Source organism: Lepisma saccharinum, unplaced genomic scaffold, assembly GCF_977018435.1.
Source record: "Lepisma saccharinum unplaced genomic scaffold, izLepSacc3.1 HAP1_SCAFFOLD_969, whole genome shotgun sequence".
Lineage (NCBI taxonomy): Eukaryota > Metazoa > Arthropoda > Insecta > Zygentoma > Lepismatidae > Lepisma > Lepisma saccharinum.
Window position 1 is genome coordinate 142 of NW_028143621.1, and position 62,394 is coordinate 62,535.

The window sequence follows — 62,394 nt, forward strand, 5'->3', positions numbered from 1 at the left end:
AGAGGGTTTTATCATCAGCAAAGCTGGTGTGGGTCTCATCATCCGATGATGTGGTCGGCCGGAAATTGTGACGAGATCACGGCCCCAGTCTGCTCAAACTCCCAATACAGTGCATGCCATTAGGACATCAGTGACACGACAATCCCCCAACGCAGAGTTTGGCTATACGCCACGGTATCTCAAAAGGCACAGTTTCCAACATCATCCGGAAGAACCTCTCATTGGAAGCGCATCAAAAAGACCGTGGACACCGCCTCGAAGAGCGCCACATCCAGGAGAGGTTCACAAATGCCAGAAAACTGTATGAAACATACCTTGCAGGGGACAAGTGGAAATGGGTGTGTAACTTGGATGAGGGATGGCTCTACCTAGATGAGACCAACAGAGTTTGATCCATTTTCTACCGTCCAACAGACCAGAAGAGCCGTTCTGACTTTGTGCTGCAGTGCAAGGAAAAGTTTTCCAAGGGATTTCTGGTGGTGGCCAGATATTGCAGTCGGGGAACGCTGCCACTTGTCAAAAGTGCCTTCCGACACCAAAGTCAACGGAGCTTACTTCCAGGAAAATGTTATGACACACATCCCCCACCTGTACGGTGACGAGACCACACATGTATGGATCTACATGGAAAAGGCCTCCAGCCATGCCGCTCGAGCATCCCAGGCGTTCTATGCAAGAAAGGCAGAAGAGACAGGAATTCGAGTGATCCCATTTTCGTCCATCCCTGTGAAATACCCAGATGCCTCACCAATGGACTGCTGTGGGTTTGGACTCCTCAAACAGGCACTTGCTTGACACCATCCCCGTACCTTGCAGGGTCTTGGGAAAGTTGCCAAAGGGGTATGGCGAGACATTCCTCTATCCCATTCTACGCAGGAGTTTGCTACAGTGGAAACTACGCTGCCAGGCGATCGTTCAGGCCCGTGGCCGTCACATCGAACACAATCGGTGGTGGTGCAAGGGGATTTACTAGCCACTTGCGAGGTTCAAAGTTGACTATTTTTATCATGGGCAACCTTCTGTAATTGCATGGATAAACTAATACTATTATGTTTGAGCCACAGATCATTAGTTTAAATCATAAATACGACGGCATTTTGAAAAGTTTTGTCTCCTACGTAATAATGTCAATAATATGCAAGATACTTACATGAACTATATGTCTTCTTAAAGCTCCAGGGTGTCACTACTTGCCCACGTAGTCACTATCATTGTCCTCACACAAATACCAATGTTGGGCAAGTTGTTGCAGCCCATCAGCAAAGAAATCAGGCATCTTCTCTTGGTACCGACACACATTTGCTTGCACCTCCGCATCACTGGTGTAACGGTGTCCCTTCAGGTGCTCCTTTAGCCTCGGATAAAAGTCACAAGGGCTGTACGGCAGGTGGGGTAAAATCTCGTGGAATTTGAGATGCTGCAATGCAGCCTGTGTTTAGCGACTCGCTTCAGTTTTGTGTGTCTCTGAGCAGTGTTGCCAGAGATATTGCATAGGAGGCAAAAATTTTCACAACACCCTTGTACTTTTCTGGAGCTCAGGTAGCTTATATACTTTTGCAGAATGCAATAACTGTATTGGTAGCCAAGTTATATGACAAGAATAAAATATTTAGGCAGCTTTCAGATCAGAGACACCTGCAACATGGGGGTTTTTCTATCAAAAGTGGCAAGTGCCCCTTCAGTCTGTAAATGCCTACTTCTGTGGCAGACTGGTTAGCACAGTGCACTATGATGCCAGGGGTCTTAGCCTGGGCATGGATGTGTGTGAGTGTCCATTCATCAATTTCATCACATCACTCATCCCCATCTTCGCAAATTAGCCAAAAGTGGCAAAAAAAATAAAGCAATTCAATCAATCAATCTTCATCATATCATCACTCATCGTCATTTTCTTTTTAGCCAGAAGTGGCAAAAAAGTAGGGATGGGTCCGATTAATCGGTACTCTATTGGTATCGGCCAATATAGGCATATCAGTTTATCAGTAAAATTACAGATTATTTTACCGATCTGATATATCAATAAATATCTGATAATTTAGTGCAAAATTCTGACATTTTGTTGTAATTTTTATGGATAAACTCCATGACGTACTTTCTAAAAAAGTAAATTTCTAAATATGCAATTTCTTTTTCACTGCAGTCACCTTAAAACACACATTTATTAAAGAGGTCAATGAACCTTTCAGGTTCTTCAAGGACCATTTCTAATTTTATAACGGATTGGTAGAATATTGGTTATCGGTATTGCTAAATTTTATATCGGTACTTTATCGGTATCGGCCAAAATTTCATATCAGCCCATCCCTACAGAAAAGCAAAGTAAAATAAACCAAATCAATCCAGTCTGTGCGAAAGCATTTACTGTGCATTGAAGACCCACAGAGTCAACAAGTGCCATGTGCATCTTGTATCACGAAAGCTTTCATTTATTTCTGAGGGTTCATTCCAAGTGGCATGTCCGCTTGTCACTTTGGTTTGAGGACTGCCTTGGAGAGAAACCCATGATATAAGCAACTTTAGTTTATTTGGATTAATTTAGGTCAATTTACGATCTCTTATAGCCAGACAGAGAAGACCGTTATGGATGGTGCGTATTCTGTTATGGGCAAAAGTTGCAGAAAATTTTGGCACGCGAGGATGAAATCTTGGCTGCTCAGAGACTGAACATTCTGGAAGAAGGTGTTCCTCCCTTGCTAAGTGTTGTTACGTCCATGTCACCAGTAAGTGATTCTTAGAGAATAGTACATTATAACGATCTAGAATTATTTTTTTTTCCTGTGTAGAGTTCACTTGAGTGTGGAATAAACATGTTAAGTGTTACAGAGATTAACAGTAATTGCAACAGAAGGGCTTTATAGCAAATAAGAAGGAAGGACATTTGAAAAGTTTCAATTTTCACGGTCACAGACTGTATCTTCAGCTGTACATAAAAGATGGCAGAAACGGAAGTAAGTGTTTGACTTGCATAGTTGCCAGGACCAGAGGGAACAAATTGACATGGAAAAATGGTTCTGCCACCAGGCTTGTTGAAAACTATGAGAGGTGGGGTGTGGGATGGAGATGGGGCTTGGTTGGGAAAGTTACTGAGTGACCTTATTCAGGCCAAGGGAGTGCGGTTGCATTCAGGGCTGATATGTAGGTCCTCTCCCATCTTTTCCACACTGAAGTGTTGGTGGAATGGGTAAGGAGTTGGATGATTGCTGACTGGAAGCAGTCATTGAGAGGGGAATTGTGACTGTTGGTATGGAAGGCGACAGTGAAGTCCAGGGTGGAGAAGTTGTGGTATTGATCCTATGGTCGAGGGCTGTGGATGTTGTCCCCACGTAAAAGCCACTGCAAAGTGTTAAGCCAAAAAGCCTTAACTCCACTTCACATGAGAAAAGATGAGATAATATGTTTCACCTTTGCCTGCACCTAAAAATAAAATTTAGGACACTATGGTTGGTATCTCTGAATTTGATTTAAAGCAGCAGCCAAATGTGAAACATTTTTTTCTCATTTTAAGGCTTTCTAGTTTAGTTTGGTAAATGAGTTGTGAAACTGGATGTGTTAGCTGTAATAAAACTGGTAATTCATTTTGAGGTGGCGGTAAAAAATAATTATAATTCTCAAAGGTACTTACTAAGGTGTAACCAATATTGATATTCATATCTGTATCAGGAAGTATTGGGTGAAATTTAACCATACCATAATTAACCCACATGGAAAGCAATGAGAGTGCATTTGCAGGATTCAAATATCGTAAGAAATATACAAAGTATGCTATTTTCATTATTTTTGTCTATATTGTGTGATAAATATGAACTTCCAGGTTAAGTTTTAATATTCTGTTTATCGATATACTTATACAAATGTATACTTTGTAACCCAAACTCTGGTAGACTGAAATATCTTACTTGCAATGGAACACTTACATTTACTATTTACGTATAACAAACCAAACTAGGGAATGTAATCCTAAGGTCTGGGGTTCCTGCTTCCTTTCTGCCATCCCAAAATCCTGGGATTACAAGATTAATAGTCCTGAATGTTAGAGATTACTTGCATTACACATTCAAAACATATTTCCCATCTATATACAGGGTGGGCAAAAAGTCCCTTTACATGTTAATAACATAGTAGAGTTAGACATGTAGATAAACATTGTTATGAATACAAGACAGTATATTTTTTTAAATTTCAACATTTATTTTGAATAAACAATGTCTGGTTAACATTAACATTTATTGTGAATAACATATTAACATTGTTACAATGGTTAAAGGTTCATTGATCAATAACGTCAGTGTGCACTCCTCCATGTTCGATGCAAAGGTTGGTGCATCGCCATGTTGTTTTGTGCATCCGCTGCAGCATATCAGGGGTGATCCTTTCAAATGCCATGCGAACTCCCGTCTTTCAGTTGATCGTCTTCTTTTATTATGCCCCATAGTGCATTGTCCGGTGTCGTGAGGTCTGGGCTTCGTGGAGGCCATGGCAATGGTGCTGGTAGGTCTCGTGATCCACGTCCAATCCAGCGGTTTGGAAACAGTTCATTTAGCCGTTTGCGGACACTCACAGCAAAATGTGGTGGAGCGCCATCTTGTTGAAGCGTAACGATGTCAGCTATTCCTCTTGCCGTTAATTCTGGAAGCAACCACGTGTTAATCATGTGAATATAGCTGTGCTGGTTCACAGGGCCATCAATGAAATATGGTACAAGCAGATGGTCTGCCGTTATCCCTGCCCAAATCATAACATGCGGCGGATTGCACTCAATTTCCTCATAAAAGTCTAACTGTACTATGCTATTAACATGTAAAGGGACTTTTCACCCACCCTGTACATATAGAGTCATGGGTGTCGCCAGAAATTTTCCTGGGGGGGGGGGGTCGAATCGAAGGTGAAGAAAAGTAGAGGACACCCCCTACCCTGAAAAATATTCTGATACAGACCAGTGGCATATGCAGAAGTTTGTCAAAGAGGGGGTTCATTTTTAAAATTATTGCATTATCGGTATTTTAAATTATGTTATTATTGTTATTATTAGTACTACTACTACTACTAGTAGTAGTAGTAGTAGCAGCATCAGTTTTAGTTTATTTTAGCATCCAATAAGTTTTTTATATGAATAATATAGTACTTGTTACAACCAAGATTACATAATAGTTACTTTGAACATTAGTAGCAGCAAACGCAGTGAAAACGTGTGAAAGTTACAAATCAATAGAGTTTTGGTGTTGCAAATTGTGAAAGTTTCGTACCAAATTCGATATCTCAAGACCATTTTTAAACAATGACACAAAATGAGGTGAAATAAAGTTCATCGTTTATAAATTGCCATACATTGAAAAAAAAAAAAAGTAGATGGAAATTTCCAGGGAGGGTTGACTAACAGGTTCTAACACCTCTTTCAAAGTAAGAATCTTGCAGCCAAGAGTAAAGAGCATGAACATTTCAATGCTTTAGAAAAGAACACAGGCAAGCGTGTTATCACATTGCCTTCTCGTAGTGATTGTTGTACGATAAACAAACGAACCACCACCTCACTCGGTTATATATATATATATATATATATATAAAAGGCCACTGCTCGATGTCAGAAAATCAAGTCATTCGCCCTGTAGTTTCTCTTCGTTATAAACCTTAACCCACGTGCGTAATACTACAGTTTACGATCGGCACACCGCACGCATTTTCAAAGGCCGGATTAAATAAAATGAACCACTGATATAATAGGAGCTTGCATGCACCGTCACGCTAAACAGTGAAAATCGTTTGTCATATTTGTTTTAGCTTAATTTAGCTGAGTTGGCACCACTGGTACTCTCAACGCCAGACCATTGAGTAGAAGAGTGGTGGGGAGGATGACGTAATAGGAAGTGCTCCGCAGCGATCTGCGCATATCAGGACTTAACTTGTCAGGCTATAATTGTGACTGTATAATCATTTGTTGTTTATTTCCTTGTGGTTAAAGCATTTCTTTTCAATTACTTTAGCACTGTTTACTTTGTCGTGTTTGGTCTCATAATATCAGATTACAATGGAACCTCAGTTTTGCATTTTTCAGGGGACCAAGTTGAAAAAACTTATAACTGGAAAAAAATGTACAATCGAGGAAAATTTTATAACATTTTGCTATGTTGGGACTATCTAGATTAAACGTTTAATGCGGAAATCAGGGTTTCACTCTAAAATCATCTCATAAGAAAATTATGTTAGCTCATCTTCTTTCCTCAAGGTGTCACCCAACAAAAGAAAGACAAGTAAAGTATTACTCTTTTTTTTTTTTTTTCCTAGTCTGTTGTGGAGCAAGTCCTGGAATATCACATCGAGTGGCTGGAAGAGGAAGGATTTTCCGATCAACAAGGACGGTGGCTGTATGCCCTTCTCATATGTTTGGAGCGACCTCTAGCCCCTGAGACTTGCAGTATTCTTCGTTCTCTCGTCCGAACATGTTGCAAACTGAGAGCATATCTGGTAATTTTATTTTTTTAATAATCTAGAGCATGATTGTACTTATCTGAATTTTTTTACCAATATAATATAAAATAGGATATATGAGACTTCTGTTATGATGATGCCTTGGAAACTGTGTACAGTATAGTGAAATCCTGATCGTACATCATCCTGGGTGGCCGCGGTAGCTCAGTTGGTAACGTGTCTGACTACCATGCTCAAGGTCCCGGGTTCGATCCCCGGCCGGTTCAAATCCGGGAACTTTTCTAACGTTGGAAGCGGCTCCGGCACCCACCCAGCATCGAATGACATGGGTACCTGGGGGAAACCCCGGGGGGTAAAGGCGGTCAGGGGCATGATGCTGATCACATCACCCCCACTCATGACCGGATCAAGAAAGTGTGGGGCATTACCCTCACACCCCCTATACGCCTTCATGGCATGGTGCTAAGCACAGGGGAGCACTTTACCTTTTTTTTTTACCATTTTCAGGGGACCGTGATCAAAAAATTTAAAATATCGGAAAATGCAGTGAGAAATGTAATGATCTGTTAGGGATGGCCGGATATTTTACTTTCCTGGAAGTTCCTGAAGCTCCTCAAAAAACATAACAATAAAACTGTATATTTATGGTTGCTAAACATTTTGTGACATTCAAATTACTTTTATTATTATTATTATTCAGGAAAGAACTAATGAAAAAGAAAGCATTATATCTATGAAACTTTTGCCTTTATTGCCTGAAAATTTAAATAATTGAATAGAGGAGCTACAAAAGTTTTTCTTGCTAGTTTGTGCAAAGGAAGCCTGCATCTTATCAACATAATCCCATGAAAGGTGTGTTTTTGTTTTGTTTTACCTGTTCGTGAGTTAACACTGCTTCTCTCTTCACCCCGAGTGGATGCACAGTGGTTCATATCCCACTTTAAACTGTGTGTCCAGTTCCAATTAACCTATCTGAGCCTAAGTGGACGAAAAACATGCTCTTGCCAAAGATGCTAAAATTTCTCCAGTGCAGGGTGTTATCATCGATAGCTGGGGGAAGGGTTCCCCCCCTCTCACACACACACTGGTTGTGATTTATACATTAATCAGCTATATCTGTACTTGCAATCCCCCCTTTTTTTTTGCTATATGCATGTCCATTCTTCAGGCAGAGTTATTTTTTTAAGATTATGTAAATTCCAAGACAATAAATGCAGTAGTTTCAGAGATGTAATGTTTTCGTTTTACAAGTTGTTTTTTTTCCTGGATGCCCTGTATTTTACATTTGTGTTCTTTATTCAGCAATTTAAAATAAACTAAAATCACTTCATTACTGGTAGTTACTTATAAAATTATGCTGTTCACTAGTCAACTCAGGTCCTCCCGATGGCGTAGTGGTAATGTCACCTTGTAATCAAGGCGGTCCCATACTTGGTGGAGGCACATGGTACAGTGGTTTGGGTACATTATTAAATTGTAGGTCCAGCCAAAATTAGCCTATTTGTGCATAAAGTGGACTTGCAAAAACAAATCCATCAACCGCTGGTCAACAGGGCAATTTCATACAATTGCAATCACACAATAATGTATTGAATAGAAAATCTTGGAAATATTCTTATATATATTTTTTTTTCGTATAGGATTCAGCTGACCATCCTCATCTTCAACCACTTAATTTATTTATTTGCCTTGTCGCAAGATATTTTGGGCAAAACGATCTCGCCGACAGCTGCTGAATGTGTCATACATGTGATGTGTATCTTTTGGTACCTGAATGAAATTTTTTATATGAATGAACATTTATACAGTTTTGTATGTAAATGTATTTTTAGAGCTACTCTGTTCGTAGACATATCCTTTGTATACCGTAAAGAATACATTCATACATCTATTTATTTATCTTATCCTGTTCTTGATATCTCCTTTGATATTAACATTAAATCTGTGATGCAAAACTTAATAGTTGGCAGTGTAATGTTCATTGTATATGGTCCTGATTCAAATGTGTGCATGTTTGCACATATATATATAATGTATTTACAAAAAAAAATGTATGTATTGAATTTTGAAAAAATGACTGTTCTTTTTCATACTGCCAGATAATATTGAACACCAGGAATCGACTGCCATGACTGTTTTTTACAGATTTAATTTCCATATTTGTAATGTCTGATAAAAAAATTTGCAAACATTTTCATGAAGACTTGAAAGGCTTCATTAATCCCCACTTCTGATTAATGAATATTAGTTATTGGTATCAGAAAACTTTATATTGGAATCTGAGGTGGTCAGTAGAGCATCTGACTAACACATTGAAGACCAAAGTTCGATTTGAAGAATGTGTCTCTTGTCGTGGCCCGCTACAATTCTTCTAGCCTGGGTGCTCTGACTGTTAGAATACGTGTTGGCTGAAACTTAATACAATATAGATTATGGTCACAAGATAACATAGAAATAGTGTATTTACTTCCAAAGTAGAATGCTGCAAAAATGCACAGTCTTATTTTGGATTTGCCAAAAAAAACTTGAAGATTTTGCTGCTTACATTCTGCTATTACTGTGCATTCTTTTGAAAGTACAAGCTATCTTCTTCAAGAAAATTCTTTCCTCGTGTGGTGAATTTCCTGTACATTAACAGGGCAGCCACTTCAGGAAGATGATAAAATTCAAGTATAATTCCTGATTTTCAAGGTGACCTTTCCAAAAATTCAAGGGTAGAAGCAGATGTTTTCTCTATTTCAACCTTGCCTATTACAGTTTCTCACCACCCACACACACACAATACCTTAACAATATAAAGGGACTGTGTTATTCCAATGTATGTGGAGTTTACTTTGCCATTTCACATTCTCCGACTCGAAATACCGGGTGGGCCATAAGTCAGTCGTCAAAAATGCATTTGGTGCAATGATACTAAACAAATGAAAATACAAATGTAATTTACAACATAGGTATTACATCCTAACCTACAAAAGGTGCTCAAAGTGGTTTCCATGCTGTTCTATGCAAAAATTGCATCTGTTCAACACTGATGTACAAATTTTGTCGGAAATCTTCCTGGACTGTAGGTTTTCAAATACTGATTGTATTCTTCCTTCAGATGCTCAACATCATGAATCTTGACGAAATAAACTTAATTTTTTAGTATACCCCAGACTGAAAAATCCATGGGTGTCAAATCAACAAACAATCACAGAACCTCACACGAGACTCCAATAACTGCTAGTGTCGACTGACTTATGGGTAATACTCACTAGTCAAGTTCACAACCGACTTCCACTATGCCAGGCAAAACAAAGTCGAACGATTGCTAGTGACAACTGACTTATGGCCCACTCTGTACATCTAGAAAAACAAGTCTCAAATATTTAGGGATGTACTAATCTACTAAAAAATGTTAATTGTACAAGAATTTCAAACTCAAATTAACTAATCAATAGATACTGGATTTAAAGGGAAAAATTTTCTTCTAAAAAGGACAAAGGGAAAATTATTGCCCAAAAGGGGGGGAAAGGACTAGGTTTTTGCACTCCACTAGAAATACTATTTTCAATGAAAGCGCAATATATGAATGGTATATATTGTGCTTTCATTTAAAATAATATTTTTAGTGGAGTGCAAAAAGCAAATAATCTTATCAGTTTCGATGAAATCTTCCTTGAAACAGCTTACCACATTCCACAGCTTGCTGCCACTTGTGTACCTGGCTTCGCCATTTCACTGACACTCAATACTGTCATCACTGTCACACAGTTAAGTTAGAACTATTCTAAAAAACTTCACTATAAAAGTCTCAATCCAGCAAGTAAGTACACTTTCAACCCGACAGGCATGCTGCTTACTGTGAGTTTGTTGCTGCGTAAGACCAGATCGCATTGTTTCAACAATCGCTGCAACATACTCCCAACACTCGTGGAGGTAAGGTAGAACGTGCTTGTTCTTTCTTTCCTCTAAACTGCGTCAAATAGACAATTGTTGAGTGTTTTGTTCATGGAAAAAACAGTCGTACAAAATATTTGACCATCAATAAAGGGACAAAGAAAGACTTTGTTCAAAAGGGGAAGAAAAGGAATGTAGGCTGAAAAACTAGTCAATAAAGGGATCAGAAAGGAAAATATTTTAAAAACGGGAGCGTTGGCTGAAAAAGGGAAGTCAAAACCATATAATCTTGGTGGAAGATAATATTTGTTCCATGATCAGTGTTGAAAAATAAAAAAGGACTTCCCTTTAAAATCAGGTCTCAACTGATCAACTTCAAGATATTTTATCTTGCTATAATATTTCCTCTGTCAGATTGTTCTGCAAAGAGCACTAACAAAGTAAATGGAAAAACTAAATATGCTGACCAAGGCAGTAATTTATTTTATTAAAAACATAAACTAACATAAACCTTGCTAGAAGGTTGAAACGTTACGTTAGTTTATGTTTTTAATAAAATAAATTACTGCCTTTGTCAGCATATTTAGTTTTTCATAATCATGGAAACAAGGCTTAATGGAGTTATAAAAGTAAATGGATTAAGATAATTCTTTTGTTATTTTCCCCACAGCTTTCTTTTTCTTCCTCGATAAAAATCAAAGCGAAACTGAAAATTTTACGTCAGGGCATTTATAAATATGTTTAAATTCAATGGGATTTGCATAAATAAAATTGCAATTTTTCATGTCTACGGAGAAAAATTCACACACAATTCCCAGAGCCAAAAATACACGCACATGAATTCCCGGTGAGTAGCCACACTGATTAATTAAGGAGCAAGGAGCTGTAGTAGTCCAGTCTTTAGGACTTTTGGACTACTACATGGGGGACCAGGTTTGATTCCCTGAGTGGTCACCTTGGGGAAATTTCTATTGGTGTTCCTGCATAAGTGGCTCTAGGGATTGCTCAAGCTCACATCAGTGCCTAAGAAAAGTTTTGGGTGAGTATGCAGTTGAAGCATGATGCTGATAACATCATCTCCACTGTATCTGGGATTAAGAATATGTGAAGCCCTAATTGCTTGTTGGTCCACCACCACATCTATATGGATTACAGAAAAAAAAAATAGAAATGCCTCTTTGGCCGATAGTACTATTGGATCCCCAGCTCATGTACTTGTCAAACACATACTACAAATAAACCACCTTAAAAAAGGGAGGGGGTGCCATGGGGTAGTTGGTTTGATTTACCAAAAATTCTTGACTTTTTCATGATCTTTTTTTTTCCACTTTTTCTTAACATGTATTTAATCGCCTACTATTTAGGTATAGTTGGAAATTAGAACACACATTTCTATTCAATGAAAAACCCCTACCACAAGGCTGGTTAAGATGAAAACTGAAGCTGTACTTTAAGAACAGATTTTAGACTTGCTTTAATTACAATTAATTAATGCTTCAGACTACATCCTGGATGGCGAACGGCCACATTATTTAAGATTTTTACAAAACTTCATGCATACAAGAATGTAATTCTTAACCCTTGACTACAGTTGTGACGTCCCATGGACCGGAGCGTTCCTTTTGCTTGTTACCCCACCATTAGTTTTGACCTTGAGGCTACCTCTCTTTCAGTACCTTCCTCAACTTCTGTGTGCTGTGAAAGCATGAAGGGAAAGGTTGCATTATTCGCTTCTGTGGTGGTCTATTTATATACTGCGGTCCCGCGGACTGTGTTTGGCGGTTAAAATCACCGACGATTTATTTGTGGCATATACTGAATAGAGGGACCCGCGGTTTTGAAGAATGAATGTTAAACAATAACTAAGGACTAAATTCACGTTGATCAGCTGTGTGTAAATACTCAGTTAAGATATATTTTGGCTTAGTGAATTTGTTTTCCTTAACTCACAATATAAACAAAATACTTTTTTTGAGAAGTTAAAAAAATAATGTTTCGCCTTCAAGACTATGTAATTGTGTTCAGTGAATAACAAAGCATACAACATGATTAAATTCACATCATTTAAAATATGTCCTGATATACAGGGGATGGACACAAATATGGAAACACCTGGTATAAAACAGGTAGCCATTTCAAACACGATTTGCGTCTGAATGGTAGGTGGCGCTGTGGTCACTGGCACTTCCTGCGAGGTATACACCCTAGCCAACCTGACAGATGAGCCAGTTACAGTTCAGTGACCGGTCCGTGCAAGGTATCGTGAATCATGTCTGAGCTGACAGAGTTTCAAAGAGGGCAAATTGTGGGTGCGCGTATGGTGGGAGTTTCCGTGACGAAAGTAGCGGAAATGTTTGGTGTATCAAGAGGCAGAGTCTCGAAGATCATGACTGCCTACGAGACTTCCGGAAAAACCGCATCAGCGAAGCACCGTGGACGCAAGTGTGTGTTGCGTGACAGAGACAGACGCACATTGGGTAGGATTGTGAACAAGCAGAAGATCACCACGGCTCCAAAAGTCACTGCTGAGCTGAATACAGTGCTTACAAACCCTGTTAGCGTAAAAAAAGTCAGAACTCCACAAGCAGGGTATTCATGGCAGATCTGCAATTCCCAAACCACTCGTGACTGTTGACCATGCTGGTAGACGGAGACAGTAGTGCAACACCCATAAAAACTAGACAATGGAGCAGTGGAAGACTGTAATCTGGTCGGATGAGTCATCCTTTACATTGTTTCCAACTGCTGACCGAGTGTACGTGTGGAGAACGCCAGCACAAGCGTACGATACAGACTGTCTGTTACCGAGAGTGAAGCATGAATGATGATTTGGGCAGCCATCTCCTGGTATTCTGCCTTCACGTGGTTCTGAAAGTGTTTCATAAACAGCAAAAATGAAGACGCTGTCATCCATCCTGTGGGATATGAAGTTCCAATACAACCACGGGGTCCACTCTGAATAAAGTGATCTTTAAAATACACCCTTGGAATATATTTTACTGCTACTTTTCTTCATTCCTATATGTACTTGTGCGACCATACAACAGTGAGAACTTTCTCAGTGTGTAGAGGATATGAAGGTCAAAAAATTCTGAAAATGGCATTTTCTATCCCCCATGCGTGCAATCTCATTCATCACCACCCTGCATGGACATGTCACTGCCAGGGTCTACATAACCATTTTGAGTGACCAGCTGCATCCCATAGTGCAAACTTTGTTCCCAGATGGTGATGCCATGTTTCAAGATTACAGCTCACATCGTCCAGGACTGGTTTGATGAGGACGAAGCTGAAGTGTCACATCTGCCATGGCCTCCACAATCGCCAGACCTCAATATTATTGAGCCCCTGTGGTCGGTTTCGGAGACCAAGGTGCGAGCCCGCTACCCACCACCATCATCTCTACAACAACTTGCAGCTGCTTTGGAGGAAGAATGGTACAACATCCATACGTGACCTGTATTTGTCCATTCCACGTCAACTGCAGGCCGTTCTGCGTGCCAAAGGTGGTCCTACCCGATATTAATAAAGGTAATGTGCATTTCTGCAGGTGTTTCCATATTTTTGTCCATCCCCTGTAGTTTTATTCCTTTTTTGCTTAGAGGTCCTGTGGACCGCACGACTGTGTTAGTGCCCGAAACATTCACGACAGTGGTTAAGGGTTAAGAAACAAAGTGAACAAATCATAACCACAACTCAATAAAATTTTAGATTTCCAAATATTCAATTTTATCAAATCCCAGTACAGGTATATAACAATGTAAATTCACTATACTGTAAAAAATAGCAAAAATTCTTGACTTTTTCTGGACCTACTTGTCAGTTTCTTGACATTCTTCGACTGGTAGACATCCTATTAGTGCACCAGATTCGTAGTAAAATCAAAGGTCTGTCGTAGGTTTCACCACCAGCAAAAGAAATTTGTTCACCTGAAGACTAGAGACCAGGCGCTCTCTTGAAATGCAGTTTTAGAATAAATATAGATAAAAGTACTATGCAATGGATGATGTCCATTTAACATTGCATGCTAATGTAGAACCATTGTCACTAACATTCGGAGAATTATTACACTTAATTGTTAAAATATTCAAGCATTGCTATTGGAGGGAATTAATAAGGGTACAGTTCAGCCCTAAAACGTATGATTACACATGCCTTGCTAAATTACGAGGGCAGTTTTTCTTGTAGTGGCAACATGTATGAGAAAAAGACATGAAAGAAGATACATACCTGGAATCATTTACAATCCTTCAGTGTAATCTCCTGCTGCTACGTGAATACGTTTCCAAACATCTGGCAGTCATTGGATGCCATTGATAGCTCCCGTTTGTGCCAGTGTGCACAGAGACCGCCCTGTGGCCGAAATGATGCTCGGGATGTCTGGAAAGCATTTTTTCCTCAGCGGTTCCTTCATCTTGGGAAACAAATCAAAGTCACAGGGACTCATGTCAGGAGAATAAGGTGGGTGCACCTCCCAACCCCATTGTTGCAGTACGTTCTGCACCACTTGTGCTGTATCTTGCGTTATTGTGGAGAATGGTTAGTCTAGATTGCAGGAGATGTGGTCTTTTGCACCTAAGAGCAGGGTGCAAATGGTCACGAAGGTAACTGACATAATAGTGTGCATTCACTGTAACACCTTGTCGAACACTATGTGCAAGGATAACCCCTTCATGGTCATATGCCACAATCATCACCACCTTCAAATTTGGCAGTTCTTGTCTGACTCTTTTTGGACGTGGTGAAGCTGGATGACGCCACTCTGACTGCTGCTTCAATTCCTGCTCGTACGATCTGGCCCACGTTTCATCAGTGGTAATACTGCGAGCAAGGAATGAGTTACCTTCCACGTGCAAACTGAAATTTGATGAATATTCGCTGTTCTTCACGCGTGAACGTTGTTCAGGGTGGTATTACACACACACTTCATTTTAATGTCTTCTACCACACAACAGTACTATTCAGCACCAAACACCTACACACGATCCGTAATACAAGACTAAACAAGACCCAATCGTCTTTTGTCCCAACGACAACTGACAAGGGTATACCAACAGTGTTACCACTACAAGAAAAATGGCCCTCGTATTTTCACTCTCAAAAGGAGGAAAGAAAAAATATAGTTTGGTTTTTTCATGCTGTATTTAAACTGCAGCTAAATTTTACATTCTTACAAGACAAAGAGTACAAGGAATATTTTACATTGAACTTTTTGACATGCCTCTCCAGGAAAAAAAAATAATGAAATAACAAGAATTATTAGGACTACATCCAAAAAAAATTTGCTTCCTAAATTTAAATTTTATCATTACATTATTTATTTTTTAACACTCGATAAACTTGTGCATACAAAATATAGCAGGATATTTTGTAACTGTTTTTTTTTAAAGTTATTTATCACTACTTATACATTTTTTTTTATTTAGCCAATCCTGATATTACAGCCACATCTACAATGCTGATATGGTTACTGGTAACACAGAGCTGCCCAACTTAGTATTTTTTTTCCTAATTTTTCCTAGTCACGTATAATATTATCTTAAGACAGAAAAAACATTAGACTAATTTGTATATTTTTTTGGGTGGAAAACTCATGAATTAATACCTATTCTGTTCACATGTCTAACAAACTAACAAGACCGTACCAAAAAATCCATACCCACGGAAATTATATACATTATGAATTACATAATATTCGAAAAAACCAACCAGTATAATTTTTAAATAAAAAATATAAATAATAACTATGCTAATATTTTAGTTTCCTCATATTATGCTAACAACCACAGTTGTCAAAATTGGTATATTTAACTGCAGTTTCCTTTGCAGAGATTCATATTTTATTCATATTTATTCACTTGTTCTGCATTGTCATAAAAAAAGGGTATTTCACAAATTAGTGATGTTGCAGATAAATAAAACTAGTCGATTTGATTTTTTTTTTCAAAAAATGATAACAGTGTCATGGTGGTGAGATGGACTTGTCTTTTTTTTCTTTTTACAATGATAATGATTTTTTTTTACTGCCCACAAGAACAAACACCATAATAAATATACACAAGCATCCCTCACACAAGCACACTCGCTTTCCCAACACACAACATTGTACAAAAGTTAATACACCTTAAAATATACATTGTGAAAAAAATTAACATTTCATGGGTATGAAACAAAATTCCCACTTGTCACCAGTACCACTTTTCATCAAACTTATCTTATCAGGTAGATTTGGGTCCAAGCTTCAAGAATTGTTCAAATGCAGCCTGCATTACATCATCCATTTCGTCGTCTCCCAGTGACCAGTTTTCAGACTCTCTGTAAGGAAGAAAATTATGTATGAAAATGGAGTATCTCAACAAAATGGTGAAAGTTCATTTTAAAAAAATACTATTAATGTTACATGAAATTTTGAAATTTCGAATTTCCACGTTGCACAATTTAATGGTTAAATCCTATTAATTTCGAAGACTCTCTGTCTTCATTCACTAAGGTACGGCATCTGGAGCAACGCGGAAATATGAAATTTCACGTAAGTAATTTTAGCCTGCGTTTACCGCACCCATCATGAATACTATTGTTGTGTTGGGACCAAAACATTCAAATGTATAATTAGTAGGGTTGAGCCGATACCACCTTCAACCAATACCATTGCTGATACCCTCAGAGATACCCACCGATATCGATACATGTATGATTCCAGTTTAAAATAACAAAGGTTGGTTATCGAGTCATACTAATTCATCATATTACACTCCTTTAATGGCATTAAATAACTCCCAAACTATTCTCATGTAGCATTATAACACTTTAAAATGACTTGTGACATTTGTTGTTTTTTATGCGAACTTTTCTCTAGACACCAAGGAAGCAAAGAAAGACGTTTTTGAAATGTTTTTTTTATAGTGTTGCAGCTACACCAAAAAAAAAAATCAGTGGATTGTATCTCTTCCTCAATTTCATGTAAACCCTATTTGTTCTTGTCATTTGAGTTGATTGAAAGAGGAGAAAAGCGACCGTTATTAAAATAACACTCATCTGGCCTACTCTTCCTTATTCTCTGTCATTTGCAATAAAAACAAGTCACTGCGGTATCAACAGATACCGTCACACAAAAGACTCCCTACACAGAAGGGAAGAACACAAGAATAAATTGTTGAATCCACCCCCTTCACTCCCTGCTTGAACTTAGATAAAACAAAACGAATTCCACAGTGACCTTAATCTGTCCTTCCCAAGGACTCTGCAATCATCTGGCCGGAAACAGCCCTGCATGATTCCTTGGATAAGTTTGGGAGCAGCTTTCACTTTGCCTTGCCTTTTGTCTTGTCAATCATCTGCTTCTCATAGGGGTGAGGGTTTGTCCAGCATTCTCGGAAAATCTATACACAGAACTTCTGCTGGCCTTTCAACCTGTCACTAGGAAGGGTGGCATCGGTGGTAAAATTTCAACTGATACCTATACCGGTACTCAAAGTGTACCAGATTCAATAAAAAGGTAAGTTTAGTGCCAAAAAGTAGGTGCTTATCTGAAAATGTGTGGATAAGTCACTAGAAACAGAACAAACAATAAATACTCCAGTGCTTGAAGTGGAAATTGTTAGCTGGGAGTATGTTTGGTTGAGCCCTGGTGTTAGCTGGGGGTATGCTTTTATGATTAAACATGCTGACAATGAGACAGCAGATGGCTGCTTCCCCCCTTCCACTTTGAACAATGACCTACTAGAAATAGATGGGAATGGAGATTTACTTTCGACACCACACGTGAATCTCATTTGCCCAGGTCCACGCAGAATATTTGCATGTAATTTATTACAGGATACATTTACCGAAACATTATCAGCTGTTATCAGTATGTAAATTTCCAGTAATGTGCATACATAAAGAACTGTATCTTACCCAAACTCCTCATATTCTTCGGTGTCTGTGGAACTTTCAACAATACTTTCTTGCAGGAAGCGGCTTTCTTCTTGTGTGAGGATCTTGCCATCAGGTCCATAAAATACTGGCCCATTCTGTAAGATACAAGTCAATCCATTTTAAATAATACTTAAGTCATTTTCCTACTTATAACAAAAAATTAATACAGTATTAATGATTTTTGTGTGCACTACTTCAGATTGACAATGTACTGAAATAATTTTGTCAACGCACAGCTACAATCCACTATGTACAGTAAAAATACATGAAAGGAAGGAAAGAGTACATGCCCCATAAAATGAAACTATCTATATTTCACAGCATGGCTACATGTTCACTGCAGAAACAATGATGGCATTGGTGTAGCCAGAAATTGGACAAAAACTTCTTCACCCGTGCTAGTTTGCTAGATGTTGGGTGGGTGATGTCCATATATGAGTCGAGGGTTTAATGGGTCCAAATTCTCCCATTGGTTTAGTAAGCATTTTGCACTAATTGTGTAATAAAATAAAATAAGCATCTCAGAACAGGTCAAAACAATACATCAAAATGACCCCTTCCCTTTTATTTTTGACGCTATGATTGTTATGGTTGAATGCATTGGACACACCTGATACTTTAACCTTTTGGAGCCCAAGGCCATTTTCACATGTAACCCCCTTGATGCCCGAGCAGATTTTGACACAATTAATTAGATCGGAGGCTAATTGCCCTAGAGAGATGAGTGATATACTGTTGTACGCGGAATGAACCGGAGATTCAGACTATATAAAATTTATGCAAATTCGGCGTATATGACAGGGACGACGGGCAAAATTCCAAAATTTCGAGAAAAAATGGGGATTTTTCCCCCTCCCACCAAGAAAAAAGTGCATGACAGTGTCGACATGCACATGGAAATTATCGCTGACATGTAAGGAACACAAAAATATTTGCATTATTATCGTATGACCAATGTAACGCAAGTTGTACCCCCAAAAGGAATGGTCAGCACGCCACTGATTCAAGCTTCAAAATACAGCGATACCTTGAAATGACTGTACCTCAGAAGCTAATTGCTCTAGAGAGATGAATGATATACCATTGTACGTGGAATGAATCACAGATTCAGACGATATAAAATGTATGCATATTCGGTGTATATATGGAGGGGGGAAGAGGAAATCCAGGAAAAATATTTCTTTTTTAAAATAAAATGGGATTCACCCCCCCCCCCTGCCCCTTCGAAAAAAAGGACATGAAAAGGTCAACATGCACATAGAAATTATCACTGGCATGTAAGAAACAGAAAAATATTTGCATCATTATCATATGACCAATGTAACGCGAGTTGTACCCCTGAAACAAAAGGACAGCGTGCCACTGCTTCTGTTTTCAGCAAAATGCAGGGTTACATTGAAATGACTATAGCTCAGAGGCTAATTGCCCTAGAGAAGAGGGGAAGGGGAACGTCTTTGTGATATATCAGAGGAAATGTCAAGCTCTTCTTCATCCCAATCGGAGTCTGTATCCATATCCTCCAGTTCATCTCGGATTTCATCAGAACGGAGATCACTCGGGGCAGCCATGGTCGACTATAAACCTTTTGGGGACACAGCAGGTATAGATGACACTGTCACACGAACAAAGCAAAGATGATAATAAAGTCTTGGGAAGTCACACTTCACTCAAAAAATCTTTGGCACTTGGTCACAAAACGAGTCTCACGTATGCACAATCTTCCAGGAGGAAAAGCTAGAACGGAGTAACTAAAGCGTGCCAACTCTTGCAGCTATTTTCTTTAGCGTGCCTCAAACTTACATTATTACAACGCAGTTTCAACAACCTCTCTTCCCCCTCCACCAACTCCCAACCCACGCTTGCTTCCGCACGGAAAACATTTCTTTTGACCTCGAGTACTGATATACAAACTTCCTTCCAATGCAGTTTCCAGAGGTGAGGCAAATGCATTGCTTTAGAACAACAAAGCTGGCCTTCCTTTGTCGGCAAAATTTTTCCCTTGAAAAAAGATGCAAAAAAGAAGACTCCTTTTTCCCGCCATTTTCATGAAAAGAAAAAACGTGCAACAATCATTTCTGTTAAATACATGTGTTAACAACAATATCAAAAAAGAAAATCGAAATTCTAGCTATGACGTAAAAACTACGACCTTAACAGAGCGTCTCGATCAAAGGTTAATTGTCTGTAAAAACGGTATGGAGACCATCATTTTCACAGCAGTCAAATTATGCACGATGTTCTGGCACGTTTCATGTTGCAAGCATGTCATTACCTGAATTCGACCTTTCCCTGATGGTAGATTGAAAGAAGTTCTGAAGATTACCCATCCCAGCCTGGCCTCCAGAAAGTCCCAACCTCACCTCTGGTGGTTCATCGTCAATGACAGTCAGAAATAACCGATATTGCACAACACAGGAGTTACGAGAAGCTGTGGAAGATGCCTTCAGGTGCGTAATCCTGTATTAATCTCCACAAAAACATTCGTCAAAACATGGTGCAGTGTTTTCTGTTCTCTTAAACCATACGGTATGTGTCCACATCAAGTGTTTATCCACTGTAGTGTCAAAAATAATGGGGGGATACACCCATTGTGCCCACTCTATATATTTTCCTTCACTAAGTGTGAGCAGCCACGTCAGAGGAAGATCTAGAGGATATGGAAGCAGATTGAAACTAGAATTTCCCATGGGTGCTTACGGAAGTATTACTTTTTCATTTACTCTACGAATCTCTTACTTAATGTAACTGCACACAAGACATCAACTGAAATTAGAAGCCTCAAAAAAAGTTAACATCAAGCAAGAAATGTCAAAATGTGGCTGTGCACAGACGATAACAAACTAAGTGTCTTCCCTCACCACACAAAATATATGATTTTTTCCTTGTTATTTAACATCACTTGTCTACCACCTTTGGCTAATCGTGAAGATGAGGTGAGTGTTGATATGATGACGGGACACTCACAAAGATTGATTGATTTATTTGGTGTTTTAAGTCCACTTTATGCACAGTAAGGACAATCGGGACTGGACCTACAGTTTAAAGTGGGATCCGAACCACTATGTGTCTCCACCGGGTATCGAACCCGGTACCCCTTGATTACAAGGCAACGACGCTACCACTGTGCCATAGGGAAGACCCGACACTCACAAAGAACACCCATGTCCAGGCTGGGATTCGAACTTGGGACCCTGGCATCGTGTCATGCTGTGCTAACCACTCTGATATGGAGGTTGGCTAAGAAATACATGAGAATAGAAACACATTTATTAATGTTATTTTGAATAGTATTTCTCAAGCTAAATGAGTTTTTTCGTATTTGATTTTTATGTCCATATTATGCACAGATGGCTCCTTTGGACTGGAGCTACAGTTTAAAGTGGGATCCGAACCACTATGTTCCTTCACCCGGGATCCCTTATAAGACAATGCCCTTCTTTCTATACTCTATGTCCCAGGAATATGTCGAGCTTTTCTGCCACTTTTTGGCTAATCAAGAAGTTAAGGATGAGTGATGATATGATGAAATTGATGAAGAGACAATCACAAAGAACACCCATACCGAGGCTGGAATTTGAATCTGGAACCCCTGGTGTCAGCACAGTGTGACACACAACAGTACAAAAGGAGAGAAAGTGAGTGGGTAGAGCAAAGCAGTACGTACACCTGCAAATGGCTGGTTCCTGCAGTCACGTTGCCCTCTCACGTGCTCGTTGGTTGAGCCCTCTCGAGTACTACTTGCACAGAGGGAAGGTTTTTGTTCCCTTGCTCTCAAGATTCCTGGGATAGATTATAATAATAACCTGAGCCTATCTCCCGGCTGCCAGTCTCCCTCACACAATCCTACCTAGAGGTGTAGAGATCTTCAACAGGTAATGGGGTGACGTGGAGTTAGCATGTCGAACCCCCAGCCGTTGTAGGAGATTTCAAAGACCAGGTTACGCTACTCACTGGTAGTTCCCCAATTTCCTCATGGTGGTGGGTTGCTACCGGCCCTATACACAGGTCGAAAATTCCCGGAGACTGAACCAGGGATCGAACCCATGCCATCCTGCAGCCGCCTTTCAAAATAAGGTGCCTTAGACCGCACGGCCACAGAGGATGACTCCTGGGATAGATTGTAACTTAATAATCAACATGAAAATCTGCTTGTAACTGCCACAGAAGTAGAACACATGATCTAGAATACATCAGCGCCCCCCCCATATTACATTTTGACACAATTAAAATGAATGTACAAGTTACTGAATGAAACTTACCACATAAGGGTTTAACTGGGGCTGTGAGTTATTCCAATTCTGGTTTTGGGGTACGGTTGTAGCTCTTCCCCATCCATGGCGCCACAGCTCAACCACATTCCGGAGCATCAGCTTTATGTTTGAATCGTCGTTCAAATTTTGGACGATGTTAGCCACCTGAGCCATTAAGGATTGCAGCTCAGCCTTCTTATCTTCTTCCAAAGCATATCCAGTCAGCTGAAAAGAAGATTACCACAATTATTCAAACCATAATCTAATTAAGGTCAATCCATATGAAGTGGTAAAACGTGGTTGCGTGACCATTTTTAAAAAAGTATATTTTTTGTGTGGTGTGAGCCTCATATGTAGGCAGTTCAGAACAACTGTTATTTTATTTTTACTATCAGCGATTTGAAGATGGTGGGCATTTTTTTTATCAAGGCGTGCGTCATTTTCTCCATTCGTAAGCATCAGCGTCAACTTTTTTACCTCGGCTCTGTTAAGTCCTAGGACAATGTGACAAAATCTGTTATTTTATGCACATTATAGGCTACAATTATATTTACGTATAATATCCTCAATTTTATTCATTCATAATACATTTTAAGGTTAAAATTGTGTATCCTAATTGCTCAAATGTAATTTTTGGAAAATTTTTTTAGTGGAAGGCAGTTTGTTTAACACTTGAACTTTTTTGTGCAAGTGCCTTGGTACCAATAGTGTGTGTCAAAATTATTTGAAGGGTCACAAACATATACTTTTTGTTAAAAAAATCCAAGTTCAGGGTTAAATATCTCTGGTGGGCAGTTGTTTAAAAATCTGATAAGTAACTTCAGTAAAAATTTTGAGTTTGAGATTCAATTGGTTTAAGAGATACAAATATCGTGCAAAAAAAAAAATCAATATTTTGCATTAAATATGGTGTGCCTAATTTCATTTCTTATTAACATTTTGTGTTAAAATTCTGCAAATTGTAATTTGGAATGTCCATCAACAACATTACAATCCTGAAATGGATCTGCAATAAATAGGGGCATGCATATTTCGTTTTTGACATAAAAACGAAATTTAAAAAACACATTCTAGTGTTAATTTTTCATGTTTTTGAAAGGTGTGAGATGCATTTTGTGACCATGTTTTGTCACGAAATAATGCGAAATGAACTGCAAAGAGCGAAATTAACTCTTAAACACGAAATTCAGGGTTTATTTACCGATGCGACACCCTCTGAGGTCGGAATTATCCTGAGAGTTATGCAATTCCCGGAAAATTTGTTAATTCTGCTGTTAATATTGGAGAAGCAAAAATGGACTCCCTACATAAATGTGCTATTACAAGTGAAATGTTAATTCTGTGAAATAAGTGGGTTTTAAATCAAATTTAGGATTATATTCACAATTTTAAAACCAAAATGTATTTTTATATACCACTTTTCATCCAATTTTTCACCGCTATAACACTGATATTTGATTTTAATTACCGCTTTTGAACCCGAAATTCACTCCGTTTTTGCACCGAAATTTTGCTTTTTTATTTACCAAAAATATGTGCCTCTAGCAATAAAGTATATATATGAGGGCATGCTGAAAAGTAAAGCTTCCTATGTTTGTTTTTTTACCTTGTAAATGCATTTTGGATTTTGAGCAACCATACATTGCACTTATAAGACTTTCCCGCTTCTCCATTGAAGGTTTCAAACTTCTTCACCAGGGGGTGCTGAACTATAGCGAGGAAAATGGCAGCATGTAACCATGCAATGTTGGTGGAGAACCTGAAATAGCGTGCCGTGATCAAGTTTCTAACCGCAGAAAATGTACTACAAATTGACATTCACCGGAGACTGAAGGCATTTGATGGGGATGAATGCGTAGACATCAGTACTGTGTGATCTTGGGTTTTTCATGCTCGTAAAGAAAACCCCATCAATTTCAGTTACCCTTTATTGAAGGCTCTGATTAGGGCAGGGCAACTTTAATTGGGGCACCCTGTATTATCTGCTATCACAAATTGGAGTCAGGGAAGGTACCGAAAGTTCGGCATGAATTTTGGTGCATTTCTTTTACCATGCTGTTTTTGTGTTGTGTAATCTTTTTAACAAAATAATGTTGTTTTCCTCATCAGCCTGTGCTATATGCTTGGTTTGTAATGAGATAACATTTTGTATCTCCTAAATTTAAGTAGCAAAAACAAAAAAAATCACAAATTGCAGTCCCAACATCAACAACAAATGCCTTTACTGGCCAGTCTTTTTCCCTCCCTCCTGACACATTACAGACCAATATGAAAAACTGACTTTTGACTTAATGATCATTTCCACCCCTGTGTCTAGTCCAGGAGCAATGGATTTGATCACTTTATGATGTGATTCCTACAGTATTGGATGATGAAACACTGGAAACGTACTGCCTCAAATTCTGTGCTGCCTTATCACAATTACATGTAAATCTTCATTAATTCAGTAGCACATTTGACAAATGCATTCTGCGTTGATTTACCTTTAAAACTTGGCAGACACACTTCAAATTGTCTGTGTTACTTTGACACAGGAGGAGGTGAAGGATTTCTATGATGGCAATCGCCAGAACAGATATTCTCACTCCGGATCCCTGAGGAATCTCCAACTGCAAATACAATTCTGCTTGGAAAAGAACGAACCCATGCAATCGCAGTGGGTCTCTCTGAACAAGTAGCTCTTTCTTCAAATGTTCTTCACTGCATCTAAGAAAAAGAAATGAGATTCGTAAATCTATTTAACATTAAGAAATGCGACATTTAAAAAATACTTACATTAACACAAATGCTAATGGGGGGATGTAACCTTTCTTCGATATATATTTCTTACATGATTATATGTTGTTCCTCGTGTACAGATATGCTAATTGAAACTGGAACTAAAATCTGCAAGGTGTTTAGAAATTCAAAATTTATTTCATTTTAATTTCTAATTTATTTTGCTGCCTCAATGTACCTCACAATTTCACTACCGAGGCCACCACAACTGACCTGACCTGGGGATGGGTGTTCTCAGTTTCATGTAAGCACCACTGCATCCTCATCACTGTGATTGCCGGCACCTGTGGCAGAGTGCAACGCCAGGGGTCCCAGGTTCGAATCCTGGCCTGGGCATGGATGTTTGTGACTGTCCATTCATCAATTTCATCATATCACTCATCCCCATCTTCGGAAATTAGCCAAATGTGGCACAAGAAGTGAAGTAAAATAAAGGAAATCAACAACAATCATCACTGTGATTAGACAATAATGAAGAAAAATGAGATACAATATGCAAAATACTGAACTTTTTTTTTCTTTTTACAAATTAAGAGAGAATATCTGGATTTTGTAAAATTATTTTTGTTGTTGTCAAGTTACATTGGATGAAACTAGGTAATCAGGACAAGATTCGAAATTAGGTCTGTTGTAGATTTGTTTTTCTTTGCATTTTTCCCACCACTTGTGTCTGATGACAAAAAGATGAACATGAATGGTGATAAAACTGATAAAAGGACAATCACAAATTCACTGATGAACTCAAGTCAACTGTCAACTAAGTAATATTCAGTTCTTATTTGGGATTCAAAACCAGAATATCAGGACAGACACTGCATTATGTTGACAGCTACATCGCAAATGTAGGTTTCACAATTACCGCTCAATGGGAGGAAGCTGGTGTATCACAATTCCATAAAATAACGTAACATGTTTCATTGAGTAATGCAGATATGTTTATTGCACAAACATTCAAAATATGATTATGCCAACTATGGCTTCCCCACATGCATTACACAATGGATAATGTCCAATAAACATTATATGCTAATCAAGAGCCCATATCACCAACATTCAAAGAAGTATTATGTACATATTTTGCACATTTTAACTTCATATAAAAACTTACTAAAAATCCAGGCCTTAGTAATATGCAAAGATTTAACAACTGATTCATGCACCTACACAAATATACTCTATGTGAAGTATCCAGACAATCACCTGAAAATGAAGTACAAGTTTGGGCCGCCCTCCATCGGGAACACTGGCAGTGAATACAGTGTTGGCCCACCCTTAGCCTTGATGACAGCCTTCACTCTCAGAGACATACAGGTGGCGGAAGGTTTCCAGCCCATTCCTCGCGGAGCTCCAAAATGAGAAGAGGTATCGATGTGGGTTGGTATGGTCTAGTACAAAGTCGGCATTTCAAAACACCCCAGAGATGTTCTATGGGATTCAAATCAGAACTGTGTGCAGGCCAGTCCATTAGTGGGACGTTGTTGTCATCAAACCACTCCCCCCCCCCCCCCCCCAAGACCTGCAGAATGGACGAGTGCTCGGTTGTGTTGAAAGACGCAATGGTCATCCCCAAACTGGTCTTCGATGGTAGGCAGCATGAAAGCGGTTAAAATGTCAACGTAAACTTGTGCCGTGACATTGCCATTTAAGCAACAAGAGCGGCCAAGCCCCACCAGGAGAAACATGAACACACTATAAGCCTGCCACCCCAGATTTTCACTGTCGGCTCTATACAGGCAGGTAGGTATATGTCGTTCCCCAGGCATTCGCCACACCCACACCCTACCACTGGATCGCCACATTGTGTACCATGATTCATCACTCCATACAACAGTTTTACACTGTTCTATGGCCGAATTTTGACGCTCCTTGCACCACGCGAGGCGGCATTTGTCCGTGTGATGTTTTGCTTATGGGCAGCTGATCAGAAATGGAAACCAAGTTGCCGCACCTCGCACCGAACAGTCATGGTACTTGGAGAAGATCCTGAGGCAGTTCGGAATTCCTGTGTGATGGTGGTGATGGATGATTAACGATTAAGCTGTATGACCCTCTTCAACACTTGACGGTCACTGGAGGTCAACATGAAGGTCCGCCTGCACGCTTTAGGTTGTAAACGTCCCTTCACGTTTCCACTTCACTATAACATCAGAAACAGTGGACTTAGGGATGCTTAGGAGGGTGGAAGTCTCGCGCACAGACTTCTTACACAAGGGGCACCCAACCACCTGACCACGTTGAAAGTCCACGAGTTCCTCAGACCACCCCATACTGCTGTCTCGTGCTGTCTGCAGACTACTGAGATCGCTGTCCATGCGTTCCATGTGGTAGAAGGCAGGACTGTGCCACCCTCTATGATAAAGACACGTTTTGTGGTGTGTCTGGATACTTTTGATCACAGAGTACTTTCTACCATAGCCCACATCTAGAAATATAATTAATGCTAAATACATACCTCTGCAACAGAAGCGCTCTGAAATTTGTTCTGTCCACACATATCCCCTGGTAGCTCAGGAAATTGCACAACCTTGCACCGTTGTATCGAAAGTTAGGTTCAATCACAGACTGAAACACAAAAATACAATTAAATATTTGTTACCCTGGCGAAGCTAAAACAACAAATACCGTAAATGTATAACACATGCTTCTATTTTTTAAATATTTTATTAATTCTTCTTTTTATTATTATTCTTAGGACACAAAGTAGTATCTTTACACAAACAATTTGAAGAAAAAAAATGGCAATATATTTGTGTTTCAGGAAATGAAAAGCATTGTGATATGTTGGTATACTCCAGAAAACTAACACAAGTAAATTACACTCCAAGACACAACAAGCTTTTGAGTCCACAGCCTGGCAAGTTGCTATTCATAGAGTGATAAATGGCCAGTGAATTGTGTCCCATTTCCAGGGTTGAGCAGTTAATTTACAAAATATGTAAATTACATGGCATAGAAAACATTTTTATGCCTGTGTAAAGAACTGGCATCTTAATTTGATTAAAAAACAGCATACTCAAAAAATTAAAGGGCAGTCATGCACTGAATAGGTACCTGCTTTCAGAACGAAAGATACCATTTTTTGTTTTTGTATTTGTTTCTTGAGTTGGGAAAAATTAAATGACACCTGTGGTTTTTCGGTGTCCAAACTGAAGCTGACAACTTATGAGGTATGATAACGCTTTTATGAAATTCTTATATTTTTTGTAACTTTATATGAAATGTGATGTAGAATTTTCTTTTTAATACATGTAATCACCCAATCTTGCTCACCACCACTGTTTATCTGGGTTTGAGGACTGGAGTACAGTACTACAACAAAAAGTAGCTCTCCAATTGTCCTCACGATGCTGAAATTTAGGAGTTCCAGCTCATGCCAAAAAAATCGGCAAAAAATCAGTTCACTTTTTGACCCCTAATTCAATACAAATATGTAAGATTACCATTTTTAAGGAAAAACAGACACTTTTGGTCCACAGAATTGGCATGAGATTGATTATATAGATTGTTAAACAAAGAGTATAATTTTGACCTACTTCAATACACACTTGTGACCACAGTAATACTAAACAATACACTTGGAAGACTGAAATACATTCCCAAAAATACAATAATAATAAAATAATAATACAAAAATATTAATAATTATTATTGTGCTAAATATAGTTACAATGAATTTATGCACAATAAATGTTTAACACCACGAAAACAGACTTCCTATCAAGATAAAGTGGTGCCTTTTAGGAAAAAAAAAAAAAGGTCATGTGCCTATATCGATAGAGTACCGATTTGTCTGACCCATCTCTACTTTAAAATATCCTTTGCTTTAGAATTCATCGCAGGAAATAGAGGCAAAAGCTATGTTAATAACTTTCGTATTTTCAAGTAAAAACATCATATTTTATTTTAATTCAAATGTGTGTTCTTTTTCTGTCCTATACTTTGAAGTTGTGAGTCTACATAGTGCAATTATTGTCCAGTGTAAAAAATATTGCTACAACAAGTCTTAAAGATAGGTACAAAATATAGTCCAAAAATTCCATTTTCAAAAATCGCCATTTCGAGGCTTGAAAACAAGAACAAATAATCGATTTAGAGATCAATTTCTCTGGCAGTTTCTTGCACAATTTAGTTGCTTTGAGAAGTGTTCATGTTTTATCTCCATACCGAGAAGTGAAAATTTCTTTTTTTTTTTTAGTACTCGGGATCACTGTGCATTGATACGAATAGTTCTATTAAATTCAGATACGGTGTGTTGACCATTGACTATGCTTGTCAATCAGATACTTTACAACAACATGGTTCCTATACTGCACCACCAATCAGTAAAGAGAAACAAGTTCCAAAGTGGGCCACCAAAATTAATGAAACCTTTTAAGCTGAGCCGATATCAGTTTCAAGCAATGCCCACACCATTGCTTCCCAATTCCCACCAATGCTTGAAATTCGTAACAATAAAAAGTTGTTCAAATTACTTATTAATATTATTATCTACATTCTCCTCTCAAATAAAATGCGTCAACTTGTTTTAAAATATTCGAGAATTGTATCAAAATATACAAAATACATAGTATGTAAACACAAAATCAATTTTTCCCACAATGCTCGTGCAAAATAAATGTAAACTTCAATTTTTTACTAATTTCCAGGATAAAAAGACTTCACGAAAATGTCTCGCAGCATTTTTTTTTTTTTTTTTTTTTTTTTGCAGAGCCTACAAAATACCAAAATGACAGAAAATTATCAGCATGTAAAGGTAAATAAATTCCAATGAACACCATTGATATGGGTCGATCTGGTGTATTGGCTCAGCCCTAAAACCAATCATAATAAGTTTTGTATAATATCATTTCTGCAGAACATAACTACATACTTACTTTCTTACTTTGAGTACACTGAAAATGGAATACAGTTAACATAACATACAAAAAATTAACAAATAAATCAAAGATGTAATATATATTACATCATATTAATGCAATGTTTTAATGGAAAACCTAGTCACACGTTGAGGTAAAGACATCTTACTATTATCGTTCTTACAAACATAATATGTTGTGGTGGAGAAATTCCAGTTCCTAAACACACTTTTATTTTTAAAAAATTGAAACAAATCTGCTGGTGACGAACATTCATATTAAGGAATTTAATACAACATTTGATTTGGATTGGTAAAACAAATGGTGCATGTAAAAATCTCATATTAATTGATCACAAGATATGCACAAAAAGTGTATGGAAAAAGGTATTTCTATCTGAAATGTATTAACAAATGAAAATAACACATTATTCTAGAGAAGATGTTCAAAATGACACAAGATTAAAATAACTTTGCCACATCTACATTAGAAATGTAGTTTACAACTACAGCTGATCATTTCTGCAACAAGCTACTGTGCTCTAAGGGTTCCTGCCTGTGAACTAGAATGGTTCTGGGTTAAATTTGGGGTGGGGGTCCAAAATACTGATATTCGATTGAATTCTTGTTTTAAGTCCACTTTATACACAGATGGGCTAACCGGGACTGGACCTACAGTTTAAAGTGGGAGTCGAACCACTGTGCAGTGTGCCTCTCAAGATACCGAACCTGGGACCCCTTGATTACATTTAGCAACGTTACCACTACGCCATCAGGGATGCCCAATCCAGCATTGAGAAATCAATGAGGGGGCTTGAAAAGAAGAGGTAACATCCTTCTCATTTACAAATACAGATCATGGTAGTCATGAGACTTGACTTGCATATGAAAGATCATGCAACAAAAGCACATTTCATACATCTTAACCTTCGAATTTCTATTCTTCTACATAGCTGGTCCCGCTATAAAGCTTCCATTACAATTAGAAAATTCGTAATGGTTTGTCCTAACAATTGTAAAAGTGATACACCTGAACAGCCTATTTAGATTAGGCTATCAGATTTTCAAGGTGTGAATTGTGACCTTTTGGACAGTCGGGGGGAACTCACAAAACATAATGTCACAGCATACTGAAAGTGGATTAGGAAAAATGGGGGTTGACCCAAACAAGTTCAAGAAATTTAGTTTCAAAATAATACTCTCTCATCTGGAAAACAAGTACAATTACTCACAATACTAATTATAATTTAATTGAAGGATATACAATACTGGTTAAAAAGTAGCGTGCATACACATACAACTACTTATGAATCCTTGTTATTTTTCATATTACTCTTCAATTCTACCAATGCAGTTTACATACCTAGGTCTGAACAGAATGAATACATGGCATTCTCAAGTAGTACAATGCAGGTGCTACATGCTAGCATTTCCTATAGGTTATTATCAATTCCGTCATGATATTAGTTCTTTAGACACATTATCTCTAGGTTTTAAAACTAGGGCTGAACCAAAACAGATTCTATTACTTCTGCTCACTACCAATAGAGATACTTCATCACTGAAGCAATTTTTAAAATGTAGGCTTTAATAATTATAGTAAAATTACTACTTTCCAATACTGATACAAATGTCTTTGAAATCCTTCAAATGTGGATCTCAAGTGTTGGCTAGGGTGCTTCATATTAAAAACTTATAACAACGTAACTGATAAGTATTATTCCACTGGAAATAACTTGGTACTGGTACTACTGGTTCAGCCCTAATTCAAAGTACAACAATGGAATTAAAACTACTCTTAAGTATTAATGAAAAATTTTCGTAACACAACATAGAATTCCTTCTTAAACAACACACTAGAAAAAAATAATTTTCAGTCCGCAGCATGATGCTGAAATATTCTAGAGCACAGACAAATGTGAAATACTCTTCACAACACTGTTGGTACAAACGTATGGTTATATTTACCTGTTCAAAGATGACATTTATGATGGCTGTTACTGTGTACACATCATTTACCATGGTTTGAAAAGTATCTGCCAAGGGTTTTACCAAACTGTCAAACTTTCCTGGATTCAAGGTGAGGTGGTACATGACATCGTACAGTCTCTCCATGACAACCGGTTGTGGATTTTGTGAAAAATCACCAGCTTCCGCAACCTGCAAAAATAAAATATAGAACCCATTAGGAACCAGGGAGGAAAACACAAAAAAGTTTCTTCTACTTAGAATTCTGCCAAATGTAATTCGTAGCAAGCAACATGCTAACATCGTCAGGCACAAGCAACTAGCTACAGATGGAATGTCACACATATCTTGTATGACAAACCTTTGGGGTGTGCCAGTTGGAGTATCTTCCACGCTGGTACGTGCCACGGCCTCTCCCAGGCCGAGTGTTGTATGTTGGTTTGTAGCAGCCAGCACTATGTGGAGCTGGAACTGGTGTAGGTTGCTCCTACAAATACAAAAACAGGTGACACGCATGAAAACTACAAACGTAAACCTGATATTTCACATCCTGAGGTGTTAGAGCTAGGGCTGAACCAATGCCAATGTATCAGTATCAGAAAGTATCAGTTGAATTTTATTTACCAATACTGGCCAATAAATTTGCAACATTTTGATCACTCTCGTGGTCATCAAAAATGCTGTGTGGCACTTTTGCAGTCTGATTATTCTGAAAGTTATGCATCGATTTTGTACCAAAAATATGTGAAAAAATGTATTCTGTGATTACATAACAGATATTTTTATAATGTGATGTAATTTTTGAACATTTAAAATCAAAACTCTGGTAATTTCATAAGATATACTTGGAGTGAAATACCCATCCACTAAAATTAATCAATATTTTGAAAAACTTGATAATGCAAAAAAGTATGAAACCGAGAAAAACACAGGTGAAAGTTCGCCCATTACATTGTGGCCATGGGTTATGAAGATGTTCCCGTTAGTTTCTGGCTTCATCAGCAGATACTGAAGGACCTTTATTGAATATTGTACAGCAACTGAATCCAGTGTCAACTCAACTTTCAACAGAGTGTGGGTTATCAAGTTTTACTCCCGAGCAGCTCAATTGTTACAATTTTCAAGCATAGGTATCTGCAAGAGTGTCGGTATTGATTCAAAGTGGAATCAGTTCAGCCCTAGTTAGAACTAAAAATTTCGCACACATGTACATCGAATGACATTACCTATTGCATCACAAAAAAAATGTTTGCAACAGACCCAACACTAGTGTATTGGCAGCTGACTCTTCACCTGTGGGATTAAAGGGACGGGTGAACAACCTGGGAACATCAAAAACTGAGGAGGTAAGCATGACACAGACAACATAATCCTGCAACTACTGGTTTCGTAATAACTAGGGCTCGGAAGTTGAAGACCTATAAAAAGTCCTAAAAATATAAAAAAGGACCTAAAAACGAAAAAAAAAGGATGTATAAATGTGATCCAAATTAATTAATAACTTCAGTTTTAATTACATATTTAATGAATAAAAAAATAAAAAATTCTGGTGGTATGGAACACACAGTGCGAAAAAAACTATATGAATTAAATGCATCTTCTTTCAGTCCAAAAATGGTTTTCTCTCGTTTCAGGGATGGTTCAAATATATTTCTTTATTTCTTTTTTTTTTTTTTTACTACAGAAAGGATGTTTGAACTGATGATGATTCGAATTGAGAATGGGCAGTAAAAACGTAGTCGAAAAAAGGTGAAGTTGCAAAAAGAAGCCGTTAAGACCTAAAAAAAAGGACCAATAAGCCAAAAAAGGACAAATAAAACCCACCTTTTTCTGGCCTACAATGAGCCAAAATGAACATATATTATATCGGGCCTCGTCTTCCGACACTAGGAAAAAAAAAGGATTTTTCCTCAACTTCCGAGACCTAGTAATAACATGCTTGTTCTCTTCTTCAAGAGCAGAAAATTCAACCTCTTTCTAGTTAAGGCACAGCTGAACCTTTTGTCGACGCCAGGGCAGGTGATTTTGATACTTTTCTTTCGTTTCGAAAAAACGCTATGATATTCCAAATCTGAAAAAAATACATATGCTTAGAATTCTTTCAAGAACATTCACATGACTCTTTGATAAGTCTGTTAAATTATTAAGAATGGACAACCGTGAAAGAAAACCACACAAAGATTCACGTGAATGTTCTAGTAGTTCCAAGCACATGTAATTTTTCAATTTTGAAATTTCATAACGTTTCTTCAAAGGGAGAGGAAATATCCTAAACAATTGCCCTGGCATGGGACAAAGGTCCAGCCAAACATTAAGAAACTATATTCATCATGTTAGATTTTAAAAGATTAAGCAAACCCTGAGAATGGTTTATTAGCATTAGAATCCAAAACTTTTGCTTTAAACTGGTTGAAATTAAAATTATTGCTGCATCAGCAATGACGATTGATTGGCTTATTTTAATTCACATTTTCTGCCACTTTTGGCTAATCACGAAGATGAGGATGAGGGATGATTAGTAGGGGCATGCATATTTCATTTTTGACGAAAAAACGGAATGTCAAAAAACACATCCTAGTGTTAATTTTTCATGTTTTTGAAAGATGTGAGATGTATTTTGTTACCGTGTTTTCTCACGAAATAATGTGAAATGAACTGCAAAATGCGAAATATACTCTTAAACACGAAATTTATGGTTTATTTACCGATATGACACCTTCTGAGGTCTGAATTATCCTGTGAGTTATGCAATTCACGGAAAATTGATTAATTCTGCTGTTAATATTGGAGAAGCAAAAATTGACACAAAAATAAACTTAATAATCTGGTAACTACGTAAATGTGCTATTAGAAGTGAAATGTTAATTTTGTGTAATAAGTGGTTTTAAAATCAAATTTAGGATTATATTCACAATTTTAAAACCAAAATGTCTTTATATATACCACTTTTCATCCAATTTTTCACCGCTATAACACTGAAATTTTATTTTATTTTAACGCTTTTGAACTCGAAATTGACTCCGTTTTTATACCGAATTTTTGCTTTTTTATTTACTAAAACGATGTGCCTGTAATGATTGGATGAAACTGATGAATGGGCACTCACAAGAATACCCATTTTATGTACTGACTGGGATTTGAACCTGGGACCCATGGTGCAGCACTCAAGATTATTTCGACCTTAGTACTTGTATTTTTGTGAATTAATATCACTTTTCTGCCACTTTTGGCTAATCACAATAAAGAGGAAAAGTGATGATTAGATTAAATTGATAAAGGGATGATCAGAAAGAACAGCCATTTCCAAAATGGGACTCGAACCTGGATACTATGATGGTAAGACCGAAAGTCATCCATATAACGTGCTCCTACACCAAGCTTGCTATTTCCACCTCAGTCTAACCTGTATTAAAATATAGGACACAAAACACCACACAGCACAAGATGCTCTACAAAGTCAAAGAAAGGCTATTCATGTCTCAGGGATACCTCATCCCTATATCAAGATAAATAAATAGTTTAATAGGTAAAAATCTCAATATAACTGTACAAGAAGTCAGTTGATTTCAGCTGTCCATTACATGTGCATGTGTCCTGATTTGAATATGGGTAAGACTACGTTCTTTTCTGCACAAGGTGCCCTCTCACGTTTGAATCACTGTTTCAACCTGCCACACCATGTAGCAACAAGCTCTTATCCAAAATCAAACCTAGCATAGGTCTTGCAACTTTAGTAAAAAGGGAGGGAGTTCAAGTGGGACGAACTGAATGGTTCAGTATAAGTAACAGACTAAAGTGCTCTTTCACCACATCATTACAATGGATGCAATTAATGAAGAGGTGGGGGAAGAAGATAGGAGAGGAGGAGATGAAGGCCCTTTTCTTCGCTGAAGACTTAGTAATATGGGGAAACAGGGAAGAAGTACAGAGACAGCTTGATAGTTGGAATGAGCAAATCAGAAGAGCACGGATGGAATTCAGTGCAGAAAAGAGCGAGGTGCTAATAACAATAAGAAACAGAGCCAGAAATGTACCAAGAATAAATAAGGACATGGAAGAGTTGAGGGTAGTGGAGAGTTTGAAATATCTAGGAAGCATAATTGAGAGAAGTGGAAGAATACATGAGGAGGTAAATGGAAGAGGACAAATGGGTGCTGGACTATATCAAAGTATTCGAAGATTAATATGGAACAGGGATGTTCCTATGAAATGCAAGAAGGTAATATATAACACTATGTGCCAATAATTACATATGGAGCAGAGACGTAGATAATGACAGAGAGAGACAAAAGAAAGATGAAAGGAGTGGAGATGAAATTTTTAAGGAATATATTGGAGAAGACTAGAAGATATAGAATAAGGAATGAGGAGATCCGACAGACAGGGGATGTTGTGAAGCTTCAGGACAGGATAGATCAGGCACAGATGAGATGGTTCAGACACATGAAGAGGATGGATGCAGAAAGACTGCCAGTAAGAGCTTACAATGCACAAGGAGTGGGAATAAGGCCAAGGGGGAGACCAAGATGCCGATGGAAAGAGCAGATAGCGGAGAGTGTTAGGAGAAGAAGACAAGATTGGAACACTGTGGAAAGAGAGGAGTGGTGGAAGACCAGAAAAAAAAGGAGAGGCTTGACTTCTATGTCGATCCAGCCAGAGGCAAGAAACAGCGAAGCATAATGATCCGAGGACAATAATCCAGTCTCATGGCACAAGGTGAAGACATATAGAGCCAGATGCAAGAATAATACTATGGTTCCAGGCAAGGAGAGCCTCTTTTCTTTGCAAGAATTAATTTCCCACCTTTAGCAATAAGAAAGAGAGGTCGGCACTTAACTACTTCTCAAGAAAGTCATTCCCTTACACTACTTTACACAACAAATCTTGATCAATGCTGCACATTACATGTACTTCAATGCAATAAAATCATATATGTTACATAAATAAGCATGTATTTCATGAACTGGCAACATTTTGATAACTTACGATTTATTGTATTCAAGCTCTTGTGCCATTAACGTAAAAGTATTCATTTCTTTCGCATTCCTAAGGCATATGAATTCCAAGTGGTTTCCATTTATGTATTTATTATACTAATCTTTCATCAGTCATTCTGTTTATGTGCCCAAACAACCTTAATCTTTGTGATTTTATGAAATTTATGATGTTTCATTCATTAATCTGTAGAGTTCTTCTTTAGATTGTAATCTCCAATTACCACCACGTTTTTTCAGAGGTTGTCAAGGGGTCTTGGGTTTCATACCAAGTGGAGGCACATAGTGGTTCGAATCCCACTTTAATCTGTAGGTCCAGTCCCGATTAGCCTTACTGTGCATAAAAACACTAACTCAATCAATCAATCTTTCAGAGGTCCACATATTCTTCTCAAAATTTTCCTTTCAAATATTAAGTTTCTGTTTACAGGAGTCTTTGAGAGTTCAATTTTCACATGTATATGTGATTATGGGTCTTATTATGGAGTGATCAAGATATTAATTTGAACTTGAATAAGGCTAAATTAGCACCAAAAAAAAAAAGCTTTAGTGACAAAAAATCAATTCTCTCTTTATTAAAAATAAACCCCACAGTGCAAGAGCCCTTGGAGTGACAGCGACTGAGAAGCAGCCTCCTCATTGGGTGACACATGGTCGGCACCTTGAATCTCACCTCTGCTGTTTTCAACTCAGCCCTATCCTAATGTCTGTTTTCTATTGTCAAGTTTATCTTTCTTTTATTCTTACACCATCCTCCATGTTCATATTTACATTACACTTTATTGTAACTGTAAACACACTCAAATACTACTGTTGATTGCATGAGGAATTTGTTTTGGTAAAAATTTCAAAAATGTAAATAATCTTCTCTAAAATATATTAAATAGGGATGGCACCGATACCAATAAAGTACAGATATAAAATTTGCCGATACCGATATTCTACCGATCCGATATAAAATTAGAAATGGTCCTTGAAGAACCTGAAAGGTTCATTGGCATTCCTTAATAAATGTGTTTCAAGGTGACTGCAGTGAAAGAGAAGTTGAATATTTAGACATTAACTTTTTTAGAAAGTAGGGCATGGAGATTATCCATAAAAATTACAACAAAATGGCAGAATTTTGCACTAAATAATCAGATATTTATCGATATATCGAATCAGTAATTTTATCGATAAACCGATACACCGACATGCCTATATTGGCAGATACCGATAGAGTACTGATTACTCGGTCACATTCCTAATTTTACCAATCCGATATATCGATAACTTTCTTATAATTTAGTGCAAAATTCTGCCAAATTGTTGTAATTTTTATGGATAATATCCATGACCTACTTTCTGAAAAAGAAAATGTCTAAATATTCAACTTCTTTTGCACTGCAGTCACCTTGGAACACACATTTATTAAGGAAGTCAATGAACATTTCAGGTTCTTCAAGGACCACTTGGAATTTTATCTCGGATCGGTAAATTTTATATCGGTACTTTATCGGTATTGGCCAAAATTTCATACCGGCCCATTCTTAATATTAAACAAACATTACAATTAAAGAAAACACCTTACCTGCTCCATCTGTAAATTTGAAGACACGTTTGGCTGAAAATTTCTTGGATAGAATTCCTTGGCATCTGCTGACAATTTGGAAGTTTTGCAAGTATCCCCACCAGCCTTTACATCAGGTGAATTGGAAGAAGCAGCATTTCCTACAGGATGTAGATGAAAAGAATATCAGGAGAGTAGTTTATCACAAAAAAAACTAGAAAAATAACTTTAATCTAACCACAATTTCAACCTTTCCATTAGTTCTGACACTCACTCTCCCCTACCGGTTCCTGAAAGGTTGGCAGATAATGTATTCAATTAATAAATCATCAAAAAACAACTGAAAGATATTAAAATAATGACAATCTTTCTGCTATGGAAATGAGCATACCACAACTACCATGCCTGACACTACAATTTATCATGATTTGCAAATACCTTACTGATTCTCTCACAGGAAGACTTAAGTTTCTTATATCGAGTCAAGATCATACAATTAAACAGAAAAATTCTGTGAAAGCTGCAACGGGTAACTATATTTGCTTAACAATAGCATTTCAACAATTGCAACAATAAAAGTGATGTAAACACACCATTCAAAAGGAAGTTTTACCTACTGTTAGCTATTGTGATGGACTTTTCTATGCATAGGCAAAAATTGCCAATAATGTTCTGTTTCCTTAATATCTAACAGCATACTCTGTTTTTCACGTCCATTTAAGAAAAATATTAAATTGTTTATTCCTTTTAATCATATCATTTAGTTTTGGCACCTAGTACCAAGTCAAAGTTGAACTAAACGATTCAAAAATCGGTAAAAATTTACTATCCTTCGGACACCTCTAATTTTTTCGTTTCATCAATTTTTGACATTCATACTTACGTATCTGCTTCACGGAACATTCCTGAAGGTGTATCAACATTCTTTTAATTGCAATTTTTCACATTACCAGTACGTCTTTCTGGTAGGCCTCTTCGCAATTATTTCCAATTTCTAGATCCTGATACAAACACGACACCAAATTTTAACTATGTTTCTTAACCTAACCGAACTAACCTAACCACGCGCCAATGGTTCGCAATTATTTCCAATTTCTAGATCCTGATACTAACATGACACCAAATTTTAACTATGTTTCCTAACCTAACCAAACTAACCTAACCACGTGCCAATGGTTTGAGGGGCTAGCGCCAATGGTTCGCAATTCAAATCCACTGGATCCTCCACACCCGGTACAAACTTCACCACGCATCCAGGAAACGTCATCCTTCTAACTCTCGTTACAAACGCAGACAGTTCGAAACACTGGATACCCAATGAACATGAACAAAACACAATCACGACGCGTGATGGTGTACAAAGGTGTACGCGCCAAACGCTATTCTCCGTCGGGGAATTAATTTTCAATGAACAACATGAATTTCAGCTATGAAACATTCCCACATCGCACAAAACACCTTCCCGATGTTCGACAATGCTACAGGAACTTATTACGGTAAGTAGTTTCTTCTGTAAAAATAAATAAATGTGTCCGAAGGCTAGTAAACAAGTACCCAAAAATCTTTCTTCTAATTTATGTAGCAAAAAGCCTTAACTATCATCTTGTGTTAACTTATTAAACATGGAGCTACAAAATGTAACTTCTACATGATGCTTGTTTTATACAATCAGATATCATCGTATAAATCATCCATGAGATACCTAAGAAGGCATATGTAGCATTACTGACTAATTACATTGTATTGGCGCAATAACAGATATCTTACTAATTACATATATAATGACAAGTATTTCATTAAAAATCTGAATGATTTGCTTGCTCTCCTAGGTATGTTTATGATCAAAGAAACAGAATATATAGACTAGAGTTCAGCTGATGTATCGGTATCAGCTGATACTGGTAGTATTGATTGGATTTAATTTACCAATACCGGCCAATACTTTCCCAACATTTTGATCATTTGTGGGGTCTTACAGCCCAAATTCCTTTTGTCTTATTGTAATTTCATCATGCTACGAATGCAATTCGATTTCGATTTACTTCTGTTAACACATACTGCAGACTATTAGCAATTACTTAAGATTTTGTTCAAAATATGCTTTTGTAGTTAGGTTAGGCAGGTCAGGTTTGGTTCTCCTAGCATTAAAATAAAGTCCCTGAATGCATTCTACTAACGTTCCGATTTACTTCTACATTAATTCCCACTAGTTTACGATACTCATAGTCACTTCTCAATGGAAAATACATAGTCCAAGGGAAGCGTGCATGCCTGCATAAGGTAATTTTTAAGTTGTCTTTTTTTTCAAGATAAATAACTTTTTTCGAAATCCAAACAGCGCTCATGACTTTAAGGAAGGTTCAAATTTCGGGTGACAATGATTGCCAAAATTCTACAATAATTAGTCTTCCTGCTAGGAGAATTTGAAAAAATAATAATTGAACCATTACCGGTCTTACTTCTCTATATTACACAGTTTAAGCTGCGATTCAGAGCTTATGATAGTCTCCATCACTAATGCACTTGCATTCTGTGAGTATTTAACCAATAAACATTAATGCATAACCAATGCACTGATTGCGTAATCCTATTCAGATAGAAAGTTCACAAAATGGCTACAAGTATCAAAAAAAAACTGAAAATATCACAATTTCCTTCTCACCTGAAGAACAGCCCTCAAGAGCTGAAGTGTCATTCTGATCCAATGGATGGCCACATGGACGACGCAATTCTGTTGGCTGGTCTCGTGGACGACGTAACTCTGGTGTTGGCTCAAGGGGTCTCCAGGGTCCACCCCCTCTCCCCTTTGTCTCAAGTATATTTGACTCCCCAGAAGGATCCATGGCTGCTCCTTATATCCCGAACTACAAATCCAATAAAAATTAATATATATGGTCAATATCATTATAGTTGTAAAATAAGACATAAAAATAATATTAAATCGGAGCAAATTTACAATACCGGACCCCTCCCCGATTTTTGTAATATTTCGCATATTCACTAATTGAGGCCTCATAATCACGAATTTGAAGTTAAAATTTGGGGGTGACATGTAGAAATTGCAAAATAAGCAAAACTGAGTGGTCCGTGATCGGAACAGAAACCCTGGATTTCTCCACGAAAACAATGGTTATTTCAATATTTTACGTTCTAGAACGAAATTTTAACTGTTTGCCTAAACTAACCTTACCATGAATAGTTTGTGGGGCACCGTAAAAAGATGTCAGTTTCGTAGCACTTGAGCGACAAATTTTAACTACACAATCGTGATCAAGTGTCCTAAATTATTGACTATGCAAAATATCAACGAATGCCCTGTATTATTAATATGTACCCAACTAAAAGCTAATAAAAAAAACTTACGAAAGAAAGAACTTTATTTCCTACTTTCAAAGTCGCCATCTTCCTCACACCGCGCAGATTACTGAACAAGTGAACGCTACATTGAACAAACATGGTTTGCATGCTTGTATACGGAGAACGTATGTGGTAATTGAGAAGCTTATTTTACAACTTCTACACGTCAATTAACAATTTCAACACGTCACCCCCACATGTTAACCTCTGATACTTCATCGGCACTACATATTTCGTGAGTATAAGAAGTAGGATAGAAATTACGGATGGGTCCAGTATTGTAAAATCTTACCATTAAATCTAGTATGTAGGGTTAATATGAAAGAAATGGACAGTTTCAAGAACTCCTTACGATATGTGCTTGAACAATTATGGTAAAATTCAACTTATCTTGAAGCCACAAAATTAAACGACACATCATGAAACAAATTAAAACCTCAATTCCAAGTTTTTGATCCTTTCTCAGGATCATAATCAGGGAAGAAAACATGCAGGTTGGGAGATCTTCCTTCTAGGGCTGTTGGATAGTTCAATTAGGGCTGACCAGATACAGATGCCAATGTACTGTTATCAGAATGTATCGGTCGGACTTTATTTACTAATATCGGTTGATAACGTTCAGCCTCGCGTGAAAATCCATCAGACGACCGTAAACTAAGAAGGGCTGTTCGCTGGGAAGCACGGATGCTTGATTAAGCTACTTCAAACCATAATATCTCCGGTAATTAATACTTGGTGTAGCTTTCAACTCTGATAATTAGTTGCTTCAAACATACATTCACACTCGTTTATAGTATTTTCAACTACTTTCTAATACTCCTATAGAACTTGCGAAAATCATCCAATATCGGAAACGTTACTCTCTTTTCTACTTAGCAAAGCTGTAGTTCAATTTTTACAAACATTGTGATGAGCATGTTAGTATTTCGCCTTTACATAATACCGAACATGTTCTTAGCGTAATTTCTTGTTTATTTCAGTAGTGGAAACTAATGGCGAGAAATACACAAGATAGGGTATAAAATGAAAGCTTACTACTTTAGGATACAATATATATTTTTAGCCTATTTAAATTTAAAGGATAAATTGCGTTGTGGTTCAATTTATACACCTCTTTAGAGTCATGTTTATATTTAAGCCCATGCTGTTCATCACAGTCCGGAAACAATCTTCCGAACTTATTATAGTCTCCAAGGAAAATGTCATCGGGTACCGGAACATGAACATGGAGACGTTTATTTGTCTACTTGGAACGGTTTGTAAATTCAGTTGTTATCCTACCTTCATTCGATATTATTTGGAAGCCACTAAATTCCTTTTAGCTTGAAAATTTGAAACTACACTTTCACAAAACGCGTTTTCGAAAACTTAAGATAAAATGACGATTTCTGCTTCTCTCTAAATCAGGTAGTCAATTGTTTTGTTGCTTCCCCAGCTGCAGTGTGGCTAAGTTCTTCGTATAAAATATGCTAGGATAGGAAATCAAATAAATATAAGAATGTAGTATAATGAGGTTGGAAAAGTAAGGATGTTGTGGTAGAATATTTCCATTCTGGATGCCCCTTAGGAGATGCTGATATTACATTCACTCCTGAATATGAAACGCCTGAGAACATAAATTAGTCTGTAATGACGTCATCAAAATGGCTTCAGCAAGGTGTTACAAATAGTCCCACGCAACACAATAAGTTACATTTTAACGGCTACTATATAAGTTTCGCTAAAGTATGTTACATGTTATTTTATTCGTGTCAGTAGCGATAAAGTTAGTAGGCTATGTTCAATCTCTTTCGAAATGAAAGTTTATTATTTCTCTTTTTCCCTGTATTCGACGGTGTGGGGCAACCAAGAGAAACCTCCCTAGCACTGCATCGCATCGATAAAAAAAAGTGTGGTGTCGATAGTGCACGTGTGTGTTTAAATTTTTGTAATGGGAAAAGCAAAGAAACGGCAACTCGCAGATAGTGAAACTGATAGTGAGGAGGAGGCGAAAAAATTACCACCAACAGCAAGAAGATCAGATGATCCCCCTCCCAAACGGGTAAGAAATACATTTTATTTCCTCTTTCTGCCTGTGTACTTGGGCATCTTCCCTCTCATTTTTCAGAACTCTGTCCTATACATATTTTTTTTTTATTGTGAAAGCAACTATTAGAACTTAGGTATGACGTAACTCGAACACGTCAATCCCGATTACCGATCTCCGTGACAGAGCTGTGCGACTCCTGGGGTCCCGGTTCGAATCCCGGCCTGGTCATCAGTGTTCCTTCAGAGTGCCCCTTCATCAGTTTCATCCTCATTTTGCGATTAGCCAAAAGTGCCAGAAAGCAAAGTAAGGTACTACTTTGCTATACCGGAGACACCTATCAATGATTTATTTCGCAATTTTTTACATTGCTAACGTACTATTCTGCATTGCGGAACATTTCTTTAGGTGAAATAATGAAGTTCTAACGAAAATAATGTCTATTTCTTACATTAACGAGTACTTACCGTTGTTCCTTATTTCCCACAAACCATCCACGGGTAGCCCCAAAAACCATTGACATTAGCCCAAAAATGGTAACATTATCGTATGAGGGAAACGGATTCCTTCAAATTTACAGGAGAAAGTACTTACGGAAAACATTTTCTTTAGCGTTGTGGAAGTTCCTGAATGTAGATTTGATCCATTTTAATGTGAATGCATGTTGTTTTCTGCGAAACCGCTGTTTCTGCTCCCGCCATTTGCTTTCTGCACAAGAGTGCAATGTTCCGTGTGTTAAGATGATGCAACCCGGTAGCCAGTGTTTCAGCCTCTCCGCGTTTTCACTAGAACATGACGTGTCAAGTATTTTTTTTTTGGAACGAGTTTACAATACCGGACCACTCTCCAATTTCTATGAAATGTCGCCTACTCACTAATTGTGAACTCCTAAACACGAATCTGCATGTAATAATTGTCGGTCAAGTATGGAAATCGAGAAAAAATTAAATAAACTATGTTTTCTTAACGTAACGTAACCCTACCATAAGAACAATAGCTCCACGGAAGATGCCATTTTCCCAACATGAAGAAATCAACAGGCAAGACAAGGTATAGTTCTCGTAGCTAAAATATTAATTTTTCTTTGTATTTATGCTAATGGAACCTAACCTAACAGGCCTAACCTAACCTCGTAGGCATTCCTCGTCTTATGTCAGCAAGATTGTTGTGCATAAAGGAAGACCATTAACGAATTGCGAAAGAAAGATGGTTCCGAATTGCTGTGTAGGGACAATCAGCGTGGTAAATCGCAAGGTTATTTTACAATTTCTAGACGTAAATGTACAATTTTAACAAACGACCGCCAAATATGAACTACAGTTACATCATCAGGACACCGAAATTAGTAAGTAGGCGAAATTTTATAGAAATTGGAGAGTGGTCCGGTATTGTAAACTCATGCCTTTTTTTTTTTTTTACTATGCTTGCCTAACATAACCTAACCTTACGGAAAATGGTTTTTGGGGCTAATGTCAATGGTTTGCGACCTATTAGTATAATTTCAAATCCGTGGTCGAGTATTTTTAATTCTTTTTTTAACAATGCTTGCCTAACCTTACGGAAAATGGTTTTTGGGGCTAACGTGAATGGTTTTTGGGGCTAACGTGAATGGTTTGTGAGGCTAACGTCAATGGTTTGCGACGTATTAGCATAATTTCAAATCCGGGCACGAAAGTAGATATTTTCCGGTGAACAAGGTTGCAACACTGCATAAATCGACAAAACACTCTCAGAACACCCCCTAAACCAGTATGCTATCATGGCCATAATGTGTTACAGATTCGAAACAACAAGTAACAGTAATCTAAGAAATAGACATTGATATGCATTATTTCACTTTAGGAAATGTTCCACATTCGAAAATAACACATTAGCAATGTAAAGAAGTCCGAAATATATGATTCGTAGGTGTTTCCCTCATACGATAATAGTACCCCAAAAATTCACGATAGCCCCACGAACCATCACGGGGACGAGGTATGCCTACTAGTTTAGGTTAGGCCTGTTAGGTTAGGTTCCACTAGCACTCCTTTCGTTCAATTTAGCATATACGGACAATACGAGAGCGTATTGTGATCTCGTGCAGAAAGCAAATGACGGCAGCAGCAATTGCGCATCGGAAATAGATTTTCGTAGAAAACCACATGCATTCGTATTAAAATGGATAAAAACTACATTCCCGAACATCGAAAATGCTACAGAAAATGATTTGCGTAAGTACTTTCTCCTGTAAATTTGAAGAAATCCGTCTCCGGTATAGTAAAGTGTTACCCAAAGTAAAACAAACTACATCAATCAATCCAACACATCAAAGTTTCGTCCAGCGTAAAAATAATAGAAATTTCAGCCTGGCGACTATGATCTTTTGCTGTAATATTGCCGTCTTTTAAGTTTGTATGTACGAAATTTTGAAAATTCTAAGTTAAAATTGCACTACAGCGTAAGTTAGCAAATGATTTTTATTTTTTTTGGCACTTGTTTACTATCCTTCGGACAGATTTCGTACATAGCCCCACGAACCATTTCCGGTAAGGTTAGGTTAGGTAGGGCCACGCATAGGTTACACTTAAAAATTGGTTTCGAAAAAAATATTCGTAGCCCCACACACCATTTTCGCATAGCCCCACGAACCATTGACGCATAGCCCCACAGGTGTCCGAAGGATAGTAAACATTTACCCTCGCACAAAGTACTGGCATACCCATTGGAACAACCTCAGGGTCTTTCGAACAATGTCACATTCAGCAAGAATTCTTGCCAGGAGATCCTCTTCAGTCTGGACAAAACTTTGTGCGATGATGTCCTGCCTGCAGTTAAGCTGGGGGATGCTATTTTGAACAACTGTTGTGAATGTAGGAACTTGTGAAACTTGTGCAGGTAATAAAAGTATTACATCTTCATATACCGATTTTCACTTATAACTTTCGACTAAGTCGCTTCCGGACCAGGGTTCCTTATCTCAAATCAATACATGTGCCATTCTCCATCATCCTTGAAAGTTTGTATCATCAGCCCGGAAACACCCTGTATATATAGCCTATTCTACCATACACCATAGATTTTAAAATATGGCTCGCAACAGTTCAAAAATTTATAATGGCATTTTCATTATTCTGATATAACGATACTCGTGATACAGAAAACACTCAAACATTAAAAAAAATATATATACTTTTTTTTTTTTTTTAAGTAATGAAAATTTCCACAAGTGAACTTGATATATCAAAAATATATATTTTTGTAGCACTGCATTTGAAAATTCAGGTGCCCTGTGGTTTTCTACCCCTAGTTTTAATAATGAAAGATAATAGCCTTGTTTTTTTAAATACTTTAGTGTTACCGCTAAGGAACTTATTATTGTAGGTATGTACTACATGATTTTGCAATTTACTTATTATTTTATGCAGTGGTAACATCAATTAATTATTGTCTACACAAATCCAACTGTATTAAAAAGAAATAGCCATGCCTATGTAATTAGAAATAAGGTTGTGGCGCTACTCAAGGGGGCACCCTCTATGGGTGGCACTCCCCCAGATCGACCAGCGCTTAAGCCACCCATCATTACATCATTGCAATATATGTTGGTTTAATCTTAGCTACCAGTACAGCAGTAGCTATTTGGAATTTTTGACTGATTACAAATGCATGTTATCAGTGAATCTTTATCCTAAGTATATAAACTGTGTTTCTTTTTAGGCAAAATGGATCAACAGGCAGCGTGTTCTGATTTTTGCCGTGAGAGGAATAACATTTCAAGATAGGCATTTAATGTTCAACTTAAGGACCTTGCTTCCCCACTCAAAGTCTGAGAATAAAATGGAGAAAAATCGTGCTATCACAGTCATTAATGAGGTAAAGATAATTAAATAGCACAGTAGAACTTGAGTGGAGTAAACAAACCTCAGAATGCAAAATTTGTATTTGTCTGCATGTACGTGTCATATATAAATTTTGTATCTACTCAATTTTCTAAACATCCATGTTGTAGTTTCCTAAGGTTGGTTTACATGTATCTTGTCTGAAATGGGCTCTCTTGATGATGTATGTCTAATACTGTTGTCTTGCATCAAGAGTTCCTGATAGCTCCGTCTAGTTGGTTGCATGGTGCTACATGGAGTCATCTAGTTCGTTGATTTGGAGTCAAGTAGTGTATTTGGTGTCTGCACTACCTTCCGGACCGGTACAAGTGTGGTGTATGGTCACGTGGTGTGTCCTAACTAATCAAATGACCGTTTAAAGCAGCAGACAGACATTTGTTTATTCTTCTGAACTTCAACACCGCATTCCGTCTAGTTGGTTGAATGTCATTTCCTTGCACCACCCTGACACTGGATACACCTGCACTGCACAGAGTGTCAAAAAGTGCAGCCAACTAGACTGGGCTGATGAAGATGCAATGCATAGAGAATCATTCCCGCTTAAAACTGTTGGTCCTGTCCCAACCATAGGTGCATCTAGAATTTTTTTACAATTACAAAGCTTTGTTTAGGCACAATTTGTGGTCAGATAAAGTAATCGGGACTGGACCTTCATTGTGGTATGCAATCCACTGTATGTAACTCCATCAAGAAATGAACCCAGAGCTGTTTGATTATAAAATAATAGCACTAGTAGATGTTGTAAATTAGTAGTAGTTATAAGTTTTTCTAGTAACAATGATTACAGAAGAATATAAGCAGGGAACAGATTTATATGTAAATACATATCTTCATAGAATGCTAAAATTAATGTTGTTATGTACTCCCTCTGTCCCATAATTATTGTCCGGTACACTTTTGTTTGTTGTCTCATAATATTTGTCCGATAGGCAAACTGTGACATTGGTGTACACAGAAGAAGAAAATTAAACACGGGAATGAGTCATACAACATTATTACTCAAGGATCAGTACAAATTTGCCGATCAAGTATCCAAAAGAACATAAATAAAAAGTCACCATTTTGGCATACTGGACTATAATTATTGGACAGAGGGAGTATTTTCTTTGCGAATTGTGGTATGTAATCTCCAAAAATGCTGTTTTTATTATCCATGTACAGGGTAATTCAAAATGAATGTTGCAACTTTGCACAGTTATTATGATGTAACTATTTATGATAGAAAATCAAACATGGCCTCAATATAAAGAAAAACTCAGGAAGTTTTCTTCTCACTAACTGGGCTTATGCTGCTTTTCCGCTGTTCTACTAGGATCGCCAGTGTTGCAAAATGGCTAGTGACTAGTAGAAGGTGTATTGTGTGTTGGAGCTATCAAGAACTCATTCACTCACAATGGTACAGAGACATTTCCACATGCGTTTTGGCAGTAATGCACATGTTTTACCCTTCCGAAAGATTTACCAAAGTTACAACTGTAAAATGTTAGTGTCTTCAAAACCATGGACAATGACTTCCTGTCTCATGCATAGCATGTACTTGATTATCGTTTGAACGTTTACCACATTACATGTGTTTCCCATGTTGAATCTTTGTAATGTGAGTAAAACTTCCACAGTTTTTCTTCATTTTGATGCCTTGTCTTTTTTTCTACCATAAATAATAACAGCATAATAACTGTGTAAAGTTACACCATTCATTTTAAATTACCCTGTATTCTTTATTAGCTTTTAGCACATTTTTTCTTCTTTTTAACATATAATGCCATATTTTACAAACCTTTTCCGGCATATATTCCATTTTGTTTCCTTGTGTTAAGCATCAAGGTTTACAGTTCATCTGTATTTTGTTCGTTTTGTACTCTTTATTTTTAAATCTTCGAGAATAGACAATACATCTGTTATTTTAATATTCTTGTCAAAGACAAAGAATGCAAGCTCAAGATTTCACATAAAAAATCAATTGCTTATATACTCGCATTGCTTCATGTCAATATAAACAAGTCTTTAGGAACAATAGGAGATTCACGATTCACTACTCAAAAGTAAGTTATGTATTCCATTTTTTGTGTTTGGATTTTGCATTACAGTTAATGTCACATAAGCTTAATACGAGGGCTGCTGGAAAAGTTTCTGCAATCAATATGAAAAATGACATGTGAAATTCTGGGAATGGCTTTATTATTTTTCAAAGTATTCACCCTTAAGATCAATACACTTTTGCATACACTCAAACCATATTTGAAAGCATATTTTCCACTCTGAAGCTGATAGCTCAGAAACCGCTGTTCGGAATGCACCAACAGCTGCTTCAGGTGACACAAATCGCTCACCACGCATCTTATTTTTCATGTGTGGGAACAAAAGGAAGTCGTTAGGTTATAAATCAGGTGAGTACGAACAATGAGTCATTAATTCAACATTTTTACTGGACAAAAAATCAACAGTTTGGTGTGCTGAGTGGGAACTGGCGTTGTCGTGGTGAAGAATAATGCGACAATTTGGGTTTGTTTTATGCAATTCATTGATGACCTCTGGCAAACAAATTGTTGTATACCACTCAGCATTTACAGTCCTTCGAACTTCTAAAGCTATTGTTGCCACATGTCCTTTATAACGGAAAAAACAAGCAATCATTTACTTGGCAGCACTCCTCGAACGAACAACTTTTGTTGGTTTCAGCTCACTTTAAAACCCCCAAACAGTAGATTGCTGTTTAGTTTCGGGTTCGTTTGAATAGATCTAAGTTTCGTCCCCTGTAACGAAGTAGTATACCAAATTTGAATTTCCTTGTTTGAATTTTTTGAGCATTTCTTTACACCAATTTACACGAGCCTGTTTTTGAGCTTCGGTCAAGTTGTGTGGGATCCAACGGCTTGAAAGTTTTGATACGTTCAGATGACCATGCAAAATCGTATGTAGTGCTTTCATGTGAATGTTCAAGGACGCCTGAATCTCACGGTATGTCACATGCTGATCTCTCTCAATCATTTCATGTGCAGCATCAACATTACTGGCAACAACAGACGTGGATGGACGACCTTCACGAAATTCATCACTGAGAAATGTGTGATCACGCTGGAATTGTGAAAACCAATTGTACACAGTCCTATTGGATGGTGCTTCATCCCCAAAAACCAAATGAAGTTGCTCGATACATTGTTTCGGTGTTAAACTACATTTGAAATTATAAAAAATCATTGCCCGAAAGTGTTCACAAGAAATTTCCACATCTCACACGAAACTGCTGTGGAAAATAAATGAAAAGTCTTAAACAAACAAAAATAATTTAAACATAAAAAAGGTATATTCTTCCGATTTTTATAATAGCTGAACACTAGCACCACTGTTGGTGCTAGTTTGCAGAAACTTTTCCAGCAACCCTCGTATATTTTATTGAGCTAGGTGAGCAGCTTGCTTAAGGAAAATTGCCATTTTTGACAATTGTAGGTCCATATTTAATTTAATATTTTGATTAAAAGAACTAAATATATTAGAGCTGAGCCAATACTGATACTTGAAAATTGCAATGATAAAAATTTGTTCAAAATATTGATCACCATTGGTGTGTAAATATTCTTCTCCAATTATATTTATCAAGAAATTTGCTTCAGAATGTTCAAGAATTATTTCAGAATATCAAAATAGATGTTATGTAATCACAAAATACAGTTTTTAGTGCAAAATTGTTGCAAAATTAAAAGAAAATTTGAATTTTGCATAATTTCCAGGATAATTAGACTTTTGGGGGCCCCTGTGAAAGACTAAAATGCCGGAAAAGTATCGGTAAATGAATTCCAACCAATACATTGGTATCGACTCACCCCTAAAATATATATTCACATACCTTACAATTTTTACTTACTTACTTACTTAGTCGATCCTCTTCTACCGTCAGGTGTAGAGGTTTTGCAAAGAGCTCTCCATCCTTCTCGGTCCCTGGCTAACATTTTTGCCCTGTTGGTATCCAATCCTCTTCTCCTCAAAACTTCTTCCATCCAGCCGTCCCAGGTCTGCCTTGGTCTTCCCTTTGGTCTCTTTCCATCTACTTTAGCTTGCCATATCTTTTTAGGTATCCTTTCTTCACTCATTCTGTGAACATGACCAAACCACCTCAACTGCGACGCTTCTATTTGTTGTTGTAAAGGTTGGGTCTTAAGGCTCATTCGAATTGTCTGATTCCTTACTCTATCTCGTTTTGTTTTTCCTTCTATTCTTCTTAGGTATCTCATTTCAGTTGCTTGAAGTTTGCTAGAATAATTAGTTGTTAGTGGCCATGATTCACACCCGTAAATTAGTGTAGGTGCATACGTTGTTTTGTAAACTGTCAACTTTGTTTTCTTCGTAATTTCCTTTTTATTTATGAAGTTTCTATTTAGAGCATGATATAATCTTCCTGCTGCAGCAATTCTATTATTTACTTCTTCATCTATTTTCCCACTGCTGCTTATTATAGACCCTAAATACTTGAACTTTGTTACTTGTTCTAATCTCTCGCCTTCTATCTTAATGGTATGAGTTCTATGTTCTCTACTTATTATCATTGTTTTTGTTTTACTGGTGTTAATTCTCATATTTACCTTTTATAGTTCTCTGTTCCATACATCTAAATTATATTGTAAGTCCTTTTCAGTTTTAGCAAATAAAACGAGATCGTCTGCAAAAGCTAGTTCTGATATTTGTACAGGTCTCATGAGCCAATTCCCAACAGTAAAGGGTTTGATCTTTCTTTTGCAAATTTTTGTAATTTCATCAATTAAAATTATGAACAGAAGTGGACTTAAAATGCAGCCTTGTCTTACTCCAGTTGATGTATAAAATTCATCAGATTTTATGTTACTTGTACGGATGTAGTTACAACAGTTATTGTAAAAGCTCTGTATGCTAGCGATCAGGTTATCATTCACTTTTCTTCTTTGCAGCACTTCCCATAATTTAATCCAAGGTACCCTGTCAAATGCCTTTTCCAAATCTATGAAACACATATGAATTTCTTTATTATACACTTACAATTTTTACTACATGTAAATCCGTTCACTGGGTATGAGCTTGTGAGAATTCATTTCCTCAGGCAAAACTGTTATTTTGAAATGATTTGACGTAGAATGCTCTTGCTTTCTGTCCAGTTAATGTTATTGCTTTATTTCCAGCAGGTCCCAATTTATGTATTTGTGCTCAACTTTGCTGTATTCTGCTACTATCTGGAAAAGGATTGCTAGAGTATTTATTGTTTGGTCTTTTTAACATAATGCCATCAATACTTTTTATAATATTTATTCATTCCTTTTGGGATGTGCCCCTCCCACTAAATCTGCCAATAATCCTAACTAACCTATCAGCATAGGGGAGGACTTTATACAAAATTTTCACCCTGTAAGACATTTGATATTGTCAATGTCCATGAGTTTTATTAAGTTTTTAACGTGTACTTCCAATTGGGCATGTCCTGTTTTGTTCATTAACCATTGAATGTTGATGTTTTCCAGATGTGTGAAATGAGACATTGCAATAAGTGTGTCTTCTTTGAGAGTGTTAAGCATAGAGATCTGTATGCGTGGTTTTCCAACATTCCAGATGGACCATCTGCAAAATTTCTTGTTGAAAATGGTAAGTACTTCATCAACATCCACACTGTTCCAATGAACCGTTACATTTCACCAGATGAAACCTTACAATCTTCTCCCCTATCCTCCTTCAAATTGGAAATTGTGGATATATTCCTGTTGTTTCATAAAAGATTTATATTTGTATGTATGGTAACATTATGGTGGTACACCCAACGTCGAAAGAAACAGTAGACGAATTGTCCACCAATATTTTAATTTGGTCTGTATTACACAATGTGATTACAATGAATTGAAATAATGATGTCAATAAGCAGATAACAATGCCTGCTTCGAATCAACATGGTTTCATTCCTTAAAACAACACAGGATGTAGAATAAGAAAGTAATGAAAATAGTGGTGGACAATTTGCCTACTATTATCTTTGCTGTTGACTGTACCTGAATTTCATATTTTTCAGGGTACTGAGGTAAAAAGAAAATTTAAAATTAGGACTGAGCTGATAGCGATTCTCCTACCATTTACCACCAATATCGATCCCAATGCTTGAAAATTGTAACAATTAAAAGGTGTTCAAAATATTCGTTAATATTAGTGAATGATTGATATTGAGATTTAAGTCCATGTTATGCACAGAAAGGCTAATTGAGGCTGGACTGGACAGTTTAAAGTGGGAACGGACCACTATGTGCCTCCACCGGGTATCGAGCCAGGGACACCTTGATTACAAGGGACAATGCTACCACTGACCCTATTAGTGAAAGAGTATTCTACTCCGATTTTAAGCATGAATTTACCACAGTTTTGGTGTAAAATATAGAAAAATTACATCATAGTATAAAGATACCTGTTTTGTAATCACAAAATAGTTTTGCCACTGATATTGGTACAAAATCAATGGAAGCATAACTTCCAGGATACATAGGTTCTGCGAAAGTGTTACGTGGCACATTTTAAACTAGCTATCAAAACAGGAAAAGTTTTGGTAAATAATTCCAACTGATAACAGCTGCTATCAGTCAATACCTATGCATCTGAATCAGCTCAATACTACCAGAAATTTGTAAAACTCTGCTTTATTGGAACCACAAAGTTTGAATGTGTGATGTAATGTAAAATCGGGATTTTACTGTACATTGATATAAAATTTTACCAATGCAGTTTTAAATGTAATTTTATGAAGAGTATATTTCAGGGGTGGATATCGCCTATCGCACAAATATAACCAAACAAATCATCCATCATCATGTTCATTCATTTTGCTTCACGAAATCTCTAACTAACTAACTCACTCTCTAGCCTTCTTAAACCCGAAGGTTCATGGCCGCAGCAACACAGGCCTTCCATCTTTCCCTATCTTGAGTAAGATCTATATACTCTTTTCCATCCCTACCAATTTCCCTTAGGTCCATGTCAAGGTTGTCCCTCCATCTTCGTCTTGGCCTTCCTACAGGTCTCTTACCATCAGGTAAGAAATCTCAAATTCAAAAATTAAAACCAAATGTCGAAGAAGCAATAAACAACCTCTGTACCAACATTAATGCAAGTATATTCCTTAAAAGCGTCCACAACGTAATAGAAAAATCATGGACAATTTGCTGGGTAATAATTAAGGCAACCCTCTGTACACATGGCAGAATTGAAAGGTGTTCATGTTGTATATTTTGTAACAAAATGATCTAGTGTTAATTTTTTATTTATTTCTGTTTTCCAGTTCATACGATGGAACAGCTTAACTTATCAGGGAATTGTTTGAAAGGTTCGAGACCATTGTTGTCCTTTGATCCAAACTTCGAAGCAGAACCACATTATAAACTTATTAAGGAACTTTTTGTTCAGGTAATTAATTGCTCGTCTTATATAATGGAAACATTTTCATGGTGTGAGGAAAACGCTGTTCACCATGTCAAAGTTTGTGGTATCTGTGTGGTAGATCTTACATCCAGATACATAGTCAATGAACCTTGGAAATCAATAGGAACTAAGTAAGTCAAAAGCAACACAGGAACTGGAAACTTCCTTGTGAATGCGAGGTGACGTTCACATTTGGCCTTTTTTTTTTTTTTTTTTTTTGCTATTATATTTCAAAAGTCAAATTCTGCTAAGTTAATTTTCAATGTGTGGTTTTATTTTTGTCAATGTTCGGCAATATATATATATAAATCAAAGAAGGTAAAAGGAAACACTCACCGGACAGTAGAAAAATTCAAAATTTTCGCTAATTTCATACCATCATCGGTGTGAGAAGAAATAGACGGAACCAACTTCCGGTTCCGTCTATTTCTTCTCACACCGATGATGCTATGAAATTAGCGAAAATTTTGAATTTTTCTACTGTCCGGTGAGTGTTTCCTTTTACCTTCTTTGATTTTTACTTAGCCCTTTTGGCCCTCCTTGCTTTTATCCATTATATATATATATATATAGGGCGGATAAATATTAATGATGAAGGAGACTGTAAACACTTACCACACGAAGAGAAATTATTCTATATTTCGTGATCTGAGTCGTATTTTCAAGTTGAAGGAGAAAGATCGGCGTTACTTAGAGAAGAGGCACAGAATACTGACCGTAGCGTCTCTACGATCAGTGTTGCCAGAAACAGTTGATAGATGACTAGAAGTACTTTCACCAGTGTTTACTGTAAGGTGGGTGGGTAATTTTGGGGAGGAGAGGAAAGGGTTACTGGTTGGCATGAGGATGGGGCAGGTTCATCACCTCCCCTACCCTCCTGATCCCCACAGCGGCAGACGAGTTCACCCTTCACCCTAAGGGTACCGGCAACTCATCCAACCTCATTTACACCCTCATCTGCCAAATCTGCGGCAACTTCTACATAGGCGAAACCTCCACCCCCTTGAATCTAAGAATTAATAGTCACCGTTCCTCCACCCAAAACTCCGATTTCACTGTTGCCATCCACACCAACAGCCATAACACCACCTTCAATAACTGCTTCCATGTTGCCATCATCCATCTTTTACCCCCCCCCCCTCCCCCCCTGCTCTGACACATCTTTCCGCAGGCGATGGGAAAGGGCCTACATAACGGGCATGCACGCCACTATACCCCCCGGACTCAACCTAGCCAACCAGTAATCCTTTCCTCTCCTCCCCAAAATTACCCATCCACCTTACAGGAAACACTGGTGAAAGTACTTCTCGTCATCTATCAACTGTTTCTGGCAACACTGATCGTAGAGACGGTACGGTCAGTATTCTGTACCTCTTCTCTAAGTAACGCCGATCTTTCTCCTTCAACTTGAAAATGCGACTCAGATCGCGAAATATAGAATAATTTCTCTTCGTGTGGTAAGTGTTTACTGTCTCCTTCATCATTAATATATATATATATATATATATACTATATACTGGGTGATTTTTTTAACCTGAATCATTTGAATATCTTGAAAAAAAATCATCCTACAAAAAAATGTTCCAAATAAAAAGTTGATAGTTTGGAGGGGGAAGTTTAGTGGTGCAACAAAAGAACACCCCCTCCCCCTCTTGTAGGTGGGGCGGGGGGCAACTTTGAAATTTCAAATAGAAACCCCTATTTTTTTATTACAGATTTGGATTTTACGGAAAAAAATACATAAGTTTTGTCTGAAACATTTTTTTCGATTCGTGATAGATGGCACTATAATCGAAAAATTTTCATTTCTTGAATGTTTACACTTTAAAACCAATGTATTTCATTTCGCAATTCATTTAAAGTCAAAAAATAAAACGTTCTCGTGCATCAACTTTGTACTAATTCTTGACAAATCCTTTGAGATTTCATTAAGCTGGTAATTTGCCTATTTACAACATTTAAAAGTTAGATTCGATATTTGTTTAATTTTTTTTATTGTTGTGTGAAAGATGCTTAAGAAAGCTACAACAGAAAAAAATAAAAAAAATAAAACAATGTCAAGAAACAGTTCCTTTTTAGACTTTTCCTGTTAAATCATTGTTTGTTTTTCATTGCTTTTTAGATCACAAGAATGGTCCAAGCGATTAATTTGACTAAGCTGTTGATACTTTTTAATATCAATGGATGTATTAACTGTAGAAGAGAAAATTGAAACGGTTCTCGTGTATGGAGAATCTGGAAGGAATCTCTGTCAAGCTGTCGTTGTTTATGCTCAGCGTGTTTCAGACAGGGCGCGTTCTTTCGCTTCGTTTCAACGTACAGTCAATCAATTTACTACTGAAGGAAGTGTTAAACCTAAACAAAGGACCCGTCGAACAGTTACTGGAGAAGAAAATGAAATTAATGTGTTAGCTGCTGTGGCCCATGATCCTCATGTCAGCTCATGAAAATTTGTCGATTATAGCGCCATCTATCACGAATCGAAAAAATGTTTCAGACAAAACTTATGTATTTTTTTCCGTTCAATCCGAATCTGTAATAAAAAATAGGGGTTTCTATTTGAAATTTCAAAGTTGCCCCCCACCCCACCTACAAGAGGGGGAGGGGGTGTTCTTTTGTTGCACCACTAAACTTCCCCCTCCAAACTATCAACTTTTTATTTGGAACATTTTTTTGTAGGATGATTTCTTTTCAAGATATTCAAATGATTCAGGTTAAAAAAATCACCCAGTATATATATCTTTCTTCAAGATGTTAGATCGCAGTATGGTCTTTGGAATACACTTAATAATGACCAATTCCTATCCCATTAGCCTAATTTCTAAAATATGGGGTTATACAAAAAGATTAATCTAATTTCAATGACCATATTTTTTAAATTAACAAGTTCACACTCATTATTAGAGCCACATATGTATTTATGATGAATAAAATATCAAAATGTCAGTTCAAAAAGGTACACACATTTTGGGATCAAAAGCAGTACATAAAATGCCATTTCGTTGTTAAACATGGTGAATAAAATCCCAAATTTAACTTGAAAATTATACTTTATTTGTCAACATAAACATTCCCTTTCTAATAGAACATTTGCCCGACCCTGTGGCCGAGTGGTTAGCACATCGTGCTGCGACGCCAAGGGTCCCGGGTTCGAATCCCGGTCGAGCTTGGTTGTTTGTGAATGTCCATTCATCAATTTCATCATTTCATCACTCATCCCCATCTTCGCAAATTAGCCAAGAGGCACAAAACGCGAAGTAAAATAAACTAAAATCAATCAATCAATCTAATAGAACATTTATGTAGATATCAGAATGTTAAGTTTTATAAGTGCAAAGGTGTGTGTCATTTGTAAATTGAGTATTATATGTGAAGCTAAATTTTGTGTTTCCTTTGCAGATATTTTCAACTCCTCACTATCATCCAAAGAGCCAACCTTTTATTGACCATGTCATGACATTCTCTATTCTGGATCAGAGAATCTGGTTCAGAAATTATCAAATAATGGAAGAGGATGGCTCTGTTGTGGAAATAGGTGAGTCTTATTGCATTTTGCAGTTACAAATGGCATGAATTTGTGTGTTATTTTTATTCAATATTACTGTTCTTGTCATGTGTGCAATGTGTGTCTATTAAATCAACTTTAGTGCTTTTTGTATATGCCTTGTGTATAATTAAAATTATAGAAGTTTTATAAATTTGTCACCATATCAGGGCCTCTCCAGTGGCTTAGGACAACATAAATGAAGAGGACCCAGGTTTGATACCAGGTGGATACACACACGGTTTTTTTCAGATCCCACCTTAAACTCTAGGTCCATTTTCATTTAACCTAACTGCATGAAGTGGTCTTACAACAAACTTTGAACCTTCATTTGTCAGTATATCAGAAACCTTGTGAACAGAGAAACAGAGATCATTGGCCCTCAGTAGAGCACTAATTTTCTTTTCAATTGCTAACTTGTACATTAAACTTGTGAATTAGCTAGTTATGCAGTGTGTGTCAGGCCTCGAGTTCAAATCCTAAATATTTTTTTTTTTGGTAAAACTTCGGTATGGTCCCAACGGATTTCTTCATTTTTACACAAGAAACTACTTACGGAAATAGTTTCTGTAGCATTTAGAAGTTCGTGGAGGTATTTTCTTTTATCGTGCAATCTATTTCACCGGGAAATCATGTATTATTGAACAGAAATATCTCTCCGACGCACAATTGTCATTCCTTTCATTTCCTTGCACCTACGTGAACCAATGTTGTGAATGTTTGATGACGTAACTCCCTGTCAGTGTTTCCAACCGGGCTGTTTTTAGCAAGGACATGACAATTTTAACTATGTTTGCCTAACGTAACCGAACCTAACCTAACCTTGCCGTTTGTGGAGCTATCCGTGAATGGTTTGTGGAGCTAAGCGTGCATGGTTCGTGGTGATTTGTCGGTTTCTGGGGCTATCCGTGAATGGTTTGTGGAGATTTTTCGGTTGACAAGGTTGGGAACACTGCATACCCAATGATGATCTACCATGCTAGTCAAGCTGTATTGCCATATTGTGTGTCGAAAGCGAAAAGAGGAAGAACAATAATTACTCCTCATGTAAAAAATTCAAATTATTTTCATGAAAAAAGCAAAATACCACCTTGAAGAATCTTTCGTAATGCAGATTAGTTAAGTACGGATGTTAAATATGACGAAAGAAACTAGTGAGAGGTGTTGGGACCATACTGAAGTTTTACCTTTTTTTTCTCTATTGAAAGTATAATTCATAGTGTGACCATTGGAATGCATATCTTTATAAATGCCTTCTTAAATGTAATTTCTTTACCTTTTAGGTCCACGATTTGTTCTACAACCTATCAAAATATTTGCATCTAGCTTCGGAGGGAAAACACTGTGGGCAAATCCATCCTATGTGTCTCCAGCCAGGGTAAGGTTTCATTTACTTTATTATGTTTTTCAAAATTATAACATTGTGAATTATTGTGTATCGCCCAAGCATTGACACCTATCAATACGATTTTAATGAACATAGTAAACATTTTCTTCTGTAAACATGAAAACTGAGAAAATGGCGAAGTGGAAAGAAATACTTTCCCTTACAGCTACTGGTTTAAGTCTCAGTGGGGGAAATATTTTCCATGATTCTACATGCATACGGGAATCATGTTATCAGAGGTTCATGCTAACTTCCGTTTCCTGCGTTATATGTTTTCCGATCCGTGACGATGTCTTAAAATTTGGCAGAAACCTGTTCTGTTGATGCGACTTCTCCCTCCTTTTCCTTGCTTTCACAGCTGTTTCATTCACCACACGAGCCTGAACTACCAGATGTTAGGTTTTCATGCGAGAGGAGGGAGGGAAGAGGGGCATGGTTCAGTGGAGGGAGGAGAGGCAGGGCACAACTTACATTTTTCCCACCTTTCTTGACTGACAGTAAGGGAAAATGGCACTTTTTACATTCTCTGTAAAGATACAGTGGGCCAATTCTTCTACCTCAGGATCAGACAACAAGCACACTGTTGCCAAACCGATTCTTGCTAAATGGTGCTTTCCTTAGAATTTGGACAAAACGAAAGTTTGCCCTCCCCCCTCTGAGTGGAAAATTAACAACAGAACTCTGATCACCATTCGCTTCTTTGCCCCAACAGATTTACAGAATCCCTCCTAGTTGATATGAACGAAAAAAAAAAGCAGGGAGGGGGTTTGTTTGTGGAAAACTTTTCCTTTTTGTCTGCACCGTTGGAATGGAAAATAAATAAGAAGGGTTTGCCAATCTCTGATATCCAATACTCAATAAGAACTGCACTTCTTCTTTAATGGGAAGTCGTTTAGATTCCTAAGGAAATACGATTGGATCTAGTGTATATTTCACTGTAAATTATTTTTTAATCTGAAGTTTTTTCACAAATGCTGTATTTTGGTTATCAGAATGAAGCTGAAAATGAATAAGCTAAAGTGATTATTTTTTTCTATGGGCAAATGAGCAATTATTTACTCACTGATGGAAAATTATTCTTATCAATTGTTTGGGGGGGGGTGGAGCGAGGGGCAAAGTTCGGACACAAGTTATTATTCTGCGTGGGGCAGAAAACGGTTTCTTTCATGCAGATTATGTGACACTCGTGTCGTACAGTGATAGTCGGGATTGGTGAGTGGATAAATGAGGGCAATATTCTCTGGGAATACCTTTAAAATGCTTATTTGGGCCAAAAGAGCATATATTTAATTACTTTTTTCTCATTTGCGGGGGGAGCCGTGGTCACCTAGACGGTAGGGTGTCTGACTGCCACACTGGAAACCCGGGTTGGATTCCTGGGGTGTGCAATCTAAGCTGCCTCATAAAGCAGCTCTAGCCTCAAATAAATGGATACCTGGAGGGTAAAAGATATTGTTATATTGATATATATATATATATATATATATATAAAATCAAATAAGGTAAAAGGAAACACTCACCGGACAGTAGGAAAATTCAAAATTTTCGCTAATTTATAGCATCATCGGTGTGAGAAGAAACAGAAGACGGAACCGGAAGTTGGGGTCCTGCAGAGTTGCCAGGTCCCCATTGAAGAAGAAGCGGTGCGTAGAACGAAAAAAACACTGTTTCGTCACCAGGCTCGTCGTAAACTGTGAGTGTGTAGGATGAGTTGGGAGGGAGGGCGGGAGGGTGGGTGAGGGTTGGGCATTTCTGGGTGGCCTTGTTCAGGCCAGGTGGAGTGGTTGCACTCATGGCCGATATATAGGCCCTCTCCCATCTTTTGCGAACAGAGGTGTTGGCTGGTTGGGGTAGGAGGTGGATGATCGCTGCCCGGAAGCAGTCGTTGAAACTGATGTTGTGGTGGTTGGTGTGGACGGCGACAGTGAAGTCCAGGTTGTGGGTGGAGGAGCGGTGGTTATTGATGCGGAGGTTGAGGGCCGTTGATGTTTCCCCCAGGTAAAAATCACCACAGATGTTGCAGGTGAGGATGTAGATAAGGTTTGAGGCATGGCAGGTCCCTTTGGGATGGAGGGTAAATTTGCCAGTGGCCGTGTGCACCTGGAGGGTGTGAGAAGTGATGAGGATGGGACAGGTCTTGCACCTGGGTCGGTTGCATTTATGGGCAGGG

General features: G+C 37.5%; 3 protein-coding genes across 4 annotated transcripts; 2 read left to right on the forward strand and 1 right to left on the reverse strand.

The window, feature by feature from the left end:
• The first annotated feature begins 1,231 nt into the window (after positions 1–1,231).
• Positions 1,232–8,589, forward strand: LOC145983452 (gem-associated protein 2-like). Its single transcript, XM_083116558.1, has 4 exons — positions 1,232–1,285; positions 2,562–2,720; positions 6,280–6,459; positions 8,064–8,589. The coding sequence occupies exons 1-4, from the start codon at positions 1,232–1,234 to the stop codon at positions 8,157–8,159; spliced, it is 489 nt and encodes a 162-aa protein (XP_082972684.1). The 3' UTR covers positions 8,160–8,589.
• A 6,842-nt stretch (positions 8,590–15,431) lies between these two features.
• LOC145983451 (polyadenylate-binding protein-interacting protein 1-like) lies at positions 15,432–43,397 on the reverse strand. 2 transcript variants are annotated; one of them, XM_083116556.1, is made up of 10 exons: positions 43,252–43,397; positions 41,276–41,477; positions 38,635–38,774; positions 32,432–32,557; positions 32,071–32,262; positions 27,700–27,809; positions 24,953–25,175; positions 22,479–22,694; positions 18,199–18,314; positions 15,432–16,617 (listed from the first exon to the last, which is right to left on the reverse strand). In XM_083116556.1, the coding sequence occupies exons 2-10, from the start codon at positions 41,454–41,456 to the stop codon at positions 16,521–16,523; spliced, it is 1,401 nt and encodes a 466-aa protein (XP_082972682.1). In that variant the 5' UTR covers positions 41,457–41,477; positions 43,252–43,397; the 3' UTR covers positions 15,432–16,520. The 2 variants fall into 2 exon arrangements, with proteins under 2 accessions (XP_082972682.1, XP_082972683.1); XM_083116557.1 differs by lacking the exon at positions 32,432–32,557.
• Positions 43,398–43,857: 460 nt separating this feature from the next.
• Positions 43,858–60,290, forward strand: LOC145983453 (ribosome biogenesis protein BRX1 homolog). The gene is made up of 6 exons (XM_083116559.1): positions 43,858–44,011; positions 47,696–47,851; positions 53,361–53,481; positions 55,154–55,278; positions 58,693–58,828; positions 60,121–60,290. The coding sequence occupies exons 1-6, from the start codon at positions 43,901–43,903 to the stop codon at positions 60,288–60,290; spliced, it is 819 nt and encodes a 272-aa protein (XP_082972685.1). The 5' UTR covers positions 43,858–43,900.
• Positions 60,291–62,394: the final 2,104 nt, after the last annotated feature.

What these genes read in the sequence shown, in the direction of transcription:
- LOC145983452 (XM_083116558.1), top strand. Translation starts at nt 1,232, where the DNA reads ATGTTGGGCAAGTTGTTGCAGCCCATCAGCAAAGAAATCAGGCATCTT. An exon ending in AAATCAGGCATCTTCTCTTG is followed by an intron (nt 1,286 to 2,561) that starts GTACCGACACAC and finishes GATCTCTTATAG; the next exon opens with CCAGACAGAGAAGACCGTTA. An exon ending in TTGTTACGTCCATGTCACCA is followed by an intron (nt 2,721 to 6,279) that starts GTAAGTGATTCT and finishes TTTTTTTCCTAG; the next exon opens with TCTGTTGTGGAGCAAGTCCT.
- LOC145983451 (XM_083116556.1), bottom strand. Translation starts at nt 41,456, where the DNA reads ATGGATCCTTCTGGGGAGTCAAATATACTTGAGACAAAGGGGAGAGGG. An exon ending in CAAATTTACAGATGGAGCAG is followed by an intron (nt 32,558 to 38,634) that starts GTAAGGTGTTTT and finishes TTGTATTTGTAG; the next exon opens with GAGCAACCTACACCAGTTCC. An exon ending in CCAACTGGCACACCCCAAAG is followed by an intron (nt 32,263 to 32,431) that starts GTTTGTCATACA and finishes TTATTTTTGCAG; the next exon opens with GTTGCGGAAGCTGGTGATTT.
- LOC145983453 (XM_083116559.1), top strand. Translation starts at nt 43,901, where the DNA reads ATGGGAAAAGCAAAGAAACGGCAACTCGCAGATAGTGAAACTGATAGT. An exon ending in AAAATTTCTTGTTGAAAATG is followed by an intron (nt 53,482 to 55,153) that starts GTAAGTACTTCA and finishes TCTGTTTTCCAG; the next exon opens with TTCATACGATGGAACAGCTT. An exon ending in TGGCTCTGTTGTGGAAATAG is followed by an intron (nt 58,829 to 60,120) that starts GTGAGTCTTATT and finishes TTTACCTTTTAG; the next exon opens with GTCCACGATTTGTTCTACAA.